The sequence below is a fragment of the Oncorhynchus keta genome, chromosome 4 (genome assembly GCF_023373465.1).
Source record: "Oncorhynchus keta strain PuntledgeMale-10-30-2019 chromosome 4, Oket_V2, whole genome shotgun sequence".
Lineage (NCBI taxonomy): Eukaryota > Metazoa > Chordata > Actinopteri > Salmoniformes > Salmonidae > Oncorhynchus > Oncorhynchus keta.
The window spans coordinates 43914679-43986767 of NC_068424.1; the positions used below are offsets into that span (position 1 = coordinate 43914679).

The window sequence follows — 72089 nt, forward strand, 5'->3', positions numbered from 1 at the left end:
AACCTCATGAGCAAATGCCTAATGGATTTGACAGTACAAACAGACTTTGCTCTTTTTCAAAGAAACAGTCAACAGACAATATTACTAAAGCTTGACACAAGAGGGTTAGAGACAGTTTGGTATTACAGTGTGGTGAACCATGTCTGTCCAACACTGTTTACTCACATTTCAGATCATCCCCCTCATGGGTCTCATACAGCAGAGATTTCAATCTAATTTCAGTCAGATCCACTACCTACATGTTGTGCCCCACAACACATAGGATCAATGAGGTTTTTACCCCTAATAGTTTTACAGTACAGAGAACTTGTGGTCCTTCTGTAGCTCAGTTGGTAGAGCATGGCGCTTGTAACGCCAGGGTAGTGGGTTCGATTCCCGGGACCACCCATACGTAGAATGTATGCACACATGACTGTAAGTCGCTTTGGATAAAAGCGTCTGCTAAATGGCATATATTATTATTATTATTATAACTTGCACTTGAACTTTCATTAGACTTCACGCAAAGTCAAGTGTTACACTGCCTACAGATAGAGAGGCATGCAATGTCAGTGTGTTCGTATGATATCCAATTCTATACTTTGTGTATGTTGCAGTAAAGTTGAGTGGGCATATTACTTTCATAAATGCTTGGACAAATGTTATTCTTCACTGCAGCAGGAGATAGAAGAGAATATATTTTGATAGTCTTTGAGAAAGTAAATTGACACTGGACAATTACCAAAAGACAGAAAAGACCCAAGATATATCCTGTACAGTTTGGGTGAAATTGATAGAAAGAGCTTTGTGAAAATGTTATTTGAAATTCAATTCATTAATAGTGTGTTAATTAGAAATAAAAGCCCAGTTTATAATTGTAAAAATTGTTTTACTCAATTATGTAGTCCTTTGGAATACTGATTTGTTGAATATCATGCGTCATGTTATAGGTATGCTTGTAATCGTTAAGGACTGAGGAGTTTTTCAGGATTAAAAACATTATGGAATGGAGGTAAGCACAGGCAAAATCCTAGAGGAAAACCTGGTTCAGTCTGCTCTCCACAAAACACTGGCAGATGAATTCACCTTTCGGCAGGACATTAACCTAAAACACAAGGCCAAATATACAATTGATTTGCTTACCAAGAAGACAGTGAATGTTCCGGAGTGCCCGAGTTACAGTTTCGATTTAAATCTGCTTGAAAATATATTACAAGACCTGAAAATGGTTGGCTAGCAATGAGCAACAACTCATTTGATAGAGCTTGATGAATGTTGAAAATAATAATGGGCAAATGTTGCACAAACCAGGTGTGGAAAGCTCTTACAGACTTACACAGAAAGACTCACAGCTGTAATCGCTGCCAAAGGTGATTCTAACATGTATTGGCTCAAGGGGTTGAATACTTATCTAATCAGTGCATTCGGGAAGCATTAAGACCCCTTCACTTTTTCCACATTTTGTTACATAACAGCCATATTCTAAAATGGATTACATTTGGAGAAAAAAATGCAGCGATTTACACACAATAACCCATAATTACAAAGCAAAAACAAGTTTAGAATTGTTTTGCAAATATATATAATGTTTTTTGTGGAAATATCACATTAACATACGTATTCAGACCGTTTACTCAGTGCTTTGTTGAATCACCTTTGGCAACCATTACAGCCTCGAGTCTTCTTGGGTATGATGCTACAAGCTTGGCACACCTGTATGTGGGGAGTTTCTCCAATTCTTTTCTGCAGATCCTCTCAAGCTCCGTCATGTTGGATGGGGAACGTCGCTGCACAAGTATTTGCAGGTGTCTCCAGAGATGTTTAATCATGTTCAAGTCCGGGCTATGGCTGGGTCACTCAAGGACATTCAGAGACTTGTCCTGAAGGCACTCCCCCGTTGTCTTGGCTGTGTGCTTAGGGTCGTTTTCCTGTTGGAAGGTGAACCTTTGCCCCAGTCAGAGCGCTATGGAGCAGGTTTTCATCAAGGATCTCCCTGTACTTTGCTTCATTCATCTTTCCCTCGATCCTGACTAGTCTGCCAGTCCCTGCTGCTGAAAAACATCCCTACAGCATGATGCTGCCAGCTCTATGCTTCACTGTAAGGGTTGGTATTGTCCAGGTAATGAGCGGTGCCTGGTATCCTCCAGACGTGACGTTTGGCAATCAGGCCAAACAATCTTGATTTCATCCGACCAGAGAATCTTGTTTCACATGGTCTGAGAGTCCTTTAGGTGCCTTTTGGTAAACCCTAAGCTGGCTGTCTTGTGCTTTTTACTTAGGAGTGACTCTGAAGCTCTTTCAGAATGACCATCTGGTTCTTTGTCACCTCCCAGACCAAGGCCCTTCTCCCCCAATTGCACAGTTTGGCTGGGCAACACACTTTAGGAAAAGTCTTGGTGGTTCCAAACTTCTTCTGTTTAAGAATGATGGAGGTCATTGTGTTCTTGGGGACCTTTAATGCTGCAGAAATGTTTTGGTACCTTTCCCCAGATCTGTGCCTCGACACAATCCTGTCTTGGCGCTCTACGGATAATTCCTTCGACCTCATGGCTTGGTTTCTGCCTCTGACATGCACTGTCAACTGTGGGACCTTATATAGACAGGTGTGTACCTTTTCCAAATCATGTCCAATCAATTGAATTTACCACAGTTGGACTCCAATCAATTTGTAGAAACATCCCAAGGATGATCAATGGAAACAGAATGCACCTGAGCTCAATTTTGAGTCTCATAGGAAAGTGTCTGAATATGTATGTAAATAAGGTATTTAATTTTTGTTTAAAAAAGAATATATACATTTGCAAAAATGTTTAAAAAAACAGTTTTCTTTTTGTCATTACAAGGTATTGTGTGTAGATTGACCGGGATCTTTTTTTTAAAATTCATTTTATAATAAGGCTGTAAAGTAACAAAATGTTGAAAAAGTGAATGAGTCTTAATACTTTCTGAATGCATTGTATATTTGTGTTGTATTTCCAATTATTATTGTTTTTTTTTTACAAATGTTAGAATATTTCTTCCACTTTGACATTATGTAACAAAATTACAATTAATTCCATTTTAATCCAACTTTGTAATGCAACATTTAATTTGGAAAACATCAAGGGTGTGAATACTTTCTGAAAGCACTGTACAGTACAGGGAGTACCAGCACTAGATAATTGAGCAGAGGTATGAGGCATTTGAGGTAGATATGTACATGAGGGCAGGGTAAAGTGACTAGGCATCAGGATAGTTCATAATAAGAGTAAAATAACAGAGTTGTAGCAGCAAATGATGAGTGTAAAAGTGTGAGTGTGTGTAATGTGTATGTGTGTGTTTGTGCTGTGTTGGTCTGCGATTGTGTGTTATGTGTGTGCGTATGTAGTGCATGTGAAAAGGTGTGGGTTTTGTGTGGGAGTGTCAATGTAGTGTGTGTGAGTGTTTATATGGTTTGTATATATAGTCTAGTGAGTATGCGTAGGTTCAGTGCAAGATCGTGCAGGTAGTTTGGGTACCGAGGGTCCATGCTAAATCTTTTCAGCCTCATGAGGGGGAAGAGGTGTTGCTGTCCTCTCTTCACGACCCTCCGAGGTGTGTGTGGAACATGTTAGTTCCTTAGTGATGTGGACTGCAAGGAACTTGAAGCTCTCGACCCGCTCACAACAGCCCCGTTGATGTGGATGGGAGCGTGCTCTCTCCTCTTTCTCCTATAGTCCCCAATCAGCTCCTTGGTCTTGCTTGGTCTTACATTGACCAAGCCTTTGCCTTATAGCATGTTTTGAGTAGGCTATGTAAAGCCCATCAAAAAGAAGTGCTACAAATGACTCTTTCTTATTTATATAGACGTGTAGATCTCTTATGTGATTTAATGTTCATGGCGTTGAACATTTTTGAGTGCATCTATATTCATATAATACGTGCATTATTCAAACACTATTTCTCCCATGCGATTCCATCCAATCCCTACCAACACCGGAATGTTGGGTTAGGAATTTACAAAATAAATATATATCTAAATCTTATTATTTTTCTATGTGTAATGACTCTGGAGTTACTATAGTAAACCAATGAGACCATTATGTTATGCATTATGTAGACCATACCACCCACTTTTAACCACTTTGCTATTCAATTATCCCCACATTAAGTTAATGTTGAGAGTTTTTCTTCAGAATGGTTCCAAAGCCATTTCATGTTATGTCTTGTATTACTCTATTTGTTGTGTTCCTTTCTCAACAACTCTACATAGAAGATAAGAACACAAGCAATTAGGGCATATGTTTGCATGTTAATGGCCCTGGTTTTGCTTTTCAGGCTCCTGTCGGGAAACTTCCCTGCGAGCTCTGTGCCGTGGCCGCCGCATCGTGAAGAGGGGCGTTGTTCACGGACATGACATATCTTTCTGACAGATGTGTGAGCTGGGCCTGGCTCACAAAGGGCTGAGGAGAGAATGCAAGTCTTTGTGCGGCCTGTGGGTTCCCACAGCCTGGCCTTTGTGATTCAACACCACTGAGTCACTGGCCTTTAGGTCTACAGCCAGAGCTCCAGAGCCAGAGCAACAGCAATGGGGCTTGGCTGGCCATGAGTCACACACGTGGCCTGGATTCAGCACGGCGTGAAGGGGGGCCAGCAAAGACCAATAGACATGAATAAAATCACACGGCTAGTGTCGGGCAGGCAAATCTTATGTGCAAATGTGGGGGCGAATGCTTTCATACTCATTTCCTGGCCAACCGTGGTGTGGTTTAATTAGTCAAAGTGAGGATTTCTCACTACCGCCTCCTATGTGTGTTTGAGTATGTGGGGGGAATAAATATAAATGATCGGGTTTCACAGTGAATCGTAACCCAGCTGACTCTTGATGACTTGTGATTGGCCGAGGTGATGTGTGGAGGGTTAGAGGAGATGTGCAGGTTTAGCCTATAGCTCATCCATCCACCAGAGAGCTCTGTGACCCCTGCCCCTGCAGAGAGATGATCATCGTCTTTTCTAGAGCCACAGGCCACTGACACTGACTGGCAGCTAGATAGGATGTAATACAAGCAATGAGAAGAGTGACCCTACACTGAACTTCCATTCATTTCAAAGGAATATACACTTCGATGCAATGCAGATCCCACATATGAGATGGTGGGAGGACGTCCATTTCTTTACATATCAATTATCATCTAATGCAGAAGGACAGCTGAAGAGTGAGATAGATGGGTGTTCAACGGGCATATGAAATGGGCTGTCTGACCAAAGGAAATACTTAGACAGAGTAGTAGAAATATTTACTGCCTCCACTAACAGACTGATTGCCTATCCAATCACTGCACACATATCCATTAGTTAGCCCGTCAACCCAGGCTGAGTTGATCCAGTTGCTATTCCTGTACTCAGATGGATCTTTTAGTGAAAGTATACAGACATCAGTGTGGACTTCCTCCCAGACAAACGACTATGTATCTCTTGTTGAATTTCAAACAACATTATTTGCTTTTCAGCGATGTCTCTCCAATTAGTCAGAAGAACTGAGAAACGCGAACTTGAGAGAGACAGAGAGAAAAGCAGAGGAAAAGCATGTCCAGGAAAAACGGGTCAGTGCAGTGGATGTAATCGGTAGATTAATTGCTCTCTCCCAGCGGTCCTGTCTTTTCCTCCTCTTAACGAGCACTTAGAGGCGCTGGCCTGGGCCGACAGAGGGAAACTGGACAATACCATCTCATCTAGGCCAACTTTCTGTTCAGAGGGAACTGTGTCAAAGGCCTGGTGCAAATTCTTGTGTCCGGCAGCCCTCCGGGGTGTAAGTTTGTGAACATGAAAGGGCTTTACTTATGAATGGCGATGTAAACCCTGTAGACCATTGCTGCTGTGGCCTGGATGATTAACAACTCCTGATCAAAGCTGAGGTTATCGTGCATAACTACAGACAGACCCTTTTACTCTTCAAAAGCTTAGAATCTTTTATCAAATCAAATGTTATTTGTCATATTCTTTAGACGAACAGTGAAATGATTACTTACGGGCCCTTCCCAACAATGCAGAGAAAAAAAATGAAAGAAAAATAATAAGGAATAAATACAATGAGTAATAACTTAGCTACAGTTAAAGTCGGAAGTTTACATACACCTTAGCCAAATACATTTAAACTCAGATTTTCACAATTCCTGACATTTAATCCTAGTAAAATAATCCCTGTTTTAGGTCAGTTAGGATCACCAATTCATTTTAAGAATGTGAAATGTCAGAATAATAGTAGAGAGAATTATTTATTTCAGCTTTTAAATTCTTTCATCACATTCCCAGTGGGTCAGAAGTTTACATACACTCAATTAGTATTTGGTAGCATTGCCTTCAAATTGTTTAATTTGGGTCAAAAGTTTTGCGTAGCCTTCCACAAGCTTCCCACAATAAGTTAGGTGAATTTTGGCCCATTCCTCCTAACAGAGCTGATGTAACTGAGTCATGTATGTAAGGCCTCCTTGCTGGCACATGTTTTTTCAGTTCTGCCCAGAGATCTTATATAGGATTGAGAACAGGGCTTTGTGATGGCCACCCCAATACCTTGACTTTGTTGTCCTTAAGCCATTTTTCCACAACTTTGGAAGTATGCTTGGGGTCATTGTCCATTTGGAAGACCCATTTGTGACCAAACTTTAACTTCCTGATCGATGTCTTGAGATGTTGCTTTAATATATCCACATGATTTTCCTCCTCATGATGCCATCTATTTTGTGAAGTGCACCAGTCCCTCCTGCAGCAAACCACCCCCACAACATGATGCTACCACACCTGTGCTTCACAGTTGGGATGGTGTTCTTCGGCTTGCAAGCCTCCCCCTTCCAATATGCTTCAGGCATTTGGAAATTGCTCCCAAGGATGAACCAGCCTTGTGGAGGTCTACAATTTTTTTCTGAGGTCTTGGCTAATTTCTTCTGATTTCCCCATGATGTCAAGCAAAGAGGCACTGAGTTTGAAGGTAGGCCTTAAAACACATCCACGGGTACACCTCCAATTGACTCAAATTTCTGGAATTTTCCAAGCTGTTTAAAGGCACAGTCAACTTAGTGTATGTAAACTTCTGACCCACTGGAATTGTGATACAGTGAATTATAAGTGAAATAATCTGTCTGTTAACGATTGTTGGACAAATTACTTGTGTCATGCACAAAGTAGATGTCCTAACCGACTTGCCAAAACTATAGTTTGTTAACAAGAAATTTGTGGAGTGGTTGAAAAATGAGTTTTAATGATTCCAACCTAAGTGTATGTAATCATCCGACTTAAACTGTATATACACTGTCGATGTGTAGGGGTACGATGTATTTGAGGTAGATATGTACATACAGGTAGGGGTAGAGTGACTAGGCAACAGGATAGATATTAAATATTAGCAGCAGCATATTTGATGAGAGTTAGTGCATATTTGATAAGAGTTAGTGCAAAGGGGTCAACGCAGATAATCCGGGTAGCAGTCCTGTTGGCTCCAGAATTGGTGCATCGGTACCGCTTGCTGTGCTGTAGCAGAGAGAACAGTCTATTCCTTGGCTGGCTGGAGTCTGACAATTCTTAGGGCCTTCCTCTGATACGTCTGGTATAGAGGTCCTGGGTGTCAGTGGTGCATCTTTTTGAGGATCTGCGGCACCATGCCAAATCTTTTCAGCCTCCTGAGGGTGAATACGTGTTTCCGTGCAATTTTTATTGCTGTGTCGGTGTGTCTGGACCATGATAAATCCTTAGTGATGCGGGCACAAGGAACTTGAAGCTCTCGACCCGCTCCAATGCAGCCCCGTCAATGTGGATGGGGGCTTACTCAGCCATCCATTTACTGTAGTCCATGATCAGCTTCTTTGTCTTACTAACATTGAAAGAGAGGTTGTTGTCCTAGTACCACACTGCCAGCATCACTGACCTCCTCCCTAAAGGATCTCTCATTGTTGTCAGTGATCAGGCCTACCACCGTCGTGTCATCAGCGAACTTAATGATGATGTTGGAATCGTGCACTGCTACGCAGTCGTGGGTGAACAGGGAGTACAGGAAGGGACTAAGCATGCACCCCTGAGGGGAACCCGTTTTGAGGTTCAGTGTGGCGGATGTGTTGTTGCCTACACTTACCACCTGGGGGCGGCCCATCAGGAAGTCCAGGTTCCAGTTGCAGAGGGAAGTGTTCAGTCCCAGAGTCCTGAGCTTAGTGATGAACTCGGAGGTCACTATGGTGTTGAACGTTGAGCTGTAGTCAATAAACAACATCCTCACATAGGTGTTCCTCTTTTCCAGGTGGGAGAGGGCAGTGTGGAGTGCAATAGAGATTGCATCATCTATGGATCTGTTTGAGTGGTATGCAAATTTAACTGGGTCCAGTGAGTCTGGGATGATGCTGTTGATGTGAGCCATGACCAGCCTTTCAAAGGATTTAATGACTACAGATGTGAGTGCAATGGTGCGGTAGTCATATAGACAGGTTACGTTGGCGTTCTTGGGCACAGGAACTATGGTGGTCTGCTAGGTATTACAGACTGGGCCAGGGAGAGGTTGAAAATGTCAGTGACGACACTTCCCAGCTGGCCAGCACATGCTCTAAGTACCCATCCTGGTAATCCGTCTGGCCCTGCAGCCTTGTGAATGTTAACCTGTTTAAACATCTTACTTACATTAGCTACTGAGAACGAAACCACACAGTCGTCTGGAACAGCTGGTGCACTCATGCATGGTTCAGTGTTGCTTGCCTCAAAACAAGCATAGAAGGCATTTAGCTCATTTGGTAGGCTTGCGACACTTGGCAGCTTGCGGCTGGGTTTCCCTTTGTAATCCATGATAGTTTGAAAGCCCTACCACATCTGACGAGCATCAGAACCGGCATGGTTGGAATCGATCTTAGTCCTGTATTGATGCTTTGCCTGTTTATTGGCTCGGCAGAGCTCGAGCGGGATTTCTGAAATGTATCCGGATCAGTGCCCCACTCCTTGAAAGCCGCAGCTCTAACCTTTAGCTCGGTGAGGATGTTGCCTGTAATCCATGGCTTCTGATTGGGGTATGTAAGCACAGTCACTTCTGGGACGATGTCGTTGGTGCACTTATCAATGAAGCAGGTGACTGAGGTGGTAAACTCCTCAATGTTATCATATAAATCCCAGAACATAATCCAGTCTGTCCCAGCGAAACAATCATGTAGCTTTGCATTCGCTTCATCGGACCACTATTAAATCCTGTTTGAGTTTTTACTTGTAAGCAGGAATCAGAAGGATAGAGTTATTAGATTTGTCAAAGATAGGCCGAGGGAGAGTGTTGTATGCGTTTCTGTGCGTGGAATACAGGTGATCTAGAGTTTTATCACCTCTAGTTGCACCGGTGACATGCTGGTAAATATTTTCTAAAACGGATTTCAGTTTCCCTGCAATAAAATCACAGGCCACGAGAAGCGTTGCATCTGGATGTGCATTTTCTTGTTTTCTTATGGCCCTATACAGATCGTTGAATTCATTCTTAGTGCCAGCATCGGTTTGTGGTGAACCTTGTAAATTAGCTCCATAATATCGAGCACTGCGTTCATCCACCTCTGGCCTGCTGTTGTCTGCCTCCCTACCACTGAGGAAGTTCTCTCACGTCACCCGCTCAGTTCCCGCTCAGCCCAGTCAAAACTGTTGATCAGCTACACCCAAACAAGGGCACTCTGGCCCCCCCTAATGGTGGAACAAACTCCCTCACTCCCTCACGACGCCAGGACAGCGGAGTCAATCACCACCTTCCGGAGACACCTGAAACCTCACCTCTTTAAGGAATACCTAGGATAGGATAAAGTAATCCTTCCCCCCCCTTAAAAGATTTAGATGCACTATTGTAAAGTGGCTGTTCCACTGGATGTCATAAGGTGAATGCACCAATTTGTAAGTCGCTCTGGATAAGAGCGTCTGCTAAATGACTTAAATGTAAATGTAAATGTAACTGTTATAGGCCCATTTCTATTTTGCCTTGTTTATCAAAAGTGTTTATCAAAAAAACTTGTCAATAATCAGCTGACTTGCTTTTTATAGTATTCTCTCTGATATGCAATCTGGTTTCCACTCAGGTTATGGATGTGGTCCTAAATGATGTCACCATTGCCCTTGATTATAAGCAATATTGTGCTGCTATTTTATTGACTTCGTCAAAGCTTTTGATACAGTAGACCATTCCATTCTTGTGGGCCGGCTTAGGAGTATTGATGTCTCTGAGGGGTCTTTGACCTGGTTTGCCAACTACCTCTCTCAAAGAGTGCAGTGTATAAAGTCAGAACATCTGCTATCTCAGCGACTGCCTGTCACCAAGGGAGTACCCCAAGGCTCAATCCTAAGCCCCACACTCGTCTCAATTTACATCAACAACAAAGCTAAGGCAGTAGGAAGCTCTCTCATCCATTTATATGCAGATGATACAGTCTTATACTCAGCTGGCCCCTTCCCGGATCTTATGTTAAACGCTCTACAACAAAGTTTTCTTAGTGTCCAACAATCTTTCTCTGCCCTTAAACTTGTTCTGAACACCTCCTAAACAAAGGTCATGTGCTTTGATGAGAAGAATGCCCCTCTCCCCACTGGTGTAATTATTAACTCTGCGGGTTTAGAGCTTTAGGTAGTCACGTCATACAAGTACTTGGGATTATGGCTATACGGTACACTGTCCTTCTCTCAGCACATATAAAAGCTGCAGGCTAAGGTTAAACCTACCCATGCTAGATTACAGAGACATGATTTATAGATTGGCAGGTAAGGGGGCTCTCGAGTGGCTAGATGTTATTTACCATTCAGCCATCAGATAAAAAACATAGACTGACCAGGTGAATCCAGGTGAAAGCTATGATCCCTTATTGATGTCACCTGTTAAATCCACTTCAATCAGTGAAGATGAAGGGGAAAAGACCTGTTAAAGAAGGATTTTTAAACTCTGAGACAATTGAGACGTGGATTGTGAATATGTGCCATTCAGAGGGTGAATGGGTAAGACTAAGATTTAAGTGCCTTTGAACTTGGATGAACAAATATGTCGGCATTCTCATTCACCTGGTAAGTGTCCAGCTCAGTTGCCCTTGTATTTGATTTTATTATTTGATGTGCATACTGTATGTTGAGACTCCTCGTTGGGGGTATGTGCACTGAGGTGTTAACGATCATAATTTTGATATCCATTTGAGTTATTTCAGAAGTTCAACATTTGATTCATTCTTTTATTTCAGTCATTTGTGGGGAAGAACAGAGTCAACAGCAACACAGCACAGACCACAGACATTTCAAAATAACACCATATCATAAATCATAGCATACTACAGAATGTCTCCTACGTCTGGCGTCAGTTCATCCATAAAGTAGATTAAAGGGTTGAGAGGAGTGGCTACACTCAATTAGATTGGACCCGATCAGAATCTCATACGTGACATTTCTGAGAGGGGCTCCTCCTGAAAGGATACCGAGGACACTGACTGCATGGTCCTAGTTTTAATCCTATCATCTGAGCCAGGGCTCTTTGTGTTCATTGCCCGTAATGGGTTTAGGTCAGCATCAGTGGATTTTAAATGGAGCCAGAGGACTGAGGACATAGCTGTTGATTTCTACTCTTTGATAACAGAACTGAATTAGGCCTAGCCAGTGAAATGCCTGTGGGCCACAGATCGGAGCGCTTCACAGCAGGCCTGGTCAGACCAACTTCACATGCATCTTTGGGTGTGCAGCCAAAATGGACAATCTTGCTATTTCATATGAAGAACAATATGCCTTCCCTACGGATTATTTAGGTCAATTTCATTTATGTAAATGTAATTGTGACCACAATGTAGAAATGTGTTGACTGAGTCATGGAGGAACTGTTTTCGCCTGTGGCGTTTGCAGGTGGCGTTATGGTAGAAAGTGATGATTATGAAACTCTTTTATCCAAGACCAATTTCTCCTGAATAGTCAAGTAGAAACTCACTGCCTATCAAGTTTTTTCTGAGTTAGTCAGCATCTTTAGATTTTCATCCTGTTTTACCTGCTCAGCTGTCAAGTGGTGACTTGCTGTTTTAGCTGGTCAATTTGCAAGTTCATCCACTTTGTTTTTTCCTCACATATTTATTAATATTTCTGTACAACCTCAGCATGGTTCAAGGATAAATAAGGACTAATGTCTCTCCAAAAAGGAGATTGTAGGGAGAGTTGAACCTGCAAACAATAAGCTTTACCTTTCAGTCATGGTACAGGAATGGATAATGAGTAGATGGTTAGTATTTTATTGACCAAATATAAACATGTTTTACTGATATTCATCACCCACAGGCTATTCAATGAAACATTTCATCATCAAATGTTTAACTAAATATTGATATAGTATTCAGAGTTATCCTTTCTGTAGTTAAGCCTTTATTAAGGAAAACCTTCAGGATATACATGAATAAATATTTCCTGAACAATAATGGGAAAAAATAAGTGCCCAACTCAATTCAGAAATAGCTCAACCCTCAATAATTATAATAACATTATTATTCGATTTCCATTTGTTTTTCAGACTTGAGCACCCACAGTGGTGCAATGTTGAAACCTAATGTTTCCTATTTGTTTTAATGTTTTAACTATTTAATTTGATCATATTGGCACAGAATGAGGTAGAATAACATAAATTAGTATTGAGTCAATGTTAATGACCCTAATAACAATTGTAGCTTTACATGTGGAATCATGACCACAGATTGCAAGTTGATTTATTTGTGAAGGTTCTTCAGACCAATACACAAAGTGAATTTAGCTAATTTATTGTTCACCAGTTTTCACTTTGTTTTCATAGCCTACTAGTCTTTCAATTTGAGGTTCAACCTTTAGGGAAATATAACCTATTGAGAGGAAAAGTGTATGGTAAGTATTAGCTAGATTTCTAAAACATGACCAAATCCACTGCATTTTTTTTCTACTACATGTCGATCAGTGAACCTTGTAGATAATAGCACTAATTGTAGTTACAGCCTAATTCTAAAATGGATTAAATTGTTTTATTCCCTCAATCCTCAATCTACACAAAGACAGGTAATTAGATTTTTTTTCAAATGTATAAAAAAATGGAAATATCTCATTTACACAAGTATTCACTCTTTACTGAGTAATTTGTGGAAGCACCTTTAGCAGCGATTACAGCCTCGAGTCTTCCTGGGTATGACGTTACAAGCTTGGCATACCTGTTCTGGGGGAATTTCTCTCATTCTTCTCTGCAGATCCTCTCAAGCTCTGTCAGGGTGGAAGGGGAGCATTGCTGCACAGGCAATTTCAGGTCTCTCCAGAGATGTTTGATCCGGTTCAAGTCTGGGCTCTGGCTGGGCCATTCAAGGACATTCAGAGACTAGTCCCGACGCCACTTCTGCGTTGTCTAGCTGTGTGATTAAGGTCGTTGTCCTGTTGGAAGGTGAACCTTGGCCCCAGTCTGAGGTCCTGAGCACTCTGGAGCAGGTTTTCATCAAGGATCTCTCTGATCTCTCGTCTTTCCCTTGATCCTGACAAGTCTCCCAAACCCTGCCACTGAAATAAATCCCCACAGCATGATGCTGCCAATACCAAGCTTTACCATAGGGATGGTGCCAGGTTTCCTCCATACGTGATGCTTGGCATTCAGGCCAAAGAGTTCAAACTTGGTTTCATAAGACAAGAGAATCTTGTTTATCATGGTCTGAGATTCTTTAGGTGCCTTTTGGCAAACTCCCTGGGGATTGTTATGTGCCTTTTACTGAGGAGTGTCTTCTGTCTGGCCACTCTACCGTAAAGGCCTGATTGGTGGAGTGCTGCAGAGATGGTTGTCCTTCTGGAAGGTTCTCCCATCTCTACAGAGGAACTCTGGAGCTCTGTCAGTGTGACTATCAAGCTCTTGGTCACCTCCCAGACCAAGGCCCTTCACTCCCACTTGCTCAGTTTGGCCCGGGCGGCCAGCTCTAGGAAGAGTTTTGGTGGTTCCAAACTTCTTCCAATTAAGAATGACGGAAGCCAGATTGAGGCCACTGGGCTCTTGGGGACCTTCAATGGTGCAGAATTTTTTTGGTACTCTTCCCCAGATCTGTGCCTCGACACAATCCTTTCTCAGATCTCTACGGACAATTCCTTCGACCTCATGGCTTGGTTTTTGCTCTGACATAGACTGTCAATTGTGGGACCTTATATAGACAGGTGTGTGCCTGGGAAAATCATGTCAAATCAATTCAATATACCACAGCTGGACTTCAACTAAGTTGTAGCAACATTTCAAGGATGATCAATGGTAACAGGATGCACCTGAGCTCAAATTCTCATAGCAAAGTGTCAGAATACTTAAATAAGGGATATGTTTTTTTAATACAAATTAGCAAACATTTCTAAAAACATGTTTTCGCTTTGTCATTATGGGGTATTGTGTATAGATTGATGGGGAATTACAATTTTTTCATCCATTTGGAAAAAGTGAAGGGGTCTGAATACTTTCCAAATGCACTGTATTCTCTAATGGCACTTGAAGTTTGTATTTCTGTTCTTGAGCAGAAGTTTGTATTTTTGTTCTGTCGATTTGAGCCACCTGGCGCACACTTGCCCTTTTGTCCAAACCCACAAGGACTTTATTAAGGGGGGACCACATCGGGGGAAGGTTTAAAAACTAGCACACTCAGGGCAGTCGGTAGGTTTAGAGCAGCCTGATTTTGGCCCTCGAGTGGTTATATTTGACTCCCCAAGTTTTCTGAGCAAAACAAAAAACTTTGGTGCATAAAAGACTATAAAAGACTAAAAACACCAGCTCCAAGTGATTTTAATTTTGGAAATCTGTTCCCAAGTATTGCCATGCATAGAGATTGTATACAAATGTAAGCAAGGTTTAAAATGATTATGTTTTAGTCAAATATTGTGTCTGTTTGGGCTTCTTGCGCTCAATTTGCAGTGTACAAATTATTTGTAATTATGTTCCGTCCCCCCGACCATCCACTCAAGACAAAATTGTCTCATGGCTAAATCTAGTTGATGATCCCTGGTTTAGAGAGTAGCACACCCAGAGCTGGTGTCCCTGGTGTTAAGGTTTATATAGTAGCACACTCAGAGCAGGTGTCCCTGGTGTTAAGAGAGGATGTTAGCCAGGTCCTATCTACTGTGAGCTATTAATCCCCTCCCTCCTGAAGCAACCTTTGAAGATCTGACTTTCACCCACCAGAATCTCAGTCTGAAACACTCAGGGAGAATTAGTCATTTTCTCCAATGACCATCATATCCATTTCCTCTATAAATGCTTTGAATCTTTTATCATTGAAGTTGTCCATTGTGGTTTTCATTGTTTTTTTAGAGTGATAGATTTGAACATTACATACATTGTGGCAATGATATACCTTATGAAAATGCCTTGATGCCCAGTGGTGAAAATCGTATTGCCCTTTCCCGTAAAATCATACGTTTATAATTTTCTCTGATTTATAAAATTACAAGACATTTCTAAGAAACTCAGATAAAGTGGAAGGTAGCTCTGAGTTTTGGGAGATGAGGAACTCTCTACTGAAATGCAGAGGTAGCGAGGAACCCTTTGGTTCCATCCACCCCCACAGAAAGGATAGGAATCCACCCACACCCTAACACCCAGCAGTACCTGCCCACGTAGTGCATCCTGCCCACCTAGTGCATCCTGCCCACAGATGGAAACAGCTCACCCCAACCACACACTACCAATGAGGACAAAGAAAGTCTGGAAGAAAATAAATCTCTCTTATCCAAACTATTTTGCTGTTTCAAATCATTACTTGGGCAGAAGCCAAAATGGGTTCAATAGAGCATGTATTTTTTATAATGGAGCACCTGCTGCTCAGTATATTCAGTCTGTGAAAGACAGCAAATGTAGTTATTTCATATCGATATGAACAAAGAATACAGTATTAAAATGGAATGTTTGCAAACACTTAATCTCTGACTTAACATTTGGCCCATATACTATACTTCAGATTACTTAACTTTTCCATATATCTCCAGTAACCATCTCTCATATTTATTCTGGTCTACATTCTGTGCCATCTTTTACATTGTACTTTGCTAAACGAACACATTTATGTGATTGTAGAAATTCAAAAAAGTGCAGACACTCCTGAATACCAATAGCGGGTTAAACCCTAGTTGAGTTTAACTGTAGGACACCCTCTGGCTGAAAAACCCTCAAGCGGGCGGCACTGAGTAATACTTTAGGGCCTAGTAGTAAATTAGAGTACACATACTAGGACAGTTAAGTATGGCCTACTGGTTATATTTGGACACTTTGTAATTAGCTGCTGGATTGATGGGTGTTCTGCGTAGTGAATCCTTATTGATTGTGTCATATTTTCACAGGGGGGCTCCCACACACACACACACACACGCAAATTACCGGAATGAGTGGCTACTCTGACACTGACAAACTGACATCAATCTGGTCTTGAATTCAAACAAACAATAGCACAGGCCACTGAAGCGAAACACAGAAACGGTATTATATTAGGAGGCAATATACAGTACCAGTCAAAAGTTTGGGCACACCTACTCATTCAAGGGTTTTTCTTTATTTTTACTATTTTCTACATTGTAGAGTAATAGTGAAGACATCAAAACTATGAAATCACACACATGGAATCATGTAATAACCAAAAAAAATGTTAAACGAATCAAAATATATTTGATATTTGAGATTCTTCAAAGTAGCCACCTTTTGCCTTGATGACAGCTTTGCAAACTCTTGGCATTCTCTCAACCAGCTTCATAAGGTAATCTTGTTAAAAGTGGAAATTGTGGAATTTCTTTCCTTCTTAATGAGTTTGAGCCAATCAGTTGTGTTATGACAAGGTAGGGGTGGTATACAGAAGATAGCCCTATCTGTTAAAACACCACGTCCATATGTCACGGTTTTCATATGGTGAAGGAGAGTCGGACCAAACTGCAGCGTGTCGATTGCGATCCATTATTTAAACAAACGTAAACACGACGAAACACGAACAAAACAAAACAATAAACGAAACGAAAACCGGAAAACAGCCTATACTTGTGTCAACTAACAACGATAAACACCTGTCTCTGATTGAGAACCACTTCAGACAGCCATAGACTTTACTAGAACACCCCACTAAGCTACAATCCCACTAAGCTACACACCACATACAAAAACCCATGTCACATCCTGGCCTGACCAAATACATGAAGAAAAACACAAAATACTTCGACCAGGGCGTGACAGAACCCCCCTAAGGTGCGGACTCCCGAACACACCTCAAATCAATAGGGAGTGTCCGGGTGGGCGTTTGTCCATGGTGGCGGCTCCGGCGAGGGACGTGGACCCCACTCAGTAAATGTCTTAGTCCCCTCTCCTTGCGTCCCTAGATAGTCCACCCTCGCCGCCAACCATGGCCTAGTATTCCTCACCCAGAACCCCACTAGACTGAGGAGCAGATCGGGACTGAGGTGAAGCTCGGGACTGAGGGGAAGCTCGGGAGTGAGGGGAAGCTCGGGAGTGAAAGGAAGCTCGGGAGTGAAAGGAAGCTCGGGAGTGAAAGGAAGCTCGGGAGTGAAAGGAAGCTCGGGAGTGAGAGGAAGCTCGGGAGTGAGAGGAAGCTCAGGAGTGAGAGGAAGCTCAGGAGTGAGAGGAAGCTCAGGAGTGAGAGGAAGCTCAGGCAGGTTGATGAATCCACCAGATCCTGGCTGACTGGCAGATCCTGGCTGACTGGCGGATCCTGGCCGACTGGCAGATCCTGGCTGACTGGCAGTTCTGGCAGATCCCGGCTGACTGGCAGATCTGGAAGAGTCTGGCTGACTGGCAGATCTGGAAGAATCTGGCTGACTGGCAGATCTGGAAGAATCTGGCTGCTCCTTGCAGACTGGCAGCTCCTTGCAGACTGGCAGCTCCCTGCAGACTGGCAGCTCCTTGCAGACTGGCAGCTCCTTGCAGACTGGCAGCTCTGGCTGCTTCATGCAGACTGACAGCTCTGACTGCTCCATGCAGACTGACAGCTCTGACTGCTCCATGCAGGCTGGCAGCTCTGACTGCTCCATGCAGACTGGCAGCTCCTTGCAGACTGGCAGCTCCTTGCAGACTGACAGCTCTGGCTGCTTCATGCAGACTGACAGCTCTGGCTGCTTCATGCAGACTGACAGATCTGACTGCTCCATGCAGGCTGGCAGCTCTGACTGCGCTGAACAGACAGGAGACTCCGGTAACGCAGGAGAGGAGAAAGGCTCCGACAGCACTGGAGAGGTGGGAGACTCCGACAGCGCAGGAGAGGCGAGGCGCACTGTAGGCCTGATGCGTGGTGCTGGCACTGGTGGTACTGGGCCGAGGACACGCACAGTAAGCCTGGTGCGGGGAGCTGCTACCGGAGGGCTGGGGTGTGGAGGTGGTACTGGATAGACCGGACCGTGCAGGCGCACTGGAGCTCTTGAGCACCGAGCCTGCCCAACCTTACCTGGTTGAATACTCTCGGTCGCCCTGCCAGTGCGGCGAGGTGGAATAGCCCGACCTGGGCTATGTAGGCGAACCGGAGACACCGAGCGCAAGGCTGGTGCCATGTAAGCCGGCCCAAGGAGACGCACTGGGGACCAGATGCGTAGAGCCGGCTTCATGGCATTTGGCTCGACGCTCAATCTAGCCCGGCCGATACGCTGAGCTGGAATATACCGCACCGGGCTATGCACCCTCACTGGGGACACCGTGCACACCACTGCATAACAAGGTGCCTGCCCGGTCTTTCTAGCCCCCCGGTAAGCACAGGGAGTTTGCACAGGTCTTCTACCTTGCGTAGCCATACTCCCTGTAAGCCCCCCAGGAATTTTTGGGGCTGATTCCCGGGCTTCCATCCACGTCACCGTGCTGCCTCCTCATACCAGCGCCTCTCCGCTTTCCCCGCCTCTAGTTCCTCCTTGGGGCGGCGATATTCACCAGGCTGAGCCCAGGGTCCTTTTCCGTCCAGTTCTTCCTCCCATGTCCATTTCTCCAAGTTGTGCAGCCTCTCCCACTGCAGCTGCTTCTATTGCCTCTCCTGTGGCTCCTGCCTGTTAACACGCTGCTTGGTCCTGTGGTGGGTGATTCTGTCACGGTTTTCATATGGTGCAGGAGAGTCGGACCAAACTGCAGCGTGTCGATTGCGATCCATGTTTATTTAAACAAACGTAAACACGACTAAACACGAACACTACAAAACAATAAACGAAACGAAAACCAAAAACAGCCTATACTTGTGTCAACTAACACAGCACAAGGACATCAAGACACTCAGGACAATCACCCACAATACAACCAAAGAATATGGCTGCCTAAATATGGTTCCCAATCAGAGACAACGATAAACACCTGTCTCTGATTGAGAACCACTTCAGACAGCCATAGACTTTCCTAGAACACCGCACTAAGCTACAATCCCACTAAGCTACACACCACATACAAAAACCCATGTCACACCCTGGCCTGACCAAATACATGAAGAAAAACACAAAATACTTCGACCAGGGTGTGACACCATATTATGGCAAGAACAGCTCAAATAATATATAATAATAATATATGCCATTTAGCAGATGCTTTTATCCAAAGCAACTTACAGTCATGTGTGCATACATTCTACGTATGGGTGGTCCCGGGAATCGAACCCACTACCCTGGCGTTACAAGCGCCATGCTCTACCAACTGAGCTACAGAAGGACCAAATAAGCAAAGAGAAATGACAGTCCATCATTACTTTAAGAAACAAAGGTCAGTCTATCCGGAAAATGTCAAGAACTGTGCAGTCACAAAAACCATCAAGCGCTATGATGAAACTAGCTCTCCTGAGGACCGCCACAGGAAACAAATACCCAGATTTACCTCTGCTGCAGAGGATAAGTTCATTAGAGTTACCAGACTCAGAAATTGCAGCCCAAATAAATGCTTCACAGAGTACAAGAAACAGACACATCTCAACATCAACAGTTCAGAGGCGACTGCATCAGGCCTTCAGGGTCAAATTGCTGCAAGGAAACCACTACTAAAGGAGATCCAACAAGATGAAAAGACTTGCTTGGGCCAACAAACATGAGCAATGGACATTAGACCGGTGAAAATCTGTCCTTTGCTCTGATGAGTCCAAATTATAAATGTTTGGTTCTAACCGCTGTGTCTTTATGAAAAGCAGAGTAGGTGAACAAATGATCTCCGCATGTGTGGTTCCCACTGTGAAGCATGGAGGATAAGGTGTGATGGTGTGGGGGTGCTTTGCTGGTTTCACTGTCTGTGATTTATTTAGAATTCAAAGCACACTTAACCAGCATGGCTACCACAGGATTCTGCAGCGATATGCCATCCCATCACACAGGTGTGAGTGTTGACGAGGACAAGGCTGGAGGTCACTCTGTCATGCTGATTGAGTTCGAATAACAGACTGGAAGCTTCAAAAGGAGGGTGGTGCTTGGAATCATTGTTCTTCCTCTGTCAAACATGATTCCCTGCAAGGAAACATGTGCCGTCATCATTGCTTTGCACAAAAAGGGCTTCACAGGCAAGGATATTGCTGCCAGTAAGATCAACAATTTATCAGATCATCAAGAACTTCAAGGTAAGTGGTTCAATTGTTGTGAAGAAGGCTTCAGGGTGCCCAAGAAAGTCCAGCAAGCGCCAGGACTGTCTCCTAAAGTTGATTCAGCTGAGGGATCGGGGCACCACCAGTACAGAGCTTGCTCAGGAATGGCAGCAGGCAGGGGTGAGTGCATCTGCATGCACAGTGAGGCAAAGACTTTTGGAGGATGGCCCGGTGTCAAAAAGGGAAGCAAAGAATCCACTTCTCTCCAGGAAAAACATCAGGGACTGACTGAAATTCTGCAAAAGGTACAGGGATTGGACTGCTGAGTACTGGGGTAAAGCCATTTTCTCGGATGAATCCCATTTCCGATTGTTTGGGGAATCCAAAAAAAAAGCCTGTCCGGAGAAGACAAGGTGAGCGCTACCATCAGTCCTGTGTCATGCCAACAGTAAAGGATCCTGAGATCATTCATGTGTGGGGTTTCTTCTCAGCCAAGGGAGTGGGCTCACTCACAATTTTGCCTAAGAACACAGCCATGAATAAATTGAATGAATGGTACCAACACATCCTCCTAGAGCAACTTCTCCCAACCATCCAGGAAGAGTTTGGTGATGAACAATGCCTTTTCCAGCATGATGGAGCACCTTGCCATAAGGCAAAAGTGATAACTAAATGACTCGGGGAACAATACATTGATATTTTGGGTCCATGGCCAGGAAACTCCCCAGACCTTAACCCATTAAGAACTTGTGGTTCATCCTCAAGAGGCGGGTGGACAAACAAAAACCTAAAAATTCTAACAAACTCCAGGCATTGATTATGCAAGAATGGGCTGCCATCAGTCAGGATGTGGCCCAGAAGTTAATTGACAGCATGCCAGGGCAGATTGCAAAGGTCTTGAAAAAGAAGGATCACGACTGCAAATATCGACTCTTTGCATCAACTTCATGTAATTGTCAATAAAAGCCTTTGACACTTATGAAATGCTTGTAATTATACTTCAGTATTCCATAGTAACATCTGACAAAAATATGTAAAGACACTGAAGCAGAAAACGTTGTGGAAATTAATATTTGTGTCATTCTCAAAACTTTTGGCCACGACTGTATATACAGTGGGGCAAAAAAGTATTTAGTCAGCCACCAATTGTGCAAGTTCTCCCATTTAAAAAGATGAGAGAGGCCTGTAATTTTCATCATATGTACACTTCAACTATGACTGAGAAAATGAGAAAAACAAATCCAGAAAATCACATTGTAGGATTTTTGATTAATTTATTTGCAGATTATGGTGGAAAATAAGGATTTGGTCAATAACAAAAGTTTATCTCAATACTTTGTTATATACCCTTTGTTGGCAATGACAGAGGTCAAACGTTTTCTGTAAGTCTTCACAAGGTTTTCACACACTGATGCTGGTATTTTGGCCCATTCCTCCATGCAGATCTCCTCTGGAGCAGTGATGTTTTGGGGCTGTTGCTGGGCAACAGGGACTTTCAACTCCCTCCAAAGATTTTCTATGGGGTTGAGATCTGAAGACTGGCAAGGCCACTCCAGGACCTTGAAATGCTTCTTATAAAGCCATTCCTTCGTTGCCCGGGCGGTGTGTTTGGGATCATTGTCATGCTGAAAGACCCAGCCACGTTTCATCTTCAATGCCCTTGCTGATGGAAGGAGGTTTTCACTCAAAATCTCACGATACAGTCATCCTGCTCCCTTTGCAGAAACACAGCCCCAAAGCATGATGTTTCCACCCCCATGCTTCACAGTAGGTATGGTGTTCTTTGGATGCAACTTAGCATTCTTTGTCCTCCAAACACGATGAGTTGAGTTTTTACCAAAAAGTTATATTTTGGTTTCATCTGACCATATGACATTTTCCCAATCTTCTTCTGGATCATCCAAATGCTCTCTAGCAAACTTCAGAAGGGCCTGGACATGTACTGCCTTAAGCAGGTTGGACACGTCTGGCACTGCAGGATTTGAGTCCCTGGCGGCGTAGTGTGTTACTGATGGTAGGCTTTGTTACTTTGGTCCCAGCTCTCTGCAGGTTATTCACTAGGTCCCCCCGTTTGGTTCTGGGATTTTTGCTCACCGTTCTTGTGATCATTTTGACCCCACGGGGTGAGATCTTGCATGGAGCCCCAGATCGAGGGAGTTATCAGTGGTCTAGTATGTCTTCCATTTCCTAATAATTGCTCCCACAGTTGATTTCTTAAAACCAAGCTGCTTACCTATTGCATATGCAGTCTTCCCAGCGTGGTGCAGGTCTACAATTTTGTTTCTGGTGTCCTTTGACAGCTCTTCGGTCTTGGCCATAGTGGAGTTTGGAGTGTGACTTGTTTGAGGTTGTGGACAGGTGTCTTTTATACTGATAACAAGTTCTAACAGGTGCCATTAATACAGGTAACGAGTGGAGGACAGAGGAGCCTCTTAAAGAAGAAGTTACAGGTCTGTGAGAGCCAGATATCTTGCTTGTTTGTAGGTGACCAAATACTTATTTTCCACCATAATTTGCAAATAAATTAATTGAAAATCCTACAATGTGATTTTCTGGATTTTTTTCTCTCTCATTTTGTCTGTCGTAGTTGAAGTATACCTATGATGAAAATTACAGGCCTCTCCCATCTTTTTAAGTGGGAGAACTTGCACAATTGGTGGCTGACTAAATACTTTTTTGCCCCAAGTAGGACAAGTATTTGACGTTTCCTGTAGTTCTTGACCAGGTTTGCACACACTGCAGCAGGGATTTTGGCCTACTCCTCCATACAGACATTCTCCAGATCCTTCAGGTTTCGGGGCTGTCGCTGGGCAATACGGACTTTCAGCTCCCTCCAAACATTTTCTATTGGGTTCAGGTCTGGAGACTGGCTAGGCCACTCCAGGACCTTGAGATGCTTCTTACGGAGCCACTCCTTAGTTGCCCTGACTGTGTGTTTTGGGACGTTGTCATGCTGGAAGACCCAGCCACGACCCAACTTCAATGCTCTTACTGAGGGAAGGAGGTTGTTGGCCAAGATCTCGTGTTACATGTCACCATCCATCCTCCCCTCAATACTGTGCAGTCGTCCTGTCCCCTTTGCAGAAAAACATCCCCAAAGAATGATGTTTCCACCTCCATGCTTCATGGTTGGGATGGTGTTCTTGGGGTTGTACTCATCCTTCTTCTTCCTCCAAACACGGCAAGTGGAGTTTAGACCAAAAAGCTCTATTTTTGTCTCATCAGACCACATGACCTTCTCCCATTCCTCCTCTGGATCATCCAGATGGTTATTGGCAAACTTCAGACGGGCCTGGACATGAGCTGGCTCGAGCAGGGGGACCTTGCGTGCGCTGCAGGATTTTAATCTATGACGGCGTAGTGTGTTACTAATGGTTTTCTTTGAGACTGTGGTTCCAGCTTCCTTCAGGTCATTGACCAGGTCCTGCCGTGTAGTTCTGGGCTGATCCCTCACCTTCCTCATGATCATTGATGCCCCACGAGGTGAGATCTTGCATGGAGCCCCAGACCGAGGGTGATTGACCGTCATCTTGAACTTCTTCCATTTTCTAATAATTGCCCCAACAGTTGTCGCCTTCTCACCAAGCTGCTTACCTATTGTCCTGTAGCCCATCCCAGCCTTGTGCAGGTCTACAATTTTACCCCTGATGTCCTTACACAGCTCTCTGGTCTTGGCCATTGTGGAGAGGTTGGAGTCTGTTTGATTGAGTGTGTGGACAGGTGTCTTTTATACAGGTAACAAGTTCAAACAGGTGCAGTTAATACAGGTAATGAGTGGAGAACAGGAGGGATTCTTAAAGAAAAACTAACAGGTCTGTGAGAGCCGAACTTCTTACTGGTTGGTAGGTGATCAAATACTTATGTCATGCAATAAAATGCAAATTAATTACTTAAAAATCATACAATGTGATTTTCTGGATTTTTGTTTTAGATTCTGTCTCTCACAATTGAAGTGTACCTAATGATTAAAATCACAGACCTCTACATGCTTTGTAAGTAGGAAAACCTGCAAAATCGGCAGTGTATCAAATACTTGTTCTCCCCACTGTATATATATATATATATATATATATATATATAGTTTCCCAAACAAGGCAGGGCCCCCCAGTTACCCACATGGGTAACCTCCTCCCACCATCTGATGATTAGCAGAGCGGAAGCAGGCAGCAGCAGGCTGTCGACACAGAGAGTCTTCCTGGTTGGCGGTTACAGTGAAAAAATATCAAATATTTACTACATATATAATATATGCTGTATATATACAATATAATATATGCAGCATATATTTCCTCACTATATGTATATATTATTTCCTCTTGGGCCCTGGGGCTTCATCCCCGGTAAGCCCCTGCAATAATCTGGTGCTGTGTAATAAAAGGGATGGTGTAGCAGCCCATACAGAGTGAGAAGGGAGAGGCTGTTTTAGATAAAGATAGGGCATCTGGCCATTTGAGACCCATTTGGTTCTCCTGAAAGACATTTTAAATCACTGCACTCCATAACCCCTCAACTAAGTCCCTGTCATATAAGGGTGGCAATTGGAGTATTGAAGTGGCATTTGTCCCCCACTCCATAAAGTATCCTCCGAATCTTTGACAGTCAGGTGCCTTTTTGGTATGTTTTGAGCGAACATGCACAGCCAAAATTGTGCATTATTTAATTTTGAATGGGATTGGTTTGGAATAAATAATTGATGATGCACTCTCTTCTGGTGTCATGTAAGCATCTGATACAAATGTATATTTGATGCAGTAATTATGAAACATTTAAAATACACAACAATGTTGTTTGAAATACAAATCAGAGCGATATGTATCCAGTCCCAGTTCAAAATCAAATGTATTGGTCACAATGTTATTGCAGGTCAAATAAAATGAAATTGTATTTGTCACATACGCCGAAAACAACAGGTGTACACCTTATCCTGAAATGCTTACTTATAAGCCCTTAACCAACAGTGCAGTTTCAAGAAATAGATTTAAGAAAACATTTACTAAATAAATAGAAAATACATTTAAAAAAGCAACAGCAGGTGTAGCAGAATGCTTGTGTTCCTAGCTCAACTGTGCAGTAGTGTCTAACAATTCACAACAATACACACAAATCTCAAAGTAAAAGAATGGAATGAAGAAATATATAAATATTAGGATGAGCAATGTCGGAGTGGCATTGAGTAAAATATAGTCGAATAGAATACAGTATATGCATATGAAATCAGTAAAACAGTATGGAAACATTATTAAAGTGACCAGTGATTCCATGTCTTTGTATATGGGGCAGCAGCCTCTAAGGTGCGGGGTTGAGTAACCGGGTGGTAAACAGCTAGTGATGGCTATTTAACAGTCCGATGGCCTTGAGATAGAAGCTGTTTTCATTCTCTCAGTCCCAGCTTTGATGCACCTGTACTGACTTCGCCTTCAAGATGGTAGCAGGGTGAACAGGCCGTGGCTCGGGTTGACGTCCTTGATAATGTTTTTGGCCTTCCTGTGAAATCGGATGCTGTAGATGTCCTGGAGGGCAGGCAGTATGCTCCCGGTAATGCATTGGGCAGACCGCACCACGCTCTGGAGAGCCCTGCGGTTGCTGGCAATGCTGTTGCCATACTGAGCGGTGATACAGGCTGACAGGATGCTATCAATTGTGCATCTGTAAACGTTTGTGAGGGTCTTAGGGGCCAAGTCGAATTTCTTCAGCCTCCTGAGGTTGAAAAGGTGCTGTTGCGACTTCATTACCACACAGTTTGTGTGGGTGGACCAATTCAGATTGTCAGTGGTGTACGCCAAAGAACTTGAAGCTTTTCACCTTCTTCACTGCGGTCCCGTCAATGTGGATAGAGGCGTGCTCCCTCTGCTGTTTCCTGGCGTCCATGGTAAGCTCCTTCATTTTGTTGACGTTGAGGGAGAGGTTATTTACCTGGCACCACTCTGCCAGGGCCCTCACCTCCTCCCTGTAGGCTGTCTCATCATTGTTGGTAATCAGGCCTACTACTTTTGTGTCATATGCAAACTTGATGATTGAGTTGGAGGCTTCCATGGGGCAGCCTATCAGGAAGTCCAGGACCCAGTTGCACAGGGCGGGGTTCAGACCCAGGGTCCCGAGTTAATGATGAGCTTGGAGGATACTATGGTGTTGAAGGCTGAGCTATAGTTAATGAACAGCATTCTTACATATGCATTCCTCTTGTTCAGATGGGATAGGGCAGTGTGCAGTGTGATGGAGATTGCATCGTCTGTGGATCTATTGGGGCGGTATGCAAGTTGAAGTGGGTCTAGGGTGTTTGGTAAGGTAGAGGTGATATGATATGATTCTTTTACTAGCCTTTCAAAGCACTTCATGATGACAGAAATGAGTGCTGCGGGGTGATAGTTATATAGTTCAGTTACCTTTGCTTTCTTGGGTACAGGAACAATGGTGGACATATTGAAGCAAGTAGGGACAGCAGACTGGGATAGGCAGAGATTGAGTATGTCCATAAACACTCCAGCCAGCTAGTCTGTGCATGTTCTGAGGACACGGCTAGGGATGCCGTCTGGGCTGTCAGCCTTGCCAGGGTTAACACGCTTAAATATCTTACTCAAATAGGCCACGGAGAACAAGAGCACACAGTCCTTGGGAGCGTCGGTGGCACTCTGTTATCGTCAATGCGCGCGAAGAAGGTGTTCAGCTTGTCCGGAAGCAAGACGTCAGTGTCGGTGACGTGGCTTTTTTTCCATTGTAATCCGTGATTGTCTGTAGACCCTGCTACATATGTCTCATGCCCGAGCCGTTGAATTATGACTCCACTTTGTGTCTGTACTGACGTTTTGCCTGTTTGATTCTCTGACGGAGGGAATCAATTATTCCTCTCAATCTCTGTCAGGTTGGATGCAGAGCATCGCAGCACAGCTATTTTCAAGTCTTTCCAGAGATGTTCGATCAGGTTCAAGTCAGGGCTCTGGCTGGGCCATTCAAGGACATTTAGAGACTAGTCCCAAAGCCACTCCTGTATTGTCTTGGATGTGTGCTTAGGGTTGTTGTCCTGTTGGAAGGTGAACCTTCGCCCCAGTCTGAGGTCCTGATCACTCTGGAGCAGGTTTTCAGAGAGGATCCCTCTATACTTTGCACCGTTCATCTTTCCCTCGGTCCTGACAGGTCTCCCAGTTCATGCCACTGAAAGCATCCCCACAGCATGATGCTGCCAACACCATGCATCACCGTAGGGATGGTGACATGTTTACGGGCAAATTCAATCTCTCCCTATCCCAGTCTGCTGTCTCCATCGCACTGCACACTGCCCTATTCCATCTGGACAAGAGGAATACCTATGTAAGAATGCTGTTGATTGACTATAGCTCAGCCTTCAACACTATAGTACCCTCATCATTAAACTTGGCGCCCTGGTTCTACCTAGTTTTCTGCCTCTCTAGGGAGTTTTTCCTAGCCCCCGTGCTTCTACATCTGCATTGCTTGCTATTTAGGGTTTTAGGCTGGGTTTCTGTGTAGCACTTTGTGACATCGGCTGACGTATATATGGCTTTATATATACATTTGATTGATTGATTGATAGTAGGCCTGATTACCAACAATGACGAGACAGCCTACAGGGAGGAGGTGAGGGCCCTGGCAGAGCGATGCCAGGTAAATAACCTCTCCCGCAACATCAACAAAATGAAGGAGCTGATCGTGGAAACAGCAGAGTGAGCACACCTCTATCCACATCGACAGGATTGCAGTGAAGAAGGTGGAAAGCTTCAAGTTCTTTGGCGTACACATCACTGACAATCTGAATTGGTCCACCCACACAAACTGTGTGGTAATGAAGTCGCAACAGCACCTTTTCAACCTCAGGAGACTGAAGAAATTCGGATTGGCCCCTAAGACTCTCAAAAACCTTTACAGATGGACAATTGAGAGCATCCTGACGGGCTGTATCACCGCCTTGCAAGGCAACTGCTCCGCCCACATCAGCAGGGGTCTGCCCAATGCATCACCGGGGGCACACTGCCTGCCATCCAGGACACCTACAGCACCCAATGTCACGGAAGGCCAAAAAGATAATCAAGGACATCAAGCACCCAAGCCACGGCCTGTTCACCCCGCTACCATCCAGAAGTTGAGCTCAGTACAGGTGCATCAAAGCTGGGACCGAAAGACTGAAAAGCAGCTTCTATCTCAGGGCCATCAGACTTAAATAGACATCACTTGCCGGCTACAACCTGGTTACTCAACTCTGCACCTTAGAGACTGCTGCCCCATATACATAGACATGGAATCACTGATCACTTTAATAATGTTTACATACTTTACTCATTTCATATGCATGTACTGTATTCTATTCTACTGTATTTTAGTCAATGCCACTCTGACATTGCTCGTCCTAATATTTATATATTTATTAATTCCATTCTTTTACTTTTAGATGTGTGTATTGTTGTGAATTGTTAGACACACTGCATTGTTGGAGCTTGGAACAAGCATTTTGCTACACCCATAATAACATCTGCTAAATAGGTGTATGTGACCAATGAAATTTGATTTGATTATGATTTCAAACTCCCCAAATACAGGTGTGCCAAGCTGGTAGCGTCATACCCAAGAAGACTGCTGTAATCGCTGCCAAAGGTGCTTCAACAAAGTACTGAGTAAAGGGTCAGAAAACGTATGTAAATTGATATTTCACCTGTTTTCTCTGTGTCATTATGGGCTATTGTGTGTAGATTGATGAGGCAAAACAAACAATTTCATCCATTTTAGAATAAGGCTGTAATGAGGAAAATGTGGAAAAAGTCAAGGGGTCTGAATACCTCTCGAATGCACTGTTCCACTGCAATATCACATACATTTTATTGTTGTTGTTGAGTGTTCATCTGTTCATGTTGCTTCTATTGTCAGTGTAGAAATCACTGGAGGAGTGTATCCCCACCAAAATAGCTTTTCAGAGATGAGAGATCTTAGAATGAGAAACATCCATCAAGCTGTGGAAAGAAGAGCCGCCTACCATAGCCTTGGTTATGGGAAGTTTGAACGTTTCATTTTCCACACGTCAAACTATTTTGTGTCTGCATATGTCAATACCTACAGTAGGCTGTCATGTGACTATTAGGGCTGGAAATTGCCAGGGACCTCACGATACGATATCACGATACTATGATATGCATTGAAATTCTCACAATTGGCACAATTCTATATGTATTGCAATTCAATACTGTTATTTTTTTTACAATTTGATGACCCAAACATATTGTTCACCATACAGAATGTCTGAGGCAGAGGGACAAGAGAAAGCCACGACAAAACGAGTTTTGATCAGTCATGGAAATAAAAGTGCTGAAAACCTATTGGCTCCTTATTTAAAAAGACGATGGTGAATAAGCTGTGAAGGAAAAATACTGGAGTTTTGGAATAGGTACAGCCACATAGCGCAAAAGTAACATTGCAATATTGTCAAAACTCTACAATATACAGTATCCTCTAACATAATATCCCGATATGTAACTGTATCGATTATTTCCCCAATCATGTGTGACTTAACTGTATTTTACTTTGATGCATAAATTCATAGCAACTCAGGTCCATAATTATTGGCAACCTTAATAAATAAAGATGAGCAAAAAATATAAATGGGGCAACATTTTTGTCACCCGGGGAATCACTATAGATCCGACCAGGAGACCCAAGAGGCAATGCACAATTGGCCTACCGTCGTCTGGGTTAGGGGAGTGTTTGGCCGGCCGAGACGTTCTTGTCCCATCGCGCTCTAGCGACTCCTATGGCGGGCCAGACGCATGCACACCTGGCTTCCGGGTTAAGCGAGCAGTGTGTCAAGAAGCAGTGCAGCTTGGCGGGGTCATGTTTCGGAGGACGCATGGCTCTCAACCTTCGCATCTCACGAGTCCTTACAGCGATAGGACAAGACTAACTACCAATTGGATTTCACGAAATTGGGAAGAAAAAGGGGTAAAAAAAGGTGTTTCATAATAATAATAATAAAATACAAAAATAGTAATAATATTGTCACCACTGTTTTCAGTACTCTAGCACCTCCGCTCACGAGGATACCAACACTGAGCCTTTTTCTAAAATGTATTATGATATTGGAGAACAAATTGGGAGTTATCTTAGACCATTCCTCCATACAGAATCTTTCCAGATCCTTGATATCCTTCGTCTGCTCTTATGGACTGCCCTCTAATTGAACCACAGGCTTTCAACGGGTTTCAAGTCTGGAGCATGAGATGGCCAATGCAAAATGTTTATTTTTTGCTTAATAAACCATTTCTTTGTGGATTTTGATTAGTTCTTGGGGTTATTGTATTGCTGGAAGATCCACTTGTGGCCAAATTTCAGTCCTGGCAGAGCCAACCAGGTTTTTGGATAAAATATATTAAACTAGGCGGTGCTTATGTCAGATGGGGCTTCCGAGTGACACAGCGGTCTAAGGCACTGCATCTCAGTGCTAGTGGCATCACTGCAGACCCTGGTTTGATTCCCGGCTGTATCACAACCGGCAGTGATTGGGAGTCCCATAGGGCGGTGCACAATTGGTCCAGCATCGTCCAGGTTAGGGTTTGGTCGGGGTAGGCCGTCATTGTAAATAAGAATTTGTTCTTAACTGACTCCTAGTTTAATAAAGGTCAAAAAAAATATTATAATAAAGATGACATAAAAATAAAGCTCTTTGGCCAGAAACACCAGTGTGCTAGAGTATTGAAAACAGGAGGAACAATAATCTTGCCCCTATCTTTTTTTCTTTTGTATTATTATTTCTTGTTCAACAAAATATTTTTCTCTGAGCAATTGTATTAGTATAAAACAATAGAATTTCCCCCCCAAAATGGTTTACAATATAGCTGTCACGACTTCTGCCGAGGTTGGTCCCTCTCCTTGTTCGGGCGGCGTTCGGCGGTCGAAGTCTCCGACCTTCTAGCCATCGCTGATCCTCCATCTTCCAGCGACCCACAACCATGGTCTTCTCTGAGCGCCCCTTTTCCACCTGGTTCCAGTGGGATTCGTTCCTCCCTGCCCCAGGAGTACGACGGAGAGACTGCGAACTGCCAGGAGTTCCTACTTCAACTGGAGCTATACCTGGCCACTGTCCATCCGGCTCCATCGGGCCGTGAGAGGGTGTCTGCCCTCGTCTCGTGCCTCACCGGGTAAGCCCTGGAGTGGGCCAACGGCGTGTGGAGAGAGGGAGATGCGGCGTTGGACCAGTTTGAGGAGTTCACCTGCCGTTTACGGGCAGTCTTCGACCACCTGCCCGAGGGTAGAGCGACGGGTGAGCGCCTCTTCCATCTGAGGCAGGAGACGAGGAGCACCCAGGAGTTCGCCCTGGAGATTAGGACCCTGGCTGCCGGAGCGGGATGGAGCGACAGGGCCCTGAACGACCATTACCGCTGCAGTATGCGCGAGGATGTCCGTCGGGAGTTGGCCTGCAGAGACACCACCCTCACGTTCGACTAGCTGGTGGATTTGTCCATTTGGCTAGACAACCTGCTGGCTACCTGTGGACGTTATGATTGGGGTCCGGTGGTTCCATCCTCCCGCACCCCCTCTCTGATACCCATGGAGCTGGGAGGGGCGGTGCGCAGGGAAACCGGAGGGGGTTCCCACTTGTGCACCATCTGTGGCCGCAGAGGTCACATTGCCCGTCAGTGTCGGGTTGGTTCCTCTGGGGATCGAGGCAGCAGAGACACAGAGAGACACAGCTCTCTGATGAGAGACACATGGAACGAGGGGTTAATAAGGTAATCGGGTGGAAGCTGTAACCTATAACAAACTTTGTTCACTCTCCTCAGGACTTTAAATGGCCCCCACAAACCACGGACCCAGCTCCCGGCAGGGCAGGCGGAGGGGCAGGTTTCAGGTCGAGAGCCAGACCTGGTCCCCGGTGCGAACACCGGGGTCTCACTGCGGTGGCGATCTGCATTAACCTTCTGGCACGTCACGGCCTGTTGAAGGTGGACACGGACGGCTTCCCATGTCTCCTCCACACGCCTGAACCAGTCGTCCATGTCAGGAACCTCGGTCTGACCCTGATGCCAAGGCGCCAGAACCGGCTGATGCCCCAGTATGCACTGGAAGGGAGAGATGTTAGTGGAGGAGTGGCAGAGCGAGTTCTGTGCCATCTCGGCCCAGGGCACGAACTTCGCCCACTCCCCCGGCCGGTCCTGGCAATAGGACCGCAGAAACCTGCCCACATCCTAGTTCACTCTCTCCGCCTGCCCATTACTCGCGGGGTGACACCTTGAACCTTGTCACGAGTTCCACTGAGGTTGGTCCCTCTCCTTGTTCGGGAGGGGTTCGGGCGGCGTTCGGTTGAAGTCGCCAACTTTCTAGCCATCACTGATCCTCTTTTCTTGTCTTGTATCACACCTGGTTCCAATCCCATTTATTATATGTTGTGTATTTAATCCTCTGTTCTCCCTCATTGTCCTTGTTGGTGATTGTTTGTTTGTAAGCTGTGCAAGATACAGTGCCTTACGAAAGTATTCGGCCCCCTTGAACTTTGCGACCTTTTGCCACATTTCAGGCTAGAAATGTTAGAATGGCCAAGTCAAAGTTTTATATCTTTATGTTTGAAGCCTGAAATGTGGCAAAAGGTCGCAAAGTTCAAGGGGGCCGAATACTTTCGCAAGGCACTGTATGTTCTGGTGTGCGACGGGTTTTGTACCCACTTGTATTATTTTGTATATTTTGTTTTTTGAGTTTTTGAGCATTTATTGAACTGCTCCGTTTTATACCAAGTTCGATCTCCTGTGCCTGACTTCCCTGCCACCAGCATGCACCCTTACAATAGCTCAGTATTTGTATAATTTATTTTAGTATATATTCCATATCTTTATCAAGGGTTCCAATAATTATGGACCTGATTGTATTTTTGTTCATTGACAACCCATCCCTTTGTATCAGCTAAAATACATAAATTAGCCAGTTACGACATTAGAAAAAAACTATCCAGCCTATGTATAACTTAATCCACTTGACTGGCTGCAATGTAGCCTACTGTATTGAGGTTGCATATTTTCTTGTGGCAAATAAAGGCTATCCTAGCCAAGCACTTCTTGGAACATGCCCAATAAAACTTGTGGGAGTGAAAGGTCCTCCCTTATTGCCCATGAAGCAGTTTTATCACAGTAGCATTTGACTCACAAGACAGCTTTATTGTCGAAATGAATCCCTGAATAGATTAAGTCCTATCTCAGTCGCAGAGACTGTCTTGCATGTGGAGGAGCTTATACACGTTTCAGGAGCAGAGAGAGAGACCGTGAAGGAGGTACACTGAGAGTGAGAGCGGAAGCGAGGGGGGGTGGAGAGAAAGAGGAGGGATGAGAGAGAGCGGGAGGTTGGATAGAGAGAGAAATCTGGCACTGTGAAAAGCATGTTGTATCATCACCTCAACAGGCACCGGGATTGTAGGATGGGCACCAGAGAGAGAAAGAGCGAGAGACTGGGAGAACGGGAGAGAGCGCAAGCACGGGGCTTGCTCAGCAGACATGGGTCTTGTTCAGCCCTGAGGAGTTGAGGCGTTTGTGTGAGCCAGAGTATTTCTAAGGTCTGATGCATGCCCATGATCTTAGTCATCAGAGGTCTGTATTCAAATCAAATTGTATTTGTCACCAGTGCCGATTTTAGCATGTAAATCTTGTTGGGTGAATCCCCCCCCCCACATTATTTTATGCATGCCAGCAAAGCCACTACATAGCACAACACTAAACAATACATTAATTGCACTATAATGGTGACAAACGGTGCCCAGAAACGGTTAGAGCCTACATAAAGCTGTCCCAACAGCAGAGCTTTCTTTTCAGCAGTGAATCCTTACCAAATCAAATCAAATGTATTTATTTATATAGCCCTTTGTACATCAGCTGATATCTCAAAGTGCTGTACAGAAACCCAGCCTAAAACCCCAAACAGCAAGCAATGCAGGTGTAGAAGCACAGTGGCTAGGAAAAACTCCCTAGAAAGGCCAAAACTTAGGAAGAAACCTAGAGAGGAACCAGGCTATGAGGGGTGGCCAGTCCTCTTCTGGCTGTGCCGGGTGGAGATTATAACAGAACATGGCCAAGATGTTCAAATGTTCATAAATGACCAGCATGGTCAAATAATAATAATCACAGGCAGAACAGTTGAAACTGGAGCAGCAGCACGGCAAGGTGGACTGGGGACAGCAAGGAGTCATCATGCCAGGTAGTACTGAGGCATGGTCCTAGGGCTCAGGTCCTCCGAGAGAGAGAAAGAAAGAGAGAATTAGAGAGAGCATACTTAAATTCACACAGGACACGGGATAAGACAGGAGAAGTACTCCAGATATAACAAACTGACCCTAGCCCCCCGAAACATGAACTACTGCAGCATAAATACTGGAGGCTACCACTGCTACACCTGGCTATCAGCAGAACCTTGTCTGGCAACTAAATAGTTCATTCAGCCTCATTTACTGCCTTTTAAAAACACAGTTGATATGGCTGACTTTCTTAAACAAATGTGGTTTCTTCTGACAATTGAGATGTACAAACTATTGCATAAGGTGATGACGAGCACTCGATGTCATAAGGTGAATGCACCAATTTGTAAGTCGCTCTGGATAAGAGCGTCTGCTAAATGACTTAAATGTAAATGTAAATAAGAGGCGATCCGTAATTTCGATTAAGACAATGAGTGAGCTAGGACGGATGTAGTCAATATAACTATTTGTTTAGCACTTTTGAAATGTACAGCGACAGAATTCAGAACATGGGCCGTTCTTACAGTATTCTCCCTGTACACCAAGTCAGAACCGTAGGATAAATAAAGGGGATGTGTACTGTAAGCAGACAATGAAAGCTCTTACAATATTCAATGATGACATTTCTCTTTAACAGGCTATAGGCTACATGTGCACCACCAACAGATAAACGTTTACTACACAACATACACTTAGTATTGCTTTCTTAGCTACAGTATATATACAGTATCTCCCTGGCATATTACATCATTAATGCAGCAGCATACAAGACATTTTTGAACTCACTTTGTTGTGCTGTGCCCACTTGAACAGGAAGGTGGATCGACGGTCCTTCATGGACAAATTTTGTCATCAAAGTCTGACATTCTCTGGATTTATGGTGCTTTCAAAACAAATGGGAACTGAAAAAACAAGGTTGAATCATGACGTCAGTGATCTTCAGGTCGGAGCTCTAGAAAGAGGCCTGAGTTCCTGACTTGGAATTCCGAGTTGGATGACTGTTCAAAACATATTTTCACAGTCGGATCTCGTTTTCTTTCAGAGTTCGCAGTTGTCTTGCACTCATTAAAGTCTGAGATTTCCCAGTTCCGAGTTTCCAGTTGTTTTGAATGCGGCAAAAGTCATGCTGGATTGACAGAATGGCCAATGTTGAATGTTTATCCTTTTAAGCTTGGGAAAGAGACCCCTAAACCCAAACATGGACCACACACCCACTCCACTGAACAGGAGGCTAGTGATGGCTTTGCAAGGCTTGCAGTTAGCCTCTGATTCCTTCAAAACCCCTCATTGTTGAATTTGAGATTTTTAACGTGTTGTGTAATGTATACGTCCAATGGCCGATGAGCACTGATATGTTTCATCTGTGATTTCCCTTCATAATTTCTCTATTTGACGATGATTGAAAATTATTTTCCAGTAGATTGTCAAATTGATTCATGATGACTGCTAGCTTGCTAGCTAAGGTTTTGAAAGTATGATGTTGACATGATCAGTCCAATCAAAGCTACGGTAGATATAGCGTGATTTGACATCCTTTTATTTGTGGCCAATGACCTTGCGACTTCTTGGATCAGCACTTCTAATGTAACTCTATGGCAGCACCCGAGGGACTTGAATATTTAAGCTCTCCCAATAGATTTTGCGGTGATGTAGTGTGACAGAACACTGAGCCAATCACAGTGCAACTAGAGAACATTACCAACCCCTATGCTCCGTATATTCCAATGGCTTCCCCACTACTACAGAAAGCACTGAGCTAGGCTGAAGCACATGCATTTTGGAGCTACCTTACTCAAGAAAGCAAAAAATGGATTGGGCTGGACATGCCGAGAGATGAGTTCGGATTGGTCTGCCATGTGGCATGCTTCTGTCTATAACATGAGCTGGTCAGTATGTGTAGGTAATCCTTTCTAAAGCTGCTTTTTTGAAAGATATTACGAAGAACTGTATAAGTGTTGCTAATGCTTTCCATTTTCTAGAGGACCGAGTTTTGAAATCAGTGGAATGCCCGGTGGAAGCAGAGTATGATAGCTAAGGAGATGGAGAAAAGTCTTGTGTTTGACTGTAAATAATGCAGAGAGAGTCTAAAAGAGGACACACAGAAGAAGAATGTTGTATAAAACCCCTGTCTCCAGATTACATCTTCAAACTATGGGGAACCATGTCATCCATGACAGAGAGGGAGAAGCACTCATCCATGTATACATGTAAGAGAGTCTAACTTGCTACATTCAGAGCCATTTGCATTGCTATTTATAGCCTAATGTCAGCTAACTAGCTTAACATTGAACCTAGTTAGTTGGTTAATTTTAGCTACCTGTAGATCATGCAGGGTAGTAATGTTATGAGTTGGGATTATGGTTCATTGTTTAGCTAGCTAGCTACCTACATGTCTAAACAAAAGACTCCACTATGCAAATAACTATTTTATTTGATATAGTGTGTGTTTACCAGAGACGGTAATGTGAAGAACAACATGACCTGCTCCCAAGTCAAATTAGGATATAACACTTGGCCAACAAGACAGTGTCCAAGTAAAATAACATAAAAAATGTGTCACACTCACAACTGTAAGCAATTGTCTGTAATTAGCTTGCCATTAACCTTTCTAGGGGGTGTGGGACGCTACCGTCCCACTTGGCCAACATCCAGTGAAATTGCAGAGCGCCAAATTCAAAAACAGAAATACTCATTATAAAAATTCCTAAAACATACATGTGTTATACATCGGTTTAAAGATTAACTTCTTGTTAATCACGGTGTCAGATTTCAAAAATACTTTACGGCGAAAGCATACCATGCAATTATCTGAGTGCCCAGCAGACAAATCATTACAAACAGTTACCAGCCAAGTAGAGTTACAAAAGTCAGAAATAGCAATACAATTAATCACTTACCTTTGATCTTCATATGGTTGCACTCACAAGACTCCCATTTACTCAATAAATGTTTATTTTGTTCAATGAAGTCCTTCTTTATATCCAAAAACCTCAGTTTTGTTCAGCAATCCACAGGCTCAAAGGCAGTAACAACAGACTGACGAAAAACCCCAAAAGTATCGGTAAAGTTCGTAGAAACATGTCAAACGATGTTTATAATCAAACCTCAGGTTGTTGTTAGTCATAATAATCAATAACATTTCATCCGGCAAAAGCTTGGTCAATATAAAAGGAAAACAAGAAAGTCGTGCTCTCGGTCGTGTGCATGAAAAACCTCAGGGACACTGAATGGTCCACTCATTTAAAGTGGTCTTTCTCCCTCATTTTTCAGAATACAAGCCTGAAAGCCATAGAAGCCATAGGAAGCCATAGGAAGTGCAAATTTGAGTCCTAAGTCAAACGGAAACTGTGATGGCATTCAATAGAAAACTACCAACATTAAAAAATCCCACTTCCCGGATGCCTGACATATCAATTCTGTTTTACTCACAAACATTATTTTAAAAGTTTTGGAAACTTTAGTGTTTTCTTTCCAAATCTACCAATTATATGCATTTCCTCGCTTCTGGGCCTGAGTAGCAGGCAGTTGACTTTGGGCATGCTTTTCATCCGGAGGTGAAAATAGTGCACTCTACCCTAATGAAGTTAACTTAGCTCGCCATTAACTTGAATAACAATGATCTTGTTGTGAGTTGATATTCCTGTAATAATGAATACAAATGAGCTAAAGTTGTTGTCAACTATATGATATGGTAATTATTTGAAATGGTTAGCCAGCTAACTTGACATTAGCTAATTAGCTAACAAGCTAGAAACTAACCAAACATTGCTTAGAAAGTTGGTTTTAACTGCCTTATTTGGTAGATTGACAAATAATAAATACATGTTTAAACCCATGTGTTGATTGTTGTTAAAATACACCAGTTATGCCATTTTTGGACCACGAGGCTGCTGATGTCATGCAGCCTGTTATTTTTGTGTTTATACTTTTTCATAACGACAACAACAAATGTTAATAATGTCACTGCGGCAATTGTCTACAGACGTGTTGATAAGCAAGCCTTTAGTCTTGAAATCTTTGGTTGTATAGTACACTACCATAGTCACTCTGTATAGCTCATGGCCTCACATGTGAATCCTTAAAGAGATGGGTGGGGCTAAGGCTTAAGAGGGTGTGAACGATGCTGAATGGGTGTAGACAAAGATCAGCTCTACAGTAGGTGTACCAAAACATTCAAGGGCCATTTTCTCAAAAGTCAGGTTACAAATTCATCAACTTTCAAAGCAGAATTACTTTCCCTTTGTTCCTCAGCTGTAGTGTATGATATACCATTTTCTAGCTCTGTCTCTACTTTTTCCAATGTAAAAAACACAATTTCCAATTTTCACAAATGCAGAAAATGTAAAGGGGTGCAAATACTTTCTACACTGTATTTCTGATCAATTTAATGTTATTCTAATGGACAAAAAAGTTTGCTTTTCTTTCAAAGACAAGGACATTTCTAAGTGACCCCAAACTTCTGTCCTGTATTGTTGCGTATGTGACTGACCGCCTCAAATCGGTCTCATGTAGCAACATTTAAATTTTTTTGGGGGGGGGTACAAGTAGAGACTCAGAGCTACAGAATGGTATATCATACACTGCATTTTTGAGGAACAATTGGAAAATAATTTTGCTTTGAGAGTTGATAAACTTGTAAACTCACTTTTGAGAAAAGGGCCTTGAATGTTTTGGTTCCTTCTGGAGATACTGCAGTATTAAATTGTCATACTTGAGAAAAAGTATAAATCATTTCAAATTCCTTATATTTAAACAGAGGGCACAATTTTTTAATTGTTGTTTTATTGACGGATAGTCGACACATAATTTACAAACAAAGCCTTTTGTGTTTAAGTCTGCCAGATTAGATGCATTAGGGATCTCTCTCTCTTGATATGTGTGGACAATTTTCCTGTCAAAATGTAACGAGTACCTTTGGGGGTCAGGGAAAATGTATGGAGTAAAAAGTACATTATTTTCTTTAGAAATGTAGTGAAGTAAAAGTAAAAGTTGCCAAAAATATAAATAGTAAAGTAATGTACAGATACCCCCCATAAATAGTACTTTAATGTATTTTTACTGAAGTACTTTACACCACTGCCCAAATGCCTTCATACCAGTACATTAACATACTTGATATACTGTTACACATGCAAGTTAAGGCCATGCAACCCGAGTTGAAACCTGAGTGAGGTGCACATGTACAGTACATAAACAGATGCATGCACCATATATTTAAATAATAATTTATGTGGTAGACACTTGATACGGTCACATGATATTGTTGTGGTATGTCACAAAATAATGTTACGACCACACATCAATATTAATTTTATATATCAATATTTTGCTAACTCTTGCTAAGTGGATGGGTCTCTACAGAAGGTGTAAACGGTACAGACAAATGGTTACTTGCATAGTAACAATATCAGAAATAGATAGTGTCAATATAAATAAAATAATATACAGTATGTACAAGAACAATATCAATAACGATAGTGTTAGACGAGGTAAGTTATATGCATACAATCAGGGGTAAAGTGGCTGAGCAGCAGGATAATAAAACAAATAGTAGCAGTATGTGTGTTGAAAGGGTCAATTGAGGCACTGCAGATAGTGCTGATAACTAGTCCGTCCGAACCAGTTATTCTCTAGCTGTGTCCAGTCCAGGTGGTGCTTTTACAGGCAAACCATCTATGAGAGGAAGGATGTCAGCGTTGCACAGCAGCTGAAACCTGGTCCCGACAGTCCGAACGCTCCTTGGCGACAACAACACCAGGTTTCAGAGCATTGAAGCTGTAAAACAGAGAATAACAAAAAAAATCTGAAGATATTACAACATCAATTCACCTCCCAAGTTTAGATAAGAAGAATAACCTCGTACAATGCAATTAAAATTATTTTCACCTGAAGTGCTGGTATTGCTTGATCCGTGGCAGCGGCCTGAAGTACAGTGTCAGGTGTTGTTGCAAGCCATAGCTTTCCACCAGCACTGTATCATCATCCAGTCCAACCAGATGTTGGCCCCTGTCACAGTGCTGTCCTTCACAACACCAGCAATTTCAGACAAAGTGTTCACTCTGGTCTTTCTGAAGGTTCATACTGTTTGCTGGTTCAGTAGGGGCCCCAAGAGATAGAAATATCATGTTGGAGGTCAATTAAATAGTCAAAACATGTTTATGCTTTTACATACCAAGTGTTGTCATTGATTCCAGCCACACTGCTGCTTTTGTCACAAGGGAGGGTAGCACCTTTCCACCAAAGTGTTTGTCTTGGGTGGCGTCTTGGTAATACTATTGCATGATCCTCGGCGTAGTTGTTGATGAAGTTCAGCACTTGCTGCAAGTAATCTTTGCTTGCTTTGGCCAGCTCTCTTTTTGATGGTAGGCATTAGAACATTCTCTTTGTATGACTGGTGGAGGAGAGCCATGCGTGTTCTACTGATGCCGAAAGACAAATTCCAGATACATTTTTTTGCGTTAGTATACAATAGATGCAAAATGGAATTCTAAGATATCACCACACAGTTCATACATGTAATGTTAGCTAGCTAGCCAGACATCTAACGGCAGCTAATGTTATCTAGCTTTAACTTGTTTTGTTCAGATGTGTAGCTAGCTAAATAATGAACCATAATCCCAAACCATAGAGTACTAGCAATACAAGCCGATTGTCTTATCTATCTAAAGTTAACCAAATAAATTCAATGTTAGCTAGCTAATTTTAGGCTATAACTTGAATGCGAAATGGCATTCTAAGAAAACATCCCTACCGTTACACACAGTTCATACACGTGGATCGCCGTTTCTTCCCCATCTCTGTCATCAGAAGACTCTACAATGTCTTCTTCAATGAAAATGTTTTAACCTAAATCCTCATCGTCTGATACATTTTCAGAGTCAGAGAGACTCCGCATGGCACGATCTGCAGGATCGTCCTCCAGAAAGTAGTCCATCGCAACTTTTCCCCACTGACCTTTGTTGATAGCGCCTGATAAATTCAGGGCAGAAATGTTATTGAGAGCAGTAGCAACATATTTGCAGTTCTCCATGGCTAACGTTGTATCTTTAAAAAAAACTGCAGTAGAAAGGATTATATACGCATAACGAGCAGCTCATTTTATAGACACAAGATGCTACACCGCAGAACATTCTGAAACTCATCTCTCGGCATGTCCAGCCCACTCATCCAGGCTGTATGACAACTTGATGTGATTGGGAGTCCCATAGGGCGGCACACAATTGGCTCAGCATCGTCCGGGTTTTGCCGGTGTAGGCCGTCATTGTAAATAAGAATTTGTTCTTAATGGACTTGCCTAGTTAATGAAAGTGAAATATATATTTTTTATTTTGTTTAAATAAAAAATACACGTTTGTTATTAAAGGCACATGAATGTTCACAAGTTGGAGAAGGAATTTCTGCCCCAAAACACATTTTGATCAAATATATTTTTAACGTTCAAACGGCTTTGCAGTGAAGTCGTGACTTGCAACATACGCCGAAACGGGTCACATATTTCTGCCTAATAATTCTCAGCTAGAGACACACAAGAATCCCCTTCATCACTGTAGAGGACCATTTCCTGGACCCACGGTCTAGCTTGGCAAAGAATGTTTCCTCCAAGTCCCCACACAAATCATCCTCCTCCTATCTGGTTTGCCATCAGCACTCTTCTGAACCTGAGTAACACTCACACACTGGGGATACCTCAAAACTCTCCCTGAGAGACTCCACCCCCTGACACACCTGACTTATCACAAGGGGTTACACAAACCTGATCACTGGTGGAAATTACAAACATTTCCCTCTGCTAAATATGTGTGACCAATACATTTGGATTTGATTTGATTTATCCTGTTTTAGGAATGCTATTTCTTGTTCTAGCCTCGTATTCTGCCTCCTGACTCCTTTTCACCCGAACTAGCAGCAAGAACTCAGTCCACTTCTCTCATAACAGCATTGCAACACCTAACTTGTTAAACTCCTCTGCTATTTCAACCTCCAACATTTCTGCCACCTGACATAACTTATCCTTGTTAGCTTGAGAAAACCCCAACTATCCTCTACCCTGCACAAAACACATATGCTCAAACACCCCCATAGTCAACATCAGTACGCTAAAGAGAACCAATAAATCAACTGCCAAGTCACAGCCACTAGACTAGCTAACCAAAACATGCACATATTCAAAGCCCCAGTTATAACCAGTCAAAACTAAATCAGCATGCCATGCACAAATGCTACAAACAATAGCCGCAGTTAGCCACTAGCCAAGAGCTAACAAACGCATGCACAAAGCTAAAAAATGTAGCCAGAGTTAGCCACTAGCCTATAGCTAACACAAATGCATGCACGGAAGCTACAAACCATTGCAAACGTTAGACACTAGAGCTTAGCACTTACACAAAAGCATGTGCCGCAGAGTCTTCCAGACTCCAAACTGGGAAATCAAATCCTGTAAACAGCACCTAAACAGCTATCAAAACTATAGCCAAAAACAGTCAACAAAATGTTCTGGCCCTTGAGAAAAACACCTTATCAGCCCTACAGTAGCTAACGACTAACAGCTGCAAGCCATTGGCTTACCTTGTGGCCCGGGAAATTTCTGTTGACAAAAACCATGAGCTATTTTGCTAGCCAGCAAACTGAAACTCACACAAACCTCTTTCTAGCATGCTAGCTCAACACAAACAGCTGCTACAAACTTTCTCAACAAATGCACAACCACAATACCAGTTCAAATAGTTAATTGTACACTGAGTGTGCAATGCATGCTTTTTCCATGACATAAACTGACCAGGCCTCCCAAGTGCCTCAGTGGTCTAAGCCACTGCACTACACTGCTAGCTGTGCCACTAGAGATCCCAGTTTGAGTCCAGGTTCTGTCGCAGCCACCCGGGTCCGGCAGATCCATGGGGTGGCGCACAATTGGCCCAGCGTCGTCCAGGTTAGGGGAGGGTTTGGCCAGCAGGGATGTTCTTGTCACAACTCCTGTGGTGGGCAGGCGCAATGCATGTTGACACAATCTCCAGGTGTACAGTGTTTCCTCCGACACATTGGTGCGGCTTGCTTCTGGGTTAATTTTATTTTTAAATATTTTTTATTTTACCTTTATTTTACTAGGCAAGTCAGTTAAGAACAAATTCTTACTTTCAATGACGGCCTAGGAACAGTGGGTTAACTGCCTGTTCAGGGGCAGAATGACAGATTTGTACCTTGTCAGCTCGGGGATTCGAACTTGCAACCTTTCGGTTACTAGTCCAACGCTCTAACCACTAGGCTACCCTGCCGCCCCTTCTTGTGTCAAGAAGCAGTGTGGCTTGTCTGGGTTGTGTCGGAGGACGCACGGCTCTCGACCCTCGTCTCTCTCGAGTCCGTACGGGAGTTGCAGCGATGGGACAAGACTGTAACTACCACTTGGATACCACGAAATTGGGCAGAAAAAGGAAAAAATAACAAAAAAACTGACCACGTGAATCCAGGTAAAAGCTATGATCCCTTATTTATTTTACTTGTTAAATCCACTTCAGTCAGTGTAGATGAAGGGGAGGAGACAGTTTAAGACATGGATTGTGTATATGTGCCATTCAGAGGGTGAATGGCACATGGGCAAGACAAAATTGAAGTGCCTTTGAACGGGGTTTGGTAGTAGGTGCCAGGCGCACCAGTTTGAGTGTGTCAAGAACTGCAATGCTGTGGGTTTGTTACGCTCAACAGTTTCCTGTGTGTATCAAGAATGGTCCACCACTCAAAGGACATCCAGCCAACTTGACACATCTGTGGGAAGCATTGTAATCAACATGGGCCAGCATTCCTGTACAACGCTATTGACACCATGTAGAGTCCATGCCCCGATGAATTTATGTTTTTTTGAGGGCAAAAGGGGGTGTAACTCAATATTATAGGAAGGTATTCCTAATGTTTTGTACACTCAGTTTGTTAAGCGGAGCGACACAGGGGAGCCTAAGAGCAGACTCAGATGAGAAAACAGGGATGAATGAACCAAAATATTTATTGTTACACAGAGATATAGAGTGCAGATCCAGGGAAGCTCGGATGAGTAACAGAAAAATCAGATGTGGAGGCTGAGGTTGGAGTTAACTGAGTAGAACAGGGTAAACAGGTCCTGAGGTGAATCCAAGGTAGTGGTAGTGAGTAAAATCCAGAGCAAGGTAGTTGGGTGGTGAGACGTGGAACAGGAGACAGGAGCCAGAGACAGGGTGGTAATGAGCAGATATTACGATCTGGCAGAGTGGCAGTGGCAGGATTGAGTATTTGTAGAGGTCTTGATTATGGAACAAGTTGCAGCTGGTAGGGATCTGCTCTGAATCCAGGTCAAGAAGACACCAGATAAACACCAGAGGGCGTAGCAGGAGCAGATGTGACACAATGTATGTTTCTATCAATATTATCCATGCATCAAGACACAGGAAATGGATTACTATTGAATAATAATACATTTAATTTAATATGTCATCTATGTCAAATTATGTAATCAGTGGCCTCCCGGGGTGGTGCTGTACTGCAGCGCCAGCTGTGCCATCAGAGACTCTGGGTTCGCGCCCAGGCTCTGTCGTAACCGGCCGTGACCGGAAGGTCCGTGGGGCGACGCACAATTGGCCTAGCGTCGTCCGGGTTAGGGAGGGCTTGGTCGTTAGGGATGTCCTTGTCTCATCGTGCACCAGCGACTCCTGTGGCGGGCTGGGCGCAGTGCGTGCTAACCAAGGTTGCCAGGTGCACGGTGTTTCCTCCGACACATTGGTGCGGCTGGCTTCCAGGTTGGATGCGCGCTGTGTTAAGAAGCAGTGCAGCTTGGTTGGGTTGTGTATCGGAGGACGCATGACTTTCAACCTTCGTCTCTCCCGAGCCCGCAAGGGAGTTGTAGCGATGAGACAAGATAGTAGCTACTAAAAACAATTGGATACCACGAAATTGGGGAGAAAAAGGGGTAAAAAAGATTTTAAAAAAGATGTAAAAAATATATATAATCAGATTCTGTTTCTGTTGGTGTGTTGGTGTTACGTGTCCCTACGAGGAGCGCGAACCCAGTATAAATGAAAATATGGGGATAAAAAGAGCGGCGATGAAAAGGCAGTTAAATGTATATTCTCTCAATTGTGTCAATATATCCTCCTCTGTGTATAACATTGACACAAAACTTTATTTTTTTGCCATCCAAGTAATTCATGGTGAGGCTTGTTTTTGTGAAGACAATAATCCTTTATCTTTATGGTGGATGAGGTTCGTTTCACTAGGAATATGCTTATTATGGTGGGAAGAAATGCATATACCTGTTATGAAACAGAGAGCAATCTGATCTCACTGCAACAAAAAAACAGATAACATTTTACACTAAAATATATGGAGTATGTACTGTATGTAAGGTGGTAAAGGTTCTTTCAAGATCACAGGGTCAAACTGTACTGTTACTGTATTGTTACTGTACATTTGCAGTCCACTTTTAATTGGAATGAGAGACCTACAAACACTGAGGTTCATGGTCTCCTGACACAGTGTGAAGTGCAGAGATTAGAAACGAGACAAATGTTGCTTTCAACAAGAAAAATCACACATGCTGTCCTTGGGTTCAGAGAGCAAATGAAAATAGACATGGAGATAGTGGGAGGTGAGGAAGCCAGTGAACTCCAGAGAAATAGGGCTACAATGACATCCCTGTGTACTCGTGTACTATAGAGAAATAACCCATCAGGCTGGTGAATTATATATATCTTGCCTTTGTTACAACGTCAAAGGAAAGATGAGCTAGCCGATTGATATCTGCATGAATTAATATGATACAGGCAACAATCTGTTGTCATGACAGAAAAACAGAAAAACTCTTCACCACACTACTAGAATCCACTGACTTGAGAGCAGTGGGTGGAGGTGAGTTCTAATGATGTGAAGTCATTTCCATAGAGTGCACTTACTGCCTGGTACAGCATCCAGTGGCCACTGTAAGTCTGCTTACCTGCTGTGCTGCATCCAGCACCAGTGAGATGGGCTCTACAGGAGAGTACACACACTTTAAAGTGGAGGTGTATTTATATTTCCTGTTCAGTTTCATACAGCTAGCGGTCATAGTTTTCATTATATGTGGCCTGAGATTTATTTGGGTATCTCTACAAGGCTATTTGTACTTAAAGTCATTGCACAAAGATTAACATTTGAGCAGATTTTACAACACGTCTACATTAATTAATTTGTAACATACAAAATGTAGCAGGTCTACGCTTGTCCCTGGCATGTCCTTAGCTGCGGGAATCATATCAAATGGAATTTTATTTGTAACATGCGCTGAATACCCTGAAATGCTTACTTACAAGCCCTTAAACAAGTCTGTGTATACAGGTTAGTCGAGGTAATTCGTACATGTAGCTAAGGTTAAAGTGACTATGCATAGATAATAAACAGTGAGTAGCATTTTATTAATTGTCCAGCACTCTTACAGCTTGGAAGCTGTTAAGGAGCCTTTTGGACCTAGAGTTGGAAATTCCGGTACCGCTTGCCGTGCAGTAGCAGAGAGAACAGTCTATGACCTCGGTGACTGGAGGCTTTGGCAATTTTTTGGGGCTTCCTCTGACACCTCCTAGGTCCTGGGTGGCAAGAAGCCTAGCTCCAGTGATGCATTGGGCTGTACTCCTGAGGGGGAAAAGGTGTTGTCATGCCCTCTTCACAACTGTCTTGGTGTATTTGGACCATGACAGTTTGTTGGTGATATAGACACCAAGGAACTTGAAATGCTCGATCCGCTCCACTACAGCCCCATCGATGTTAACGGGGGCTAGTTCGGCCCTATTTTTCCTGTAATCCACGATCATCTCTTTTGTCTTGATCACGTTGAGGGAGAGGTTGTTGTCCTGGCACCACACATAGGCTGTCTCATCATTGTCGGTGATCAGACCGCTGCTGTGTCGTCAGCAAACTTAATGACAATGTTGGAATTGTGCTTGGCCACGCAGTCATAGAGGACCTGAAGGTACTGCAGTACCCCTTGATAAATCGATATATACAGTGCCTTGCGAAAGTATTCGGCCCCCTTGAACTTTGCGACCTTTTGCCACATTTCAGGCTTCAAACATAAAGATATAAAACTGTATTTTTTTGTGAAGAATCAACAACAAGTGGGACATAATCATGAAGTGGAACGACATTTATTGGATATTTCAAACTTTTTTAACAAATCAAAAACTGAAAAATTGGGCGTGCAAAATTATTCAGCCCCTTTACTTTCAGTGCAGCAAACTCTCTCCAGAAGTTCAGTGAGGATCTCTGAATGATCCAATGTTGACCTAAATGACTAATGATGATAAATACAATCCACCTGTGTGTAATTAAGTCTCCGTATAAATGCACCTGCACTGTGATAGTCTCAGAGGTCCGTTAAAAGCACAGAGAGCATCATGAAGAACAAGGAACACACCAGGCAGGTCTGAGATACTGTTGTGAAGAAGTTTAAAGCCGGATTTGGATACAAAAAGATTTCCCAAGCTTTAAACATCCCAAGGAGCACTGTGCAAGCGATAATATTGAAATAGAAGGAGTATCAGACCACTGCAAATCTACCAAGACCTGGCCGTCCCTCTAAACTTTCAGCTCATACAAGGAGAAGACTGATCAGAGATGCAGCCAAGAGGCTCATGATCACTCTGGATGAACTGCAGAGATCTACAGCTGAGGTGGGAGACTCTGTCCATAGGACAACAATCGGTCATATATTGCACAAATCTGGCCTTTATGGAAGAGTGGCAAGAAGAAAGCCATTTCTTAAAGATATCCATAAAAAGCGTTGTTTAAAGTTTGCCACAAGCCACCTGGGAGACACACCAAACATGTGGAAGAAGGTGCTCTGGTCAGAATTGAACTTTTTGGCAACAATGCAAAACGTTATGTTTGGCGTAAAAGCAACACAGCTCATCACCCTGAACATACCATCCCCACTGTCAAACATGGTGGTGGCAGGATCATGGTTTGGGCCTGCTTTTCTTCAGCAGGGACAGGGAAGATGGTTAAAATTGATGAGAAGATGGATGGAGCCAAATACAGGACCATTCTGGAAGAAAACCTGATGGAGTCTGCAAAAAACCTGAGACTGGGACGGAGATTTTTCTTCCAACAAGACAATGATCCAAAACATAAAGCAAAATCTACAATGGAATGGTTCAAAAATAAACATATCCAGGTGTTAGAATGGCCAAGTCAAAGTCCAGACCTGAATCCAATCGAGAATCTGTGGAAAGAACTGAAAACTGCTGTTCACAAATGCTCTCCATCCAACCTCACCTCATTTTTCAGTTTTTGATTTGTTAAAAAAGTTTGAAATATCCAATAAATGGCGTTCCACTTCATGATTGTGTCCCACTTGTTGTTGATTCTTCACAAAAAAATACAGTTTTATATCTTTATATTTGAAGCCTGAAATGTGGCAAAAGGTTGCAAAGTTCAAAGGGGCCGAATACTTTCGCAAGGCACTGTATATACAGTATATACACTACCATTCAAAAGATTGGGGTCACAGAAATGTCCAATGCTTTTTAAGAAAAGCTTATTTTTTGTCCATTAAAATAACGTCAAATTGATCAGAAATACAGTGTAGACATTGTTCATTGTCTTGTCTTTACAGTGGATTAAGTGATATATGACATCAAATTAGTTCTCTGTAATTAATATTATCTGATTAAACTAATCATGTAAATAATTTAATTAACTAGGAAGCCGGGGCACCAAGGAAGAATGTTTATAGAGCTGTTGTCTTCCGAATAAACTCTTGAAGACCTGGTAATCGTTTATATCAATAGCAGTCAATTATTAATCGTCACCTTATTCAGTCTCATCTGAACGTCGTAAAATTATTGGTTATCTTCACGAACCCTGGCTAACAAGTTGAATCAGCAATACAACATTTTGTTTAATTATTTATTTACTAAATAACTAAATAATCACACAGAATTACATATACACAGGATGGATCATACATTGATTACTAATTATGTCATAAAAGAAAACGTCCCTAGCAGACGAAACCAATATGACGGCTGGTTACACAAAGAAAGGGGGTTAGGTTTGAATGAAAGCGCGGGATGACTGAGGAGCAAAAGAATTGGGTCTCTATCGGACCTTATGATGCTATGCTATCGTAAATTCAGAATCATATGCATTCTAAATAACCACCCATTCGGAACAGGAAAATGCAAGAAATATATTTACTCTGAGCTGTACTTCGATAGATTGGTCAAAGATCGAAGGCTGGATTACCCAGCAGAGATCTCCCTTGTCCTTTGAAGAATATTTCTGGCAGATACGTTGTAGTACCCTGTCGTTCTAAAGAGATTGTTCGTCATTTCCTAGGTCACACACGTTTACAGCTGCTGCTGATAACTCGACGTCTAGGATGTATCACTTCATAGTGAATAAGAGTTCAAAGTTCATACCAAGTTGCCATACTATAAACTCATGCTATATTCTGGCTGGTGTCGTCACATTCATCCTTCCAGCATGGCGATCGTCACCTCCACATTGAAATTCTCCCTTCAAAACGTATGGACATCAGTCCTCACGTCATCGGGAACACAATGTTAATTTCATTAGGTTGTAGTCATTCAACCATTCGCAACCAGAGCTCACGCTAAGGTTGGCTTAGTTCGCCATGAATTGGGTCATGGGGGCTCTAATAGAAATGTAGAAAAGGGTTTGGTTCATAATTTCCAACCAATGCCTATTCACGTGGGTCGTGGCCACTGACTGAGCCTATTTTACCTATGAAAACAATTCCCTAATTTTAAAAACTAAAATTACATTTCATGTTTTCACAAATACTTCCATATTTAAACATTTGCACAACAATTCCATGTGAATCTAAACTAGAATGTGTGGACTTTCCAAGATACAGTTTTTATGTTATCCTATCATCAGTAATAATATCTCAGGCGACAACTGATCTGACGTCATATTCTTTATGTACCAACAGATATTTGAACCTGGTTGGATTACATGAAGATTGTTCTTTTCCCCAACCTTTTGATGTTACAAAACTCTCTCTATGTTAACAGAGTCCATTCTGTGGAGTGGAGAGAAAAAGGTGGAAAGGTATTTATGGGGAGTCATAAACCTCCCCCAACAGGACAACATCAATGCATAATGTTGTAAATGACTATTGTAGCTGGAAACTGATGATTTTTTATGGAATATCTACATAGGCGTACAGAGGCCCATTATCAGCAACCATCACTCCTGTGTTCCAATGGCACGTTGTGTTAGCTAATCCAAAATATTATTTTAAAAGGCTAATTGATCATTAGAAAACCATTTTGCAATTATGTTAGCACAGCTGAAAACTGTTGTCCTGATTAAAAATATCTTAGGGCTGAGATCCCATTAACAACAGCCAGTGAAAGTGCAGGGCGCCAAATTCAAAACAACGGAAATCTCATACTTACAATTCCTCAAACATACAAGTATCTTATAACATTTTAAATGTAATCTTGTTGTTAATCCCACCACAGTGTCCAATTTCAAATAGGCTTTACAGCGAAAGCACCAGAAACTATTATGTTAGGTCAGAGCCATATCACAGAAAAACACAGCCATTTTTCCAGCCAAAGAATGGAGTCACAAAAATCTGAAATAGAGATAGAATTAATCACTAACCTTTGATGATCTTCATTAGATGACACTCATAGGACTTCATGTTACACAATATATGTATGTTTTGTTTGATAGTTCATATTTATATAAAAACATCTCAGTATACATTGGCACGTTATGTTCAGTAGTTCCAAAAACATCCAGTGATTTTGCAGAGAGCCACATCAATTTACAGAAATACTCAATATAAATGCTGATGAAAATACAAGTGTTATACATGGAAATATAGATAAACTTCTCCTTAATGCAACCACTCTGTCAAATTTCAAAAAAGCTTTTCGGAAAAAGCAAAGCATGCAATAATCTCAGTACGGAGGTCAGAGAACCAACAAGCCAAAAAGATATCCGCCATATTATGCAGTCAACAGAAGTCAGAAATAATATTTTAAATATTCATTTACCTTTGATGATCTTCATCGAATGCACTCCCAGGAATCCCAGTTCGACAATAAATGTTTGATTTGTTCGATAATGTCCATCATTTATGTCCAAATAGCTACTTGTATAAATATTTACTTGTTCTTTGTTGTTTACTTGTTCTTTGCGCGTTTGGAAAACAAATCAAAACTCACGAAGCGCGTTCACTAGTCGCAGACAAAATGTCAAAAAGTGCCATTACAGTCCATAGAAACATGTCAAACAATGTATAGAATCAATCTTTAGAATGTTTTTAACATAAAACTTCAATAATATTCCAACCGGAGAATTCCTTTGTCTTCAGAAAAGCAAATGGAACGGGAGCTACCTCTCATGTGAATGCGCATGACCAGCTCGTGACTGCTGGCAGACCTCTGTGTCAAGCCCTGACCTGAGTATTCTTTGTTTTCTTTATTCTTTTGGTTAGGTCAGGGTGTGACATGGGTGATGTATGTGTTTTTGTACTGTCTATGGGTTTTGTAGGTTTATGGGGTTGTTTATCATCTAGATGTTTATATATGACTATGGTTGCCTAGATTGGTTCTCAATTAGAGGCAGGTGTTTATCGTTGTCTCTGATTGGGAACCATATTTAGGCAGCCATCTTCTTTGGGTATTTCGTGGGTTATTGTCTATGTCTAGTTGCCTGTGTATATGCACATATAGTGTAGCTACACGTTCGTTTTGTTGTTTTTGTAGTTTATTTAGTGTCCGTCTTTATTAAAATATATAACATGTATTCTAATCACGCTGCGCTTTGGTCTCCTCTTTCTCATTTCTCGACGATCGTGACACTCTGACTCATCCCCTCTCATTCAGCCCCCCTTTACAGTAGAAGCCTCAAACAAGTTTCTAAAGACGGTTGACATCTAGTGGAAGCCTTAGGAAGTGCAAGATTACCAATATCCCACTGTATCTTCAATAGGGGCTGAGTTGAAAATCGACAAACCTCAGATTTCCCACTTCCTGTTTGGACTTTTTTTCAGGTTTTTGCCTGCCATATGAGTTCTGTTATACTCACAGACATCATTCAAACAGTTTTAGAGAGTTCAGAGTGTTTTCTATCCAAATATACTAATAATATGCATATATTAGCAACTGGGATTGAGGAGCAGGCAGTTTACTCTACTCAGTTGACTCTTTACCTTATTCATCCAAGCTACTCAATACTGCCCCCAGCCATAAGACGTTTTATAGAAGCAATAAAACTGGCCATCTTTAGACAAGTTGAATATCTTGAGCATCAGCATTTGTGGGTTTGATTACAGGCTCAAAAGAAACTGAAGATCTTGTACTGCTCCCTTCACAGAACAGCCCCACCTGACCTGAATGACAGGTCGCCACTGGTTACAGCCTTATTCTAAAATGGAATCATTTGTTTTGTTTCTCATCAATCAGGAAGGAGACGTGTTCTGTCTCCTACAAATGAATGTATTTTGGTGTGAAAAGTGCAAATAAATCCCAGAACAACAGCAAAGGACCTTGTGAAGCTGCAGGAGGGAACAGGTACAAAAGTATCTATGTCCACAGTAAAGTAAGTCCTGTATCGACATAACCTGAAAGGCCGCTCAGCAAGTAAGAAGCCACTGCTCCAGAACCTCCATAAAAAAAACAGACTATGGTTTGCAACTGCACATGGGGACAAAGATCGTACTTTTTGGAGAAATGTCCTCTGGTCTGATGAAACCAAAATAGAACTGTTTGGCCATAATGACCATCATTATGTTTGGAGAAAATAGGGGGAGGCTTGCAAGCTGAAGAACACCATCCCAACCGTGAAGCACAGGGGTGGCAGTATCATGTTGTGGGGTCGCTTTGCAGCAGGAGGGACTGGTGCACTTCACAAAATAGATGGCATCATGAGGTAGGAAAATTATGTGGATATATTGAAGCAAAATCTCAAGAAATCAGTCAGGAAGATAAAGCTTGGTCGCAAATGGGTCTTCCAAATGGACAATGACCACAAGCATACTTCCAAAGTTGTGGCAAAATGGCTTAAGGACAACAAAGTCAAGGTATTGGAGTGGCCATCACAAAGTCCTGACCTCAATCCTATAGAAAATATGTGGGCAGAACTGAAAAATGTTGTGCGTGCAAGGAGGCCCATAAACCTGACTCAGTTACACCAGCTCTGTCAGGAGGAATGGGCCAAAATTCACCCAACTTATTGTGGGAAGCTTGTGGAAGGCTACCCGAAATGTTTGACCCAAGTCAAACAGTTGGTAGAGCATGGCGCTTGTAACGCCAGGGTAGTGGGTTCGATCCCCGGGACCACCCATACGTAGAATGTATGCACACATGACTGTAAGTCGCTTTGGATAAAAGCGTCTGCTAAATGGCATATATAAACAATTTGAAGACAATTCTACCAAATACTAATTGAGTGTATGTCAACATCTTACCACTGGGAATGTGATAAAAATAAATAAAAGCTGAAGTAAAAAATTCTCTCTACTATTATTCTGACATTTCACATTCTTAAAATAAAGTGGTGAACCTAACTGACCTAAGACAGGGAATTCTTACTACGATTAAATGTCAGGAGTTGTGAAAATCTGAGTTTAAATGTATTTGGCTAAGGTGTATGTAAACTTCCGACTTCAACTGTATATTAAAAGGCCTGATTGGTGGAGTGCTGCAGAGATGGTTGTCCTTCTGGAAGGTTCCAGCTCTAGGAAGAGTCTTGGTGGTTCCCAACATCTTCCATTTAAGAATGGTGGAGGCCACATTTCTTAGTACCCTTCCTGTGACTCGACACTTTCCTGTCTCGGAGTTCTACAGACAATTCCTTCAAGCTCATGGTTTGTTTTTTACTCAGACATGCACTGTCAACTGTGGGACTTTATATAGACATGTGTGGGCCTTGTCAAATCATGCCCAATCAATAGAGTTTACCACAGGTGAACCACCATCAAGTTGTAGAAACATCTCAAGTATGATCAATGGGCACAGGAGTCTCAAAGTCTCAAAGGTTCAAAGAGCCTTGAATCTTCTGAGGCCTGAGGAATGCGTGAAGTGGAGGAAGATATGGTTATAGACTATAAGTGCCAGGGAGAAACAGCTGACCCATTCTGTAATAGCTTTTAAAATAACAGTTCTCCAATTTGCTTAGCATGGTACTCATATTCCAAGAAGCAGCAGTTCACCAGGACTCCCTGAAAGATTTGTATTCTTAAAGGCTCTGCTAACCAGCACAGCTCCTTTTGCTGATAACACCCTGGAGTTTTCACTACATCTTTAAGTTGTGTGTTACCAACATGTCAGTGGTCTGGATGAGTGTGGCACAGCAGAGCAGTCTAGAACCAGTGCCAAGTGATAAAGAGGGTGAGAAGAGATTTGTCTGCCAGTCCTAAACGTCTTATCCTTGTATAACATATTCCTAATCTGATTTCTTGGTGCTTGTAATGCTGGCACTGTATCAGCATGTTTAATCAGTTGGTGACACATGAAAATGGAGGAAATAGATTATTATGGAATACAATCAACACAGCATACAATCAAAGCTACCCTGAAAAATGTCCCTCCCCTGAATAATACAACACTATTTGAATGAGGGGAAACAAGCTATCTATTAACAGCAGTGTCCTTACATGGCTGCTTGTCTAGCTCCAGCTTCTCCCATGGGCAGCCTCCAGGTGATGTCAGGCCAGGCCTCCACACAGCAGTCAGCCTAACATGTCCACCATGACTGTGGCGTCTTCAGCCCTCACTGTAGCCCTCACCGTTCTGTACTGTACACACCACTGACAGTGAAATTAGTGTCATAAATATTTCATGATGTGCTTGTCTTAGCCCTATTGATTCCAACTGCAGGCAGCAAACTCCCTTTGAAAATCTTTCCCTGGACGCAAGCCTGTCTGCCACGTAGCTGTCAAATTTGACCACACACAGAAACACATACACACACGCACTAGACGAGTGGATAATGGGGTTTTGCAGAGTGTGTGCGTGCGTGTGCATGCATGTGTGTGTGCATGTGTCTGTGTGACCAGATTCACGTAGCCCACCAGCATGATGGTTGTCACTCTTGAATGATTAATCACATAGTATAGTGTTCATGGAGGGAAGGCCCTCCCATCGTTCTCCTCTAAATGTAGTTTTATTTCAATGAAAAAGGCCTCCATTTTCGCAATCAACAGTGGCCAAGGCTCCTTTCACTAGCTCTTTTTCTTTCCTCAGCAGCAGTGGCTGAAACCAGTTTCAGCTGGACATAAGCTATACGTTTTATTGAGTTGCAATTGGCTGTCACAGATATCAAGCTCACGCAGTTCTCATCACCTCACACATTAAATTAACAGAGGACGGGTCCAGTCGGCAAATGCATTTTAATTGCACATATCCGTGGCAGTTATATCAGACCCGACACAGATCGTGCCGCACCACCGTGCCACACCGTGCCATGCCGCCTGTCAGCAGGACAGCAAGTCATGTGCAGAGGTGAGAGAGCACTCATACAGCTACCTCTGTACTGTGTACATGACTGCCTCCCTACGCCCACTCTGTGAGATGGGCTTCATGGCTGCTCTGAGTTTCTGTCCATCAGCTTAATGAAAAGGTATTTGTTATGTACTGTTCAACTCTAAGTGTATGTTACTAAAAATATTCTGTCTGAATAACAGACAAGCACATGCAGTACAGAGAAATCAAACTACTCAGTGATCATATAGTTCATCTGTCAGGTAATGTACAGGAAATTCAGTAGAGTAACAGAACATACTACAATGGCATACATACTTTAGATGCGGAACATGCTGGTGAAAATCCTTAAAAACGCTCAAAGTATTTACTTGTGAGTGAAGTTATCTAAAGGTGCAAATTGAGCAAATCTATAGTTTTAGATAAGAAAATCAGACCACACAAACACCTCATAACTCATTGCATTATTAATTACTTCAACAAAAGAAAACATATCACCATTGTTAGTGAAGAGAGCTTCTACATTCAGCCAATGTGGCTCAGCCTACTCTGGAACAGAACTTAATGAATAAAATGTTGTGAATTCTTAGAGTATGATTGATTGTATCTAAACATTTGACTTGTAGCTGTAATGGGCCTCACTGGCTTGTTGCTCCCACACTGAGTTTTGATGTGATTTGTGTATTGGCAACATTGGCATATTAAGTGTACCATCATAATCCTCCATCATGTTTTGGAGTTTATAGTCATTATCATCATATCATTGAGATTGTTGTGCATCACTTTTCCTGATCAGAGACCCCCAACCCTATGAGTTGTTGACATCATAGAATGTCATGGGCTACATTGTGCACTTTTAATTCATACAAGTCTATGAATGTATGTGCCTTGTGTTCTGTGCAGAGAGGTATGACTGCTATTTAGGTTGAGTCCTAAATCATATTTTTTCCAATTCGCTTCCAATTTCCTTTTCTCTTCATCTTATTGCCTGGTTGCTTTAACTTTAACTTTTTTTGTGTCTTCATGATGGGACAATTTTTTGTTTTTGTAAAATGGCGATATATTCTAGGTCTGTTACTGTGTTAAAACGAATCTCTCTCTCTCTGGTGTTTTAGGCACGTCATCCCTCACCGCCACAAGGAGGCGATAGGGGGGATATATTTTTCAAAACCAACGCACCTTAAAATATATTTAGGCATATACTCTTGGTCTAGCCTGTTTCGGTAGTCCGTCTAATTTAAAATGCTGTCTTGAAATCAAGAGTTCGAGTTCATCGAATCTTCCCTTGAGTCAATCAACAGCACTTGTCGAGCTATCTGTTTCCCCACAGACGCGTGGGACTGAAGAACTGCGTCCTCGCGGAGACAGCCGGCTGTCACTGTCTCTAGATGCGTGTTGAAGGAGCGCGCGGGAGGGGTCTGGAATCGAACTCTTGCTGCGAGAGATCATCATCGATTGCTGGAGTCTGCAAAGGCACTCCATCCAGCACAACACAAATCAGATGTGGAGCTTTTCCAATGCAATATGAGTGACTCAACTCATGAGGGGTGAGACAGCACTGGGGAAGGTGTAGAACAGGGGAGGACGGAGAACCGTTTTGCAACCCCTTGGTGTTTACGAGTCCAGGATTCCGGGAAATGGAAGTTATTTTTGGCCATCTAAAGTAGAGCGAATCTTCAACATTCCGTCGGACAAGGGGCAGGAAGAGCCGAAGTAACTCAGATGAGTTAATTGCAGCCTTCTGTCGACTAATGTTGCCAATCGAATATCCTTGAAATAGTCTGAGGAATCCGTCCTCACAGAAGTAAGAAAATACTGTCTTGTGCTCGACCAATTTAATTTCAAACGTTGTGAGCTGATTTGAACTGGAGAGACCGTGAATTATGCTCTAAATACATTTTGAAAACAAACTCAAACATACTCAGACGAGTGGAAATACTTTATTGAAACAAGCCTCGATTGATAATCTGCTTCTTTTGCACGGATTATCAACATCAGGTGAGTGCCAACCTGAACCTGAATAATACAAAATGTGCATCTAAGTGTGTGTTATTGCGCGCCCGTGTGCGCGTAATGCTGTAGAAGTTACGAGAATTAGAAAACAGACCATGGAAGTAAAGTGATTGCTATTGCACGTCCTGTAGATTCCTTATTTAAAAACCTATTGCATTGCGTTGTTAATTTGTCAAAGTGGTCCCAACATAGATATGGTGATTGTTTAATTTCGTTTTAGCACCACCGCATGCATGCAGGCTGGTGTTGTGTTTGTATGGCGGTGGTGGTGTCGATGCAGGTTGAGGCTGCATGAGGCGGTGGGTTTAATTATTGTGGTCGTTTAACGATAGGGCGCACATCAATCGTTTCACCCAGAGATACGGTCTCCCGGTGAAGCAGGCTGTCTGGCCACATTGATTTATACAATAAAGTAACTCCATAGATCAGATTCCGGACTGAAGATCGACTGCAGCCAGACTCTTAACTGTCACTTTCAGCGCCGCTGCCCATCCTTTAACTCTGCTGGGAGGTGGGGAGAGAGGAGAGGCAACGGATTAACAGCAAATAGATTACCACAAACAAACTATAGATGCGCTCGGCTCCTGAGGTTCATTTGTGCAATGTTCACCGTGTAAGCAAATATTTTATGCACACCTGGAGTGTGGTTGGACAACTTTACCTTCCCTCTGGTGACATGACAGTCACCTCTGTGATATGGTATTTGCCTATATATTTGTGAGGGACATAAACTATGGTCGAACTCTATGAAGAGTTTATTTAAAAAATGCTTCTGTATATCCAACCATTTTTCACATTCTGTTTTTTCACAAGAAATTATTGCTTATGGGTATCATGTGTGTGTAAAATATTACTGTTCTCAGATTTTTTATTCATAGTATATGAAAATGTTTTAGTTTTTTTGCAAAACGCTATACACTCCTAATAATGAGTTGCACCCCATTTTGCCCTCAGAACAGCCTCAATTTGTCTGGGCATGAACTCTACAAGGCGTCGAAAGCATTCCACAAGGATACTGGTCCATGTTGAGTCCAATGCTTCCCACAGTTGTGTCAAGTTGGCTGGGTGTTATTTGAGTGGTGGACCATTCTTGATACACACGGGAAACTGCTGAGCGGGAAAAATCCAGCAGTGTTGCAGTTCTTGACACACTCAAACTGGTGTGCCTGTCACATACTACTATACCCCGTTCAAAGGCACTTAAATATTTGGTATTTCCCATTCACCCTCTGAATGGCACATATACACAATCCATGTCACAATTGTCTCAAGGCTTAAAAATCCTTCTTTAACCCCACTCCTCCCCTTCATCTGCTCTGGTTGAAGTGGATTTAACAAGTGACATCAATAAGGGATCATAGCTTTCACCTGGATTCACCTGGTCATTCTATTTCATGGAAAGAGCAGGTGTTCTTAAAGTTTTGTATAATCAGTGTACATTGTTTAGCTGGAATGGACTGTTCGTATCCTGTATATTTAACTGTGATGTGTGGTTGTCTCACCTAGCTATCTTAAGATCAATGCACATACTGTAAGTCACTCTGGATAGGACCATCTGCTAAATGACTAAAATGTCAAATTTAATTGTTTTGCATGTAGATATATTAATGTATTGAATAATTTTAACTAATTTTAAAAACAATATTGATGTCACAAATGTGACATTTGGAGCTAGAAACACAAGCATTTCGCTGCATCTACGATAACATTTTCTGACCAATACATTTGGATTTGATTTAGATTTGATGTGATTTGCACAGTTCTTTATTAAAAATGTAGTTATTTGTTACATTTGACTGTGTAAAACCTAGCAGTACTACTTATTTCTCTGAGAGTGAGGCAGATATAAAGTACTAGTCAAAAGTTTGGACACACCTACTCATTCAAGGGTTTTTCTTTGTTTTTATTATTTTGACATTGTAGAATAATAGTGAAGACATCAAAACTATGAAATAACACATATGGAATTATGTAGTAACCAAAAAGTATTAAAGACATCAAAACATATTTTATAGTTGAGATTCTTCAGATTCAACCATTTGCCTTGTGACAGCTTTGCACACTCTTGGCATTCTGTCAACCAACTTCACCTGAAATGCTTTTCCAACAGTCTTGAAGGAGTTCCCACATATGCTGAGCACTTGTTGGCTGATTTTCCTTCACTCTGCGGTCCAAATCTTCCCAAACCACCTCAATTGGTTTGAGGACAGGTAATTGTGGAGGCCAGGTCATCTGATGCATTACTACACCACTCTCCTTCTTGGTAAAATAGCTCTTACACAGCCTGGAGGTGTGTTTCTTGGTTTCTTTGCAGCAATTCGACCAGGAAGGCCTGATTCATGCAGTCTCCTCTGAACAGTAAAACTAGGAATGGTTTTGCAAATACACTTGTGGGGATTGACTGACTTTCATGTCTTAAACAACTTATTAGGGCAACCCGTCATTTCAAAATGACATATCCCAATGTAGATGATAATACAAGTTATACACATGGAATTATAGATATACCTCTCCTTAATGCAACCGTTGTGTCAGATTTCAAAAAAACTTTACGGAAAAAGCAAACCATGCAATAATCTGAGACGGCGCTCAGAAAATTAATCAAATTAGCCACCATTTTGGAGTCAACAGAAACCAGAAATTACATGATAAATATTCCCTTACCTTTGATGATCTTCATCAGAATGCACTCCTAGGAATTGCAGTTCCACAATAAATGCTTGATTTGTTCGATAATGTCTGTTATTTATACCCAAGTAGCTACTTTTGTTAGCGTTAGGTGAATTCAATAGGGCCTGGGTTGAAAATATACCAACCTCCAGATTTCTCACTTCCTGTTTGGATTTCTTCTCAGGTTTTTGCCTGCCATTTGAGTTCTGTTATACTCACAAGCATCATTCAAACAGTTTTAGAAACTTCAGAGTGTTTTCTATCCAATACTAATAATAATATGCATATATTAGCAACTGAGACTGAGGAGCAGGCCGTTTACTCTGGGCACCTTTCATCCAAGCTACTCAATACTGCCCCTGCAGCCATAAGAAGTAATGATTAACTGTAGTTCCTCTTTGCTTATTTGAGCTGTTCTTGCCATAATATTTACTTTGTGTTTTACCAAATAGGCCTATCTTCTGTATACCACCCCTATCTTGTCACAACACAACTGACTGGCTCAAACTCAATAAGAATGAAAGAAATTATCACAAATTAACTAAACAAGTCACCCCTGTTAATTGAAATGCATTCAAGGTGACTACCTCATGAAGCTGGTTGAGAGAATGCCAAGTGTGTGCAAAGTCATCAAGGCAAAGGGTGGCTACTTTGAAGATAGATTAAATATATTTACATTTGTTTAACACTTTTTTGGTTACTCCATGATTTCATATGTGTTGTTTCATAATTTTGATGTCTTCACTATTATTCTACAGGGTCGAAAATAGTACAAATGAAGGAAACCCCTTGAATAAGTAGGTGTGTACAAACCTTTTTATCTGAACTGTATAGCATTTTGCAAAAACACGTGATTATTTCTCTCTGAAATAAAACTTTCAAGTGATAGATTTTAAACAAATACATATCTGTCATTGAACAAATACAGTTGAAGTCTGAGGTTTGCATACACTTAGATTGGAGTCATTAAAACTCAAATTTATTGTTAACAGTTTAACAATTTCTTGTTAACAAACTATAGCTTTGGCAGGTCGGTTAGGGACATCTACTTTGTGCATGACACAAGTAATTTTTCCAACAATTGTTTACAGACATATTATTTCACTTATAATTCACTGGATCACAATAACAGTGGGTCAGAAGTTTACATTCACTAAGTTTACTGTGCCTTTAAACAGCTTGGAAAATTCCAGAAAAATATGTCATGGCTTTAGAAGCTTCTGATAGGCTAATTGGCATTATTTGAGATGTACATGTGGATGTATTTCAAGGCCTACCTTCAAACTCAGTGGCTCTTTGCTTGACATCATGGGGAAACCAAATGAAATCAGCCAAGACCTCGCAACAAAAAAATTGTAGACCCCCACAAGTCTAGTTCATCCTTGGGACCAATTTCCAAACACCTGAAGGTACCACGTTCACCTGTACAAACAATAGTACGCAAGTATAAACACCATGGGACCATGCAGCTGTCATACCGCTCAGGACGGAGACTCATTCTGTCTCCTAGAGATGAACGTACTTTGGTGCGAAAAGTGCAAGTCAATCCCAGAACAACAGCAAAGGACCTTGTGAAGATGCTGGAGGAAACAGGTACAAAAGTATCTATATCCACAGTAAAACACGTCCTATATCGACATAACCTGAAGGGCCACTCAGCAAGGAAGAAGCCACTGCTCCAGACTGCGGTTTGCAACTGCACATGGGGACAAAGATTGTACTTTTTGGAGAAATGTCCTCTGGTCTGATGAAAGCAAAATGGAACAGTTTGGCCATAATGACCATCGTCATGTTTGGAGGGAAAAGGGGGAGGCTTGCAAGCTGAAGAACACCATTTCAACCATGAAGCACAGGGGTGGCAGCATCATGTTGTGGTGTTGCTTTGCTGCAGGAGGGACTGGTGCCCTTCACAAAATAGATAACACCATGAGGTTGGAAAATATGTAGATATATTGAAGCAACATCTCAAGACATAAGTAAGTTAAAGCTTGGTTGCAAATGGGTCTTCCAAATGGACAATGACCCCAAGTATACTTCCAAAGTTCTGGCAAAATGGCTTAAGGACAACAAAGTCAAGGTATTGGGGTGGCCATCACAAAGCCCTGACCTCAGTTACACCAGCTCTGTCAGGAGGAATGGGCCAAAATTCACCCAAGTTATTGTGGGAAGCTTGTGGAAGGCTACCCAAAACTATTTGACGTTAGGTAAACAATTTAAAGGCAATGCTACCAAATACTAATTGAGTGTATGTAAACTTCTGACCCACTGGAAATGTGATGAAAGAAATAAGAGTTTAAATAAATTATTCTCTCTACTATTATTCTGACATTTCACATTCCTAAAATGAAGTGGTGATCCTTACTGACCTAAAACAGGGCATTTTTACTAGGATTAAATGTCAGGAATTGTGAAAAACTGAGTTTAAATGTATTTGACTAAGGTGTATGTAAACTTCCGACTTCAACTGTATATATTTACACCTGTATGTCGTTGTTTTCTTCTCTATTAGAATCGCCGGTCCAGCTACTGCAGTCAATTCATCAGAGTCTCTCGTTAACTTCCCCAGAAGTCACAATTTCTTTCCTATTTGTCCATTGTTATGGACACGTCAGATGGTCGTTGCATAGATAGAAGCTTCCGTGGTTGTCGGTATTCTCATACTAGATTTACGTCATTTCCAGCTGCAGACTACTAATTCTACGTCTAGGATTTTACTCTTATTATGTAGTGATCGATAGTCTCATAGTTTAACCATTTCCAGCCGTGTAGCCAACACTACACGCTGTCTGTTTTTCTGGGCCTATAGAGTTGTAGTTCTGAACCATTTCAATATATAGCATCAGATCCATGTTTTCTAGTCTAATGTACATTTTATCAGGAGTGGGTTTTCCACACTTCTGAGAAAAGGGTGGTCCAATGAAGCCGACGTAATATCTATTCTCTCGTGAGCGTGGCCAATGATCTTTATATGAAACCCCATATTTTCTCATTTAGAAGGTTAACATCACATCTTTTCACAAATAGTTTCATGTTTAATCACATACGTTTCACAATATTTAGATGTAAACCCCATAATTTAAGAAGTGTACACAACCAAAGACAAAGTAATGAGTGTTTCCTGTCCTTCATGAGATCACCATATGAAACACACTCGTCATGACTGTCCCTTAAGTGTCCACGGACCACTCCCACATTATTTTTAAAAATTTAAAATCGAAGTATTTTTTGTAATTATTCAAACGTTTAGGTCCCGTGGTGGGAACATATATCAGCGGAAATTTCAAGTGCGCCACGTATCGTTTTTGATAAAACTCAAACTTTCATTAAAATGCACATACAATATACTGAATTAAAGCTACACTCGTTGTGAATCTAGTTACAGAGTCAGATTTGTAAAATGCTTTTCGGCGAAAGCATGAGAAGCTATTATCTGATAGCATGTAACACCCCAAAAGACCCGCAGGGGACGTAAACAAAATAATTAGCATAGTCGTCGCTACACAACGCACAATAAAATATAAAACATTCATTACCTTTGACCATCTTCTTTGTTGGCACTCCTAGATGTCCCATAATCACTATTGGATCTTTTTTTCGATTAAATCGGTCCATATATAGCCAAGATATCGATCTATGAAGACTGTGTGATAAACGAAAAAAAATAGCGTTTCATAACGTAACGTCATTTTTTTAAATTAAAAAAGTTGACGATAAACTTTCACAAAACACTTCGAAATACTTTTGTAATACAACTTTAGGTATTAGTACACGTTAATAAGCGATAAAATTCATTAGGAGGCGATGTAAATTCTATAGGTGTCCATCTGGAAAAAATGTCCGGATTTTTCTCAACCAAAACATCAGGTCGGAGACCGGAGGGAATCGGTTCCCTTGATTCGGTTTGACCAAGAATCAAAGCCGAAGCAAATGACAAGACTCTATACATCGTGTGGAAGCTGTAGGTACTGCAACCTCAGTCTCATTTAATTCGGTTCTTCTTGAACAATTCCTGGAAGTGGCGCATGGATATTTATTTCCATTTTCAGTGATCAGATTTTCTTACACTTTTCGATGAAACGCATGTTCTGTTATAGTCACAGCAGTGATTTAACCAGTTTTATAAACGTCTGAGTGTTTTCTATCCACACATACTAATCATATGCATATACTATATTCCTGGCATGAGCAGCAGGGCGCTGAAATGTTGCGCGATTTTTAACAAAAAGCTGCCAAAAGCTGCTTAGATTCTCGACATCCTTAACAGGTTTTAATGTCCATGGGTTTCTCTGTGTTCCACAGTTTACATTCCCACCTCGAACACTACAGAGCATAGAGACAGCGTATTTTATCACTGCCATAAAACAGCCGACTTCCCGCTCTCCCCCTCTACGAGAGAGAGCACGCTGTAGAGCGGACCCACTGTAACCTGATCCTTCAGATCGTCACAGGAGAGTTATGACATATTTGCTCCATAACTGACCGGGTACAAGACCTGCTGCCTGAATTTCCAGTGCCTTTCACATTGCTACAGGGGTTGCCATGAAGAATAGCTTTTCCAAGCAATGACATATCATAGTATAACCCCTTCTAGATGTCCATTTAGGTGTCAGGTGCACTGTATATTACCTATAATGAGGGGCTGACAAAGGCCTGGTGAAGGCCAAAGGCCTGGTGAAGGCAATCCAATAGTATGAGCAAATGGCGCCGAAGTAGATAGCTGCCGTTTTACGATTCCGTAACAAATTGTGCTATTGTGTATGTTCTTTCACGTTATTTTGTACATAATGTTTCTGCCACCGTATCTTATCACCGAAAAGAGCTTCTAGATATCAGGACAGCATTTACTCACCCCATACAGGAGGAATACTTTTTCTTCAACAGGTCAGATGGGAGGGATTTACTTCAGACGCCCGACAGGGCCCTCATCCCCATCATTCACAGGAGAAAGAGACGGAGGTATCGTGGACAAAGATCCCAGTGTTTTGTTAGGATCCGTCGCTGAGAGGGTAATCTACCATTACCATCGGTCCTATTACCAAACGTACAATCAATCAATAATAAAATAGACAAACAACAATCACGTCTATTCTACCAATCGGACATTAAAAACTGTAATATCTTGCGTTTCACTGAGTCGTGGCTGAACGACAACATGAGTAACATACAGCTGGCGGGTTGTAAGCTTTTTCCGCAGGATAGAACAGCAGCCTCTGGTAAGACAAGGGGTGGCGGGCTATGTATATTTGTAAACAACAGCTAGTGCACAAAATCTAAGGAAGTCTCAAGATTTTGCACGCCTGAGGTAGAGTATCTCGTGATAAACTGTAGACCATACTATTTACCAAAATAGTTTTCATCTGTATTTTTCGTAGCTGTCTATTTACCACCACAAACCGATGCTGGCACTAAGACCGCACTCAATGAGCTGTATACGGCCATAAGTAAACAGGAAATGCTCATCCAGAGGCGGCGCTCCTAGTGGCCCGGGGACTTTAATGCAGGAAAACTCAAATCAGTTTTACCTTATTTCTACCAGCATGTTAATTGTTCAACCAGAGGGGAAAAAAATTGTCTACTAAACCTTTACTCCACACACAGAGAATCCTGCTTACAAACAAAAACTTAAGCCAATAAGAAAGTGGTCAGATGAAGCATATGCTAAGCTACAGGACTGTTTTGCTAGCACAGACAGGCATATATTCCGGGATTCTTCCGATGGCATTGAGGAGTACACCACATCAGTCACTGGCTTCATCAATAGGTGCATAGATGATGTTGTCCCCACAGTGACTGTATGTACATACCCCAACCAGAAGCCATGGATTACAGGCAACATCCGCACTGAGCTAAAGGGTAGAGCTGCCACTTTCAAGGAGCGGGTATCTAACCTCGAAGCTTATAAGAAATCCCACTATGCTCTACCAGACGAGCTAAATTACTTCTATGCTCGCTTCGAGGCAAGTAACACTGAAACATGCATGAGAGCATCAGCTGTTTCGGACGACTATGTGATCACACTTTCCGTAGCCACTTTCAGTCCCCTCCTGTACTCCCTGTTCACCCACGACTGCATGGCCAGGCACAACTCCAGACCATCATTAAGTTTGCAGACGACACAACAGTGGTAGGCCTGATCACCGACAACGACAAGACAGCCTATAGGGAGGAGATCAGAGACCTGGCCGGGTGGTGCCAGAATAACAACCTATCCCTCAATGTAACCAAGATGAAGGAGATGATTGTGGACTACAGGAAAAGGAGGACCGAGCACGCCCCCATTCTCATCGATGGGGCTGTGGTGGAGCAGGTTGAGAGCTTCAAGTTCCTTGGTGTCCACATCACCAACAAACTAGAACCGTCCAAACACACCATGACAGTCATGAAGAGGGCACAACAAAGCCTATTCCCCCTCAAGACACTAAAAAGATTTCGCATGGGTTCTGAGATCCTCAAAAGGTTCTATAAACTGCAAGATCGAGAGCATTCTGACTGGTTGTGTCACTGCCTGTTACGGTAATTGCTCGGCCTCCGACCATAAGACACTACAGAGGGTAGTACATCACTGGGGCTAAGCTGCCTGCCATCCAGGACCTTTACACCAGGCCGTGTCAGAGGAAGGCCCTAAAAATTGTTCTACTACCACATGGCAAGCGGTACCCGAGTGCCTAATTACAGACTAATTACCAGGACGTGTACTCCGAGCATGCGCTGACCAACTGGCAACTGTCTTCACTGACATTTTCAACTTCTTCCTGTATGAGTCTGTAGTACCAACATGTTTCAAGCAGACCACCATAGTCCATGTGCCCAAGAAAACTAAGGTGACCTGCCTAAATGACTCCCGACCTGTAGCCCTCACGTCTGTAGCCATGAAGTGCTTTGAAAGGCTGGTCATGGCTCACATAAACACCATTATCCCAGAAACCCTAGATCCACTCCAATTTGCATACTGCCCCAACAGATCCACAGATAATGCAATCTCTATTGCACTCAACGCTGCCCTTTCACAATGCTATTCATTGACTACAGCTCAGCTTTCAACACCATAATGCCCTCAAAGCTCATCACTAAGCTAAGGACCCTGGGACTTAACACCTCCCTCTGAAACTTGATCCTGGACTTCCTGACGTGCCACAGTCAGGTGGTAAGGGTAGGTAACAACACATCTGCCACGCTGATCCTCCACACGGGGGCCCCTCAAGGGTGCGTGCTCAGTCCCCTCCTGTACTCCCTGTTCACTCATGACTGCATGGCCAGGCACGACTCCCAACACCATCATTAAGTTTTCCTGATCACCGACAACAACGAGACAGCCTATAGGGGGAAGGTCACAAACCTGGCTATGTGGTGCCAGGACAACAACCTATCCCTCAATGTGATCAAGACAAAGGAGATGATTTTGGACAACAGGAAAAGGAAGACTGCGCACACCCCCATTCTCATCGACGGGGCTGTAGTGGAGCAGGTTGAGCACTTCATGTTCCATGGTGTCCAAATCACCAACAAATTAATATTAGCATTGCCCCCCCTCCCTTTTACGCTGCTGCTACTCTCTGTTTATTTTTTATGCATAGACACTTTAATAACTCTACCTACATGTACATATTACCTAAATTACCTCAATTTATACCCCCTGTATATAGTCTTGTTATTGTTATTTTACTGCTGCTCTTTAATTATTTGTTACCTTTATTTATTTTAGATGTAAAAAAAAATGTTTTTTCTTCAAACTGCGTTGTAGGCATTTCACTGTAAGGTCTGTTGTAATCGGCGCATGTGACAAATAACATTTGATTGGATTTGAAATAGTAATATTTTGTCATCTGATGAGTACATTCATTACATTATATGTGAGGATAAGTATGAAAAAAATGAATATTAATTCACTAAACTGCCTTGTCTGCATGAGCAACGTTATGCAAGGTTAAGCATATGTTCTGCCTCTTGTGTGAAAATGACAGCGTTACTTACTACCACATTGTGTTTCAAACTGAGAGTATGTATCATCGGAGATAAACACACATTGGTGCTCATGGAGCGAGGCCAACTTTAACACTTCCTCTGGGCACGATGTGCAAGTTCCAGTCTGGATTCCAGAAAGGTTATCTGAAGTTTATTTTTTTCTCTTCTCTGTGGGTGTTAGGTCAGTTTACTTCAGTTTAAGTACAAAATGTTATTTTGTAGGCCAAAGACAATAAGCAGTTTTGACATGAGCCGGGCAATGACGCTCACATCGCTGCCAAACCTTGTGCCCTCCTCAGATGAAATTTAGAGAGCTTTAAGCTGCCCGTGTGATAGAGTTCAGGTACCACCGGATCAATCAAGACTTTTAGCTCATATATCATCCAATTACCATGGCATGACATGTACCTACCAGCCATCCGTGTAGATTACACATGAAGATTTAACAGAGACATAGACCTATAGCCATCCCTGTAGATTAAGCAGGAAGAATCAACAGAGAGAAAAAGTAAAATATCGGACAGGAGTAATGAATATTTCAGCGTACAATGCCTAGGCAGTGCATATTGAGAACTCTATAACAACGCAGTGAATGCTGAAGCCTACTGCATACGAAGACATTGAGTCTGTGTCCTCAGCACCCTGTACTGGAATGGTTTCTCCCAGTCCCTCCAACAATATCAGGCAAAACTGTGGCTAAATGAAAACAGATGGAGGCGCATATCCCCAAGTGGTAGCAGGCTCGCCTTGCCTGTGACCATTTATCACCGTCAACCTGTTCGTCATAAAGACTTTACTTTTAAAGGGAGGGGAGAGCACAGCCCGGGCAAGATCACGGCTGAAATTCTAATTTATGAGGTTGAATTGAGCTCTTTGGGTTTTATCTCAAACCAGGTTGAAATTAGTTTCCGCCAATATGCTTTTTATGGTGTGTCAATGGGTAGCGGCCCCTAGTACAGTACCTGCACAGAGCACACTGCTACCTACCTGGGGCCTGCTGCTGTGCTGACATGCTTATATGCATAATAATTGAAATGTAGTTCTCATTAGGAATGAGGCTTTAAGCAGGATCAGACTTCAAACCAGGGCAAGTTGTGGATGAAGTTGTGTATGTAAACATAAATCACCCACCAAAGTGCTGAGGAATTACTCCTAGGTGAGCAGCCACTGCCCAGGAACATGGTAATAGCTTTAACCAGTGGCTCAATAGATTTTTTTTCACATGAATATTGTAATCAGGCATTTATAATTAAGTTTTACATGTGCAAATCCAGTTTTGAAGCATGCTTTATAAGATCACAGCAAAGAATAGTCCAAATCCAAAAGGGAGAGTTTACTTAGCATTTAAATGGCCTGTGCTGTGGCGGAGACCGGGCGGGCACAGGCCAGTGTGTGGAAGATAAACATTTGGAGGGCAACATATTATTTAATGTGCAGCACTTTCTTTATGCTCAAGGGACAATGTGTCAATTGAATGAACTGAATCTGGACCTCTGGGAGAATTTGTTGCTGTGAAATTCACAATTAGAAAGGAATAGGGATACACCAATTCCAAATGTATATCATCCAAAATGATTTCATCAAGTTAATATAGTGATCTATATAATGAGCAATACCTATAGATTTCATAATAATATAATCACATTTTAAGGAAGGATTAAATCCATAGGTGTTGCTTCTATGGCTGTATTTCTTAAGCCTTTCCCTCTTCATGTCAGGTTTAATTATGTTGACATTTGGAATAAAGGGGAATATTAAATGTCGACAGTGGAGCCTTTATACTGTTTTTCTTCATTAATTAAAATATGAATTGTATCATGACACTCTGTCAATAGGTAATAGAGAGAAGCAGCTCATCAATAATGGATAACTCGACACAAGTCATCAAAAACTCAGTGTGATGATGATTTGCAACCTTTTGAATCTGACACCAAGATGGAGGAGGCTGGTTTCTGGGTTGCCTGGCTGTCGGTCAGACGCAGCACAGCCACATCAGCAGTCCGGCCCGGCTCTCTAGGACTACATCTGATGAGAGAGATATGGCACAGCATGACACCTAAAGTTGCAGGCCACAAAGTTAATAGCTCCAGCTCTGCAACAATGATCCCTGGCAAATGGAAGTCAGTCATTACAGCCTATAAATAGGGTGGCTAGAGGTGCCACAGAAGGTCTACAGGAAAGCTGTCAATGAAAGGTATGCCATCTCAAGAAAAATCTTTCACCAGGCAGTGCGCTCTGAACCTGTGATAGGGCATTGTTGGACACCCACGCAGCCTCGCTTCTGACCCCACCGTTTCACACTATTGTCTACAGCAGGCCCCTAGAGAGTATTTGTGTGGAGTTTATATAGAATTCATTTAGTTGTCTTTGTACAGCCTTTAGAACATTCTAAGAATACCTGTTGTAAGGAAATAATAATATAAACATCCCATTTGCAGTGATTAACATCTGCAGCACAGTGCCAAATGGGTCATTAAAATGTACAAGAATCGTGAAAACCGTGTGGCAGCAGATTTCATTGTAGTTGATCGGCATGTGCATATTCATTATAGATAAGTATGATATATTCATGAGACATATGGCGCTTCCATATGGGAAAGACATGGCTAGAAAGATAATTGAAACAAGAGTAACAAATGTCTGTTGCATATACCATCGGCAGTATTTGTGTTCCTCCAGTAGAAAACAAACAAACAGGGTCACTTAGATGCACACGCAGGAACATGCAGAGCTATACACTAGCCTATGTAATTTTGAAAGGGAACCAAATTGGTTATCACCAGCTTTTCATTTAGAGCTCCATTTCATGGTTTTATCTATGGATTGGATGAAGAACAATCCTATCAGAGGCAGCATAGCGATGATAGTGTGGTTGACTGTTTAGTCTCCTCTCTTTCACCCACAAGATTTTTCTTTTTTTCTCTCCTTTTTGGTTTTGTGCTTTTGAAGCGGTTTTACACATCCTTCTCAAGCCTCCATCTGCTGTGTCTTTGGCTGTTTCTTCTCCTTCTTGGCTGACTCTAGGGTCGCTGAGGAACGGGGGAACAATCTGTGCAGCTCCACTCCAGTTGCCCAGCCCCTACAGGGAGACAGCTTACAGCAGGAACGTTCACCATGAATAATTCTCAAACACCTTCTCTCTCTCTCTCTCTTTGTCTCTCTCTCTCTCTCTCTCTCTCTCTCTCTCTCTCTCTCTCTGTCTCTCTGTCTCTCTGTCTCTCTGTCTCTCTGTCTCTCTCTCTCTCTCTCTCTCTCTCTCTCTCTCTCTCTCTCTCTCTCTCTCTCTCTCTCTCTCTCTCTCTCTCTCTCTCTCTCTCTCTGTCTCTTAAAGTGAGTACATTGTTAAAT

General features: G+C 42.4%; 1 protein-coding gene and 1 long non-coding RNA gene across 2 annotated transcripts in view; one reads left to right on the forward strand and one right to left on the reverse strand.

Annotated features, from left to right (window-relative positions):
- Positions 1–39601: 39601 nt before the first annotated feature.
- LOC118383565 (uncharacterized) lies at positions 39602–43034 on the reverse strand. The gene is made up of 4 exons (XR_008093893.1): positions 41393–43034; positions 40814–41057; positions 40528–40729; positions 39602–40416 (listed from the first exon to the last, which is right to left on the reverse strand). It is a non-coding gene; the product is annotated as an uncharacterized LOC118383565 (long non-coding RNA).
- Positions 43035–57228: 14194 nt separating this feature from the next.
- The window catches only part of LOC118375180 (X-linked interleukin-1 receptor accessory protein-like 2), a 310436-nt gene continuing 295575 nt past the window's right edge, over positions 57229–72089 (forward strand). The window contains exon 1 of the mRNA XM_052507131.1: positions 57229–58094. The gene's annotated coding sequence lies outside the window, so the exon portion shown is untranslated. The remainder of the gene's footprint in view (positions 58095–72089) is intronic.